This window comes from Chionomys nivalis, chromosome 3 (genome assembly GCF_950005125.1).
Source record: "Chionomys nivalis chromosome 3, mChiNiv1.1, whole genome shotgun sequence".
Taxonomy (NCBI): domain Eukaryota; kingdom Metazoa; phylum Chordata; class Mammalia; order Rodentia; family Cricetidae; genus Chionomys; species Chionomys nivalis.
The window spans coordinates 104353027-104423587 of record NC_080088.1 but is presented as its reverse complement, the minus strand read 5'-3'; the positions used below and the strand labels follow the sequence as shown (position 1 = coordinate 104423587).

Genomic DNA, 70561 nt, shown 5'->3' with positions numbered 1-70561 from the left:
CTTGCTGGATTTTATAATGTATATCACAATACAAAACCTTTGAAGAGCCGGGTGGTGGTAGTGCACGCCTTTAATCCCAGCACTTGGGAGGCAGAGGCAGGCGGATCTCTGTGAGTTTGAGACCAGCCTGGTCTACAAGAGCTAGTTCCAGGACAGGCTCCAAAAAAAAAAAAAAACACAGAGAAACCCTGTCTCGAAAAACAAAAAAAAAAAAAAAAAAAAAAAAAACCAACCTTTGAAGACATGTAACAAAGAACCTATTTAGCTGGCGTGGTACACACCTTTAATCCCAGCCCATAGGTGGCAAAGGCAATTAATTGGATCTCTCTGAGTTCGAGGTCAGCCAGAGCTACACAGTGAGAACCCTGTATGTTTTTCTTAATTGTGTGTATATGTGTATGTCTATGTGGGGACATGCACATATGAGTGCGGATGCCCTCAAAGAGCAGAAGAGGATGCTGGATCTCCTGGTGCTCAAATTACAATTGATTGTGAGCAGCATTAAGGAAACTAGGAACCAAAACCAAATGCAGATCCTTTGAAAGAGCAGTAAGCACTCCTAATGGCTGAGCCATCCCTCCAGCCACAACAGCATCAGTGGTGGGTACAGGATGTTGCTAACTACCTCTGGCTGGCCTTGAGGTGTACCGCGTGGTGTCGGTGGTAAGACCTGAACCTGGGTCCTCTGCAAGCACAGCCTGTTCTCTTGACCAATAAATGAGCCTTTTCTCCAGTCCAGATGAATGTAGATTTTGGTGTCACCTTTGACTTTGAGATCATTGAGTTTGGAACTTAAGGACATTTTTGTTAGGAATTTTTCCTAACGCCAGCTCTCTGCCAAAGCAAAAATCCCAATCAAGCCAAATCAAAAAATATCCAGGTTTAATGGGATTCCTGCACTCTCGGGTGCCCTGGAGGGGGAACCGGGAGTCCGCTAACCAGGAGGAAGAAAAAGGGTCAAGACTTGGCAGGCACAGGGACCGGGCCTCCAAAGATGGAGGCCAGAGACCGGGGCTTACAATTTTCATTCATTTTCATAAGGCTCTTTTTGAGATCTTACATGTGGTAAAAACGAGAGCCTAATTCTTAAGTTTTTTATGTTATTTATTTATTTACTTTGTGGGGTATGTGTGGAAGTCAGAGGACAGCTTAAGGAAGTCAGGACTCAAACTCATGCCCTCAGCCTTGGCGCCACACTCCTTTACCCTGATGGTCTGGCCCATACAGTATTTCTTTTTTACAGACAGAGTCTCACTATGTGGCTCTGGCTGGCCTGAAACTGGCTATGTCGACCAGCGTGGCTTAGAACTCATAGCGATCCGCCTACCTCTGCCTGCTGAGATTATAAGCATGCACCACGATGCCCAGCTCCTAAAGTGCTTTTAAATTAATCCGGAAAGGTTTCATTTAACCTCTTGGTGAATTGGCTGTGAAATTTTAAGATTGGTGTCATGTCTTGGGCGGAGAATGAATGACTTCCTTATCTAATGGAGCTGTTCTATTGAAACAGCTGGTTTCCCCTCTTTACAACGAAAAATGCTTCACAGAAATGCTTTCCTTGGGGGAGGAGGGGTTCTTGAAAATGCCATAATGAAATCCATTATTGTTTATAATTAATATATGCTGATTAAAAAAACTTTTTAATAAAAGAAATAGCATCTTTATCTCCACCATTAGAGATAGCTGTTTGAGAGCTATTTTTCAGGGTGTCTCTGTGAACAGACAAAGTCTGTTCTTTGATAATAATTACCAAATCAGTATACTTCACTCTGCTGTTGGAATGCCTGCTTCCTCCCTCCCCCTTCCTCTTCTTCCTTCTTCTCCATTTTTGAGGCAGTCTTATCTTTCTCAGGCTGGACTCCAACTCCCTGTTTAATCACGGATGACCTTACTATGCTAATTCTCCTGCCTCTACCTCCTGAGTGCTAGAAGTATAGATCTTGGGCACCCAGCCAGTTTATTAGGTCCTGTGGATGGAATTCGGGACTTCACGAATGACAGGCGAGTGCTCTCCCAATTGAACTACAGCCCCGCCCTGGTCCCGGCCCTCCTCTATTAGGAAGAAGAACATCTAATCTTTCTGAAGACTCTCAATTCATTAGGCAAGGACACTTTGTTCTCTGCTCTGGGGAGATGGAGTGGAAAGAGGAAACTAAGTTTCTCACAGCTGGTAACATTCGCAGCCTTCTGGGTTCTTTCTTTCTTTCTTTTTTCTTTTGAGGGAACTGATCCATAGCCCTGACTAACCTAAAGCTCACTAGAGGCTGGCCTCAAATTCACACAGATCTGCTTGCCTGCGCTGGGATTAAAGGCATGCACAGTGACACCCAGCAACCTCTGGTTTTTTAAATATGTGAGTCAGACATCTAAAAGCCTGAGAATAGCAATATCTCAATGCCACTCTAGGGAGCGCCGAGGCAGGAGGATAACCAAGAGTTCAAAGCCAGCCTACAGAGTGAGATTCTGTCTCAAAAGGGGGGGGGGCAGATGAAGGACAACTTAAGTACTACATTAAAGAATGTAGGCTGGGCAGTGGTGGCGCATGCCTTTAATCCCAGCATTTGGGAAGCGGAGGCAGTGAATCTCTAAGTTTGAAGCCAGTGAGTTCTAATACAGCTAGGCCGACACAGAGAAACCATTCTGTTTCGTTTTGCTTTTCAAAGCAGGGTTTCTCTGTGCAGCCCTGGAACTCACTCTGTAGACCTTGAACTCAGAGATCCACGCGCCTCTGCCTCCCGAGCACTGGGACAAAAGGCCTGCGCCACTATGTCTGGCTTGCTATGCACTGTCTCAGTGAATAGTTTGTACCGTTCTTGATGGACTGCATAGGTCAGTACTGATCAAGGCTTCTGATATTCCTCCGCTTCCTCTGGTGCCTCTCATTCTGGGTGCCCACCCTGAAATTTTTATATTACTAGATCTCTGCCAAAAGGCAATTTAAAATATCATAGTAAAAATTTTTAAAATGCCTACGTAAGTGAATGATGGTTTTAGATTCAGGGGAAGTAATAGCCATCTTCAGGGAGCCGTACATCTCCATTCTAAACATGCCAAGACTCTAAGAGTTCCCTGAAACAGAAATGGTTGCCATGGTGTCAGTTCATGCCTGCTCTCATCACCTCCAGTGTCTGATTTCTAGAATGCCCTGATAAAAAGTTTGTAAGGACTGCAAAGGAACAGAAGTTTCTAGTGTTAGTGCATCAAGGGGAGGGGCTGTGTTGGAAAAGTGTAGGAACCATAAGGAGGTGTAGTGATTCTGGTGGGGAATTTAAGGTAGATACTCAAACAGGAAGGTGGATGTTCTGAAAAGAGATAGGAGTGCAGCCGCCTGTATAAAACCATAACTGAAGGCTGGAGAGATGGCTCAGAGGTTAAGAGCACTGGTTGCTCTTCCAGAGGTTCTGAGTTCAATTCCCAGCAACCACATAGTGTGGCTCACAACTATTTGTAGTAAGATCTGGCACCCTCTTCTGGTCACTGTATACATAATAAATAAACCTTTTAAAAAAAAAAAGATCAGGACTGGAGAGATAACTCAGAGGTTAAGAGCTTCTCCTGCTCTTCCAAAGGTCCTGAGTTCAATTCCCAGCAACCACATGGTGGCTCACAGCCATCTGTAATGGGGTCTGGTGCCTTCTTCTGGCCTGCAGGCATACACACAGACAGAATATTGTAGACATAATAAATAAATAAATATTTTTTTAAAAAAAGATCACTGAGAGTAGAGGAGGAACACACCACCGAAGTATAACTTTCAAGGTGGATTTAGCCTTTGTAAGAATAAAGACTACAAATAAGAGGTTTAGAATGTAGTCTAATGATAGAACCCTTGCCTGGTGTTTGACCTCCACCAGTGTAAAAAAGAAAAGAATTGGACACTATTAGTTGGGTAGCTGTGTCTGTCATTCCAACACTAGGAAAGAAGTAGGGCTGAGAAAGGAGGATTCTTTAAGGCTGACTTGTGCTATCTAGTGAGACCTTGTCTCAAAAAACAAAATTAGCCTGGCAGTGGTGGTGTATGCCTTTAATCCCAGCACTCGGGAGGCAGAAACAGGTGGATTTCTGTGAGTTTGTGGCCAGCCTGGTCTACAGAGCGAGTTCCAGGACATGCTCCAAAGCTATAGAGAAACCCTGTCTCGAAAAACAAAACAAAACAACAACAACAATTATAGTAATAATAATAATAGTGAACTAGCCAGGCGGTGGTGGCTCAGGTCTTTAATTCCAGCACTGGAATGGCAGAGGCAGACAGATCTCTGAGTTTGAGGATAGCCTGATATATAGAGCAAATTCCAAGACAGCCAGGAATGCAGAGAAATCCTGTCTCAAAAAAACTAAGCAACCAAAAAAGCCATTAACAATGCTGTTTACATCGCACTGGCTCATAAGTTCAAGTCTGTACCTAGAATCACTTTGGAGATTTTAACAATTGAAAATATTGTTGCTCAGGCCCAGAGCACACCAATTTAAAAAAAAATCTCTGAAAGCAGGAGTTGAGTGAGCCTTGGTATCCTTTCTAATTTCCCCAAGTGTATAAACAGACTGAGGACCATTACACTTCCCATATGCTACAACATAAACATTTGTAACACGGCGAAAAGTCCTCCAGACAGTCACCCCATGTAATGGAAAAGCAAGGATGAGCTGGGCATGGATGGTGACAGGAGAATCGGGTCAAGGTTATCCTTGACTACGTAGTAAGTAGGAATCCAGGCTGTACTACACAGGAACCTGCCTCGAACAGGCAATAACAGAGGTGAGAGCCGGCACTGCTCTTGCAGAGGACCTGGGCTTGGTTCCAGCATCCACATGGCAGATCATAGTGATCCACAGCTACAGTCTGAGTGGACATAAGATCATCAGGCATATACACGATACACATCCATACAGACAAAACACTCATATACATAAAATAAAATAGGTAATTTTTAAGAAAAAAAACTGTAAAAAAAGAAATCCTGATGTTACAGTTGTCTAACTTTTAAGTTTGTATCTTTGACGGCTTCTCGGTATATTGTCGGCTGCAGCAGGATGTTCCAAGGTTTAAATGCAGATTTGATGTCATAGATTAACAATGTGTTTCCTTTCTAGTTCTCCGCGTTATATGCTCTTAGAATGCTTTACTTTCCCAGGAGAAGATGACGGCGAAAGAAGTGAATGACGGATTCCAGACCAGAGGATGCCGGGTAAATTCAGTTTCCTCTCTTCTAAAATGCTTTTATGATAGGAAGAATTGCTCAGCCATTAAGAGCACTTGTTCCCAGCACTCAGGAGGCAGAGGCAGACAGATCTCTGTGAGTTCAAGGCCAGCCTGGTCTACAGAGCGAGTTCCAGGACAGCCTCCAAAGCTACGCAGAGAAACCCTGTCATGAAAAATCAAACAAACAAACAAACAAAAAGAGCCTTTGACCGGACGGTGGTGGCGCTGCCGGGCGGTGGTGGCGCACGCCTTTAATCCTAGCACTTGGGAGGCAGAGGCAGGCGGATCTCTGTGAGTTCGAGACCAGCCTGGTCTACAGGAGCTAGTTCCAGGACAGGCTCCAAAACCACAGAGAAACCCTATCTCGAGAAAAACCAAAAAAAAAAAAAGAGCCTTTGTTCTTGCAGACGACTGGTGTTCAATTCCCAGCACCCACATGCCAGCTAATGTCTGTAACTCTAGTCCTCAAGGAGCCAGTGCCATCCTCTGGCCTCCATGGGCACTGCACACACACAGTGCACGACAAACCTGCAGGCAAAACATTCATACACAAGAATCTACTGTGAGGCCAGGAAAGAGTGCTTGCCTCGCATATGAAGGTCCTGGGTTCAATCCTCAGTGTCGGGAGAAATAGCTATTATATGGCTGGGATGATGTCTCAGTCGTTAGACTGCCTGCCTTACAAGCATGGGGACTGTGTGTGATCCCCAGAACCCAGGGTAAAAATAATAAAAGAATTCCAGGAGCTGGAGAGATGGCTCAGTAGTTAAGAGCACTAGCTGCTCTTCCAGAGGTCCTGAGTTCAATTCCCAGCCCCCATATGACAGCTCACAACTGTCTTCTCTATGGCAAGAAGGGAAGCACAGGCAGAAGGGTCAGCTAGCATGGTGGACACAACAGCAAACTAAAGAGACCTTGTGAGGACCGACACCTGAAGTTATTCTATGACCACGGCATGTGTATTTCCATGAGCACATGTGCACAAGTATGCACAAACACACAAATGTATCTACAAATGCATATATATGTATGCAAGTGTATACATACATACATCATATACATATATACATGCATATGCCAGGGATAGTGGCCCAGTGCTGGAGAGGCACAGACAAGACGATCCCTGGAGCTCACTGGCCAGTCAGTCTAGTCTAGTAGGAAGTTCCAGAGCCAGCGAGGGACACTATCTCAAGAAGAAAAAGTGGGGGCTAAAGAGATGGCTCAGCGGTTAAAAGCAATAGCTTCTCTTCCAAAGGACCAGGGTTCAATTCCCAGCACCCACATGACAGCTCATAACTGTCTATAATTGCAGTTCCAGCCGACCGACACCCTCACGCAGACATGCATACAGGCAGACAGACATACTGACAGAACAGTATTGAACATAAAATAAATGCCTGAGAAACAATATGAAGTTGTCCTCTGACCTTTATGCTATTACGTGACAGACTTCCTAGAGAGACGCGCACACATACACACACACACACACATCTAAAGGGAAGCCATAGCACCCCAAAGTAACAACTGTACTAATGTCCACCTTGGTGAATCAATGAGTTCTTTGTTGTTGTTGTTGTTGTTGTTGTTTGGTTTTTCGAGACAGGGTTTCTCTGTGTAGCCTTGGCTATCCTGGAACTCACTCTGTAAACCAGGCTGGCCTCAAACTCACAGAGATCCACCTGCCTCTGCCACCTGAGTGCTGGGATTAAAGGTGTGTGCCACCACTGCCCGACACCAATGAGTTGTTATTGGGGTTGCTCTAGGAGTATAGGTCAGGGTGTGGATGACTCAGAAGCAGCTGTGTCACCAAAAAGCCCACCCCAGCGTGGGTGATAGCTGACAAAGTCTGCAGTCCCAGACTCTGCACAGCCTGCCAGTAGCTCAGCTGTCCCAGAACCTCTCTCTGCTTTTGGCATGATTAGAGTCTCCCCACCCCTCCCCCAGTGTTCTTTACTCCTGTTTTTAGTGGGGGGGGGGAAGGGGCCCTAGAGAGTCTCTCAAGTTTCCTGCCTTCCAAGTCTTCAGATGGTTTGTTTACTTCCTGGGTTCTCACCCGCCTCTCCCTCCCTTCTGGGAGGAAGATTTTAGTTTGGAGGAAACTGCCATACAGTGGCATGCATTGATAGGCATATGTATACCTGGACACATATGAACATGCACACACACACGCATACACACATATGCACACTCACATACACCGAGAGAAGGAATCTTCCAAAAATCTGTTTGAGCCCCTTGTTACAGTTTTACAATATAATTAAGTATTGTGTCAGCTGATGAGATGGAAATGCCCCTCCCTAGATGTTGTTTCTATGAAAACCAGTCAAGTGATTTGGAATAACTCCAGAAAAAAAAAATACCCTTCACTTAAAAAAAAAAATTAGATGTGAGCATGGGGGAGGGACTGGGAGGAGAGACAGGAGGGGCAACAGTGGCCTAGATGTAAATTTAAAAAATAATAAATGTGAACAAGGAGGCGCGTGCTTGGTGTTCCAGGACTTGCTGACATTCCAGGGTGTGGCCGTGGACTTCACCAGAGAGGAAGGGGCACAGCTGACCCGGCTCAGAAGGATCTCTATGGAAACGTGATGCCGGAGAGCTACAGGAATCTGGTTGCACTGGGTAAGCTTGGAGTTGTTGGAACACCAGAGCCCATTCAAATGAGTTTATTTCCTTAGGTCAGAGGAGGCATCGAAAGCTTTGTGAATATAGTCTAGGCCATACAGAAGGATGCTGGCCAGTTTTGGAGACAGACATTTGTCTGCCGTTCTTTTCCCTTTGGCAGGGGGCGGGGTGGGGAAGGGAGTGGGGCTCAGACTTTGTTGAGATCAATTTTTTTTTCTTTTCTGAAACAAGGTGTGTGTGTGTGTGTGTGTGTGTGTGAATGTGTGTGTATGTATATATATGTATATGTGTATATTTATATTTATACCAGCCTTACCTCAAACTCATGGCAACCCTTGTGCCTTTTGAGTGCTGGGATAATGGGTATGAATGAACCAGGTTGCCTGATTTGGTCCCTGAAAAGACTTTTGTTCCCTATAAACTTGTAAGACCTACATTTCTCCCTCCCCACCCCCTCATGACCAGGACACCAGCTTTATAAACCAGAAGTGATCACAGAGTTGGAAGAAGAGGCGCAGTGGACACCAGAAAGCAGCAGCCAGCTGGATGCTTTTCCAGGTGAGAAGCAGGATGAGTTCATTTTGTTGGCGAGTCCCAAGGTGGGTGAGGACCCTGCACGCGAGACCTTTGCGGCGGGTCCCACGGCGAGTGGGTCCAAGCCGCGGAAGATGAGAGAACACGGCGTGCAGACAGAGCTTGGGTGTGGAGTTTATTTGAAATAAAGGAAATGGGAAGGGAAGGGAGAAAAATGATATCCTGGATGTGGAAGTTTGAACAGTGTAAACGCTGTTACAGATCGCCCCCTAGCGTTTTCTCTGTGTTTTCTTTAAATATCCTTTCAGTAATCTTTTTTTTTTTTTTTTTTTTTTTTTTTTTTTTTTTTGTCTTCCCATTTTATATTACGTGTATGGATGTTGGCCTGCATTTGTCTGTGCACCGAGTACATGCAGTGCCATAAGAGGACAGAAGAAGGTATCAGATGCCCTGGGACTGCAGTGGTGGGAGCCACTATGTGGGAACTGGGAATTGAACTTGGATCCTCTGAGAGAGCAGCCAGTGCTCCTAACCACTGAGCCATCTCTCCAGCCCCTCCTTTCAGTAATCTTTAAATCTTTTCTTTTTACATCCAAGTTTCTCCATTTTACTTTCTTTTAATTTTTCTTTTCCCTCTTATTATTCTAACTCTTTATACTTACTGTCCGGAGCCCAGAGCCTCATTTCCGATCTCCGTGGTTTACCTCAGGGATTCGATCCCTCCTCTTCCTGTGCTGCTAAGTCATTCAGGTCTAACGTCCTTCCCTCGAAGGCAGTGGCTGACGTCAGTCGTGTGCTCTTGGGAAGGGATGACGTAGAATTGGCAGTCTTGACGTCGTCTTCCATTTGTTCTTCCAGTTTGTTTTGGCTCTCTGCCCTTCACAATTTCTCCCCGTGACTTGGTGTTCCTTGCAGATTTTTCCATTATATTTTCATCAATATCATGCTAGCATTTAATTAAATATTTCAAAACCCAAACTTTGGGGGCTGGAGAGATGGCTCAGTGGTTAAGAGCATTGCCTCCTCTTCCAAAGGTCCTGAGTTCAATTCCCAGCAACCACATGGTGGCTCATAACCATCTGTAATGAGGTCGGGTACCCTCTTCTGGCCTTCAGGCATACACACAGACAGAACATTGTATACATAATAAATAAATAAATATTTTTTTAAAAAATCTAAACTTTGTGACATATACACTCTTCTTTTTCAGTTTCTAAGCAGTATCCCTATGTGACCCAGGTTATTACATGTGGACGAGTGTTTGCTGGCATGTATGTATGTGCACCATGTACAGGCCTGGTGCCATGGATGTCAGATGAGGACATCTGGTCCCTCAGGACTGGAGTTACAGATGGTTGTGAACCATCGTGAAGGTGGTAGGAACAGAATCTGGGTCATCTCAAAGAGCAACTGCTGAGCCATCTCTCTAGCCAGCTCCAGAATAAAATTATTATGTTTGGCATGAGGGATGAGGTCTCAGGGTTTCTCTTTATAACCCTAACTGTCCTAGAATTCACTTTGTAGATCAAGCTGACCTCAGACTCAGAGATCTGCCTGCCTCTACCTCCCTAGTCCTGGAATTAAAGGCCTGTGCCGCTATCACCCAGCGAAAATTATTTCTTTACTGCTTTGATTGTTTGATACAAAGATCTCACTTTGTAGTTCTGGCTAGCCTGTGTGTGTGTGTGTGTGTGTGTGTGTGTGTGTGTGTGTGTGTGTGTGTGTTTGCACATTTGTATGGAGGCCAGATGTTAATCAGGTGTCTCCCTTAGTTGCAAGGACTCACACTGGACCCCAGAGCTTGCAGGCTGGACTAGACCGATTAGCCAGTCTCTGTCTCCTGAGCACTGAGATTACAGTAGGCCACCACACAACCAGTATTTACATAGATACCAGGATCGGTCTGTAATCCTCATGACTGCACTGAGCTAGCTCCTGGAGCTCTAATAGTCCCTCTTAAGGGACTGAGAGGGGACTCTCCCTTGTGTGACCGAATCCTGGCATGCCCTCTGGAAACATTGCCTGTTTATCTACAATGTCTTCATAGCTAAGAAGAGACCCAAAATGTATCCAGTGGGCTTAGCAGCTTGGGTGATATTTATATTAATGGAAGAAAGAACAGGGAGTGATTAGGAGGACGGTCAGTGTCTAAGTGTAAACAGGAGGCTTAAACCCAAAGTGGAGTCAGAGGCAGCAGGAAGGGTCAGTGGGTAAAGGTCACTGGGAAGCCTGACATCCTGATTTTGATCCTTCAAAACTCACATACTAGAAGGTGAGAAGAACCCCTGACCTCCACACATGTGTAGTGAGTGACCGATGACCCAATTAGATTTTTTTTAAAAAAGTCAGACATTAAAAATAAAATAAAAACCAAGTCAGTCAGTGGGCGTGGTGGTGCACACCTGCAATGCCAACATTCATGAGGCTGAAGCAGGAGAATTGCATGAATAGAACGGTCTGCCAATGTGCTTTGTAGGGTCTGGGCCAAGCGCTGCCTTCGCAAAGCTCAGACATCCTCCAGTATCTTGATCTGACAAGTCTTTCTCTCCTGCCCATTTGTTTTCAACCATGGATATTTCTGGATGACAATTTTTGGTTATGACTACCCTCCATGTGTTTTTAAATGTCCCTATACTCAGACTGGAGAGATGGCTCATAGGTTAAGAGCACTGGCTGCTCTTCCAGAGGTCCTGAGTTCAATATCCAGCAACCACAGGATGGCTCACAACCATCTGTAATGAGATCTGGTGTCCTCTTCTGGCCGGCAGGCATACATGCAGGCAGAAGACTATACATAATAAATCTCTTTTTTTTAAGATTTTAATTTATTATATATACAGGGTTTTTCCTGCATGTATCCTGCAGTACAGAAGAGGACACCAGATCTTATTACAGATGGTTGTGAGCCACCATGTGGTTGCTGGGAATTGAAGTCAGGACCTCTGGAAGAGCAGCCAGTGTTCTTTACCTCTGAGCTATCTCTCCAGCCCCATAATAAATCTTTTTAAAAACTGTCCCTATGCTCACTGTTTTCTGTCTCCTTTCATAGTCTTCCTGCTTGTCATATGTCCTACTTTTTTTAGATTTATTTATTATGTATACAACATTCTGCCTTGATGTATGCTCACACGCCAGAAGAGTGCACCAGATCTCAGTACAGATGGTTGTGAGCCACCATGTGGTTGCTGGGAATTGAATTCAGGACCTCTGGAAGAGCAGCCAGTGCTCTATTCCTCTGAGCCATCTCTCCAGCCCACATATGTCCGATTTTAAAATGCTCGTGAGATTGTCATCAGGGTTCTCTGGTAATTCTGTATGTAACAGTTTCCTTTTTAAAGCTTAATGTTGCCAGGCAGTGGTGGCACATGCCTTTAATCCCAGCACTCGGTAGGCAGAGGCAGGCAGATCTCTGTGAGTTTGAGGCCAGCCTGGTCTATAAGAGCTAGTTCCAGGACAAGCTCCAAAGCTACAGAGCAAAAAACCTTAATGTTGGAAAGGATTTGTACATTCTGAATCTCTTTCAGATGGGCTGGACAGACCGGAAATGAAAAAGACGGCTGTCAAGCAGAACACATCTGATGAAAACCAGCTCCATGAGGTCATAATGGAGAGACTAACGGGGTGGGGGGCCTCTTTCTGGTACACCATCTTACGAGGACTCTGGGATTTTGATTATCAGTTAGAACTGAACCAAGAACAGCAGCAGAAGCATTTGGAACAAGTATCTTTTACCCACCAAAAAATTACACAGAGAAGCATGGGATGTAGTAAGTTTGAGGAAAACTATAATCTGAATTCTAACCTTACTATGCCTCAGAGGATCCCTCCTGTTAAAAAAAGCCTTGAGGTAGAAATAAATGGAAAGAAAAAAGAAGAAGAAGAAAGCCTCTCCACCATGACACGCGAGGAAACAGCATCAGGCGGCACGCAGATTTGATTGATTATCGAAGGAACTACGTAAGAGAGAATCCCTGTGAATATAATGAGCATGGGAAAATCTTCCATCAACGTGCTTTTCTTACTAATTGTATTCTTCTCAGAGAGAAACATGGTGAACGTGCAAAGGCCTCGGAGCAAAATTCAACTCATACCCAACCTCAGGTAGCCCTGACAAAAGAAGAACCCTGTAAGTGCAGCGAGCGTGGGAGAGGATTCAGCCAGAGGATACATCTCACTCAGCATCAGGGAATCCATACCAGGGAAAAGCCTTTCATCTGTCAGGAAGGTGGGAAGACCTTCCGTCAGCATTTATCCTTCACACAGCACCTGAGGAGCCTCACGGGAGAGAAGCCTTATAAATGTACTCGGTGTGGCAAAGCCTTCAGCCGCATCACATCTCTCACTGAGCGCCAGAGACTTCGCACTGGAGAGAGACCGTCCGACTGTAGCTTCTGCGGGAAAGCCTTCAGCCAGCGGACACATCTTAACCAACACAGGAAGATTCATAACCGTGAGAAGCTATGTGGCTGTAAGGGTGGGAACCCCTCCAGCTGAAGTCCGCCCCCTTAATGGCACAGAGCTGTGTTGGGGGCAAATGAACGGACAAATGTGGAAAATTTTTTAATTCTTTCTTTCCATTCAGTACCAAGTGATTCATGGTGGAAAGAAAGCCTCCAAGTGAACTTTTACTGCATAGAAACCAAATGTATAGCTGAAGTCAGACCACTGAAACATTCCCAGGAGGTCTTGTAAGTAGTGAACATTATTAATTTTATAAACAAAAATACATTGGGCCATATTCTGAATCTCCTGTAAAGCCTAGATAAGGGGTGTGTGGTGACCTGCCTATAATTCTAGCACTCGGGGTTTGTTGTTTTCTTTGTGATCCTAGCACTTGGTGTGGGGGAAGGGATTAGGAGTTCAAGGCTGCCCTCCACTGTGGATGGAGTTCAAGGCTGCCCTCCACTGTGGATGGAGTTCAAGGCTGCCCTCCACTGTGGATGGAGTTCAAGGCCAATATGGGCTACTTGACACCCTGTTTTAAAAAAGGAAATTGGAAAAAAAACTGCAAAAATATAATAATCTAAAAATCTAATAACCTACATAAACCTATAATTACTAACTTGTAGACTTACTCTATAATACTATTTAATTATATGACTATTGATTAAACAAGGCAATGTTGTAATATAACCAGTTACATAAAACAGAATAAACAAGAAGAGTAATATTTCTCAAATTTTAGTCATTTTGTGCTTTATTTACAGTTTTTTCTATACCTAATCTTAATACCTTTTTGAAGAACATAGGATTTTTAGCCTGACCCAATAAATATAATCTGTGGTAATAGTTTACTATACTAATTAAAATTTGTTCTACTTTCTTGCAAAATAAAAATACATTTTAGGTCGGGCACGGTGCCACATGCCTTTAATCCCAGCACTCGGGAGGCAGAGGCAGGCGAATGTTTGTGACTTCGAGGCCAGCCTGGTCTACAAGAGCTAGTTCCAGGACAGGCTCCAAAAACTACAGAGAAACCCTGTCTCAAAAAACAAAAAGAGGGCTGGAGAGATGGCTCAGAGGTTAAGAGCACTGCCTGCTCTTCCAAAGGTCCTGAGTTCAATTCCCAGCAACCACATGGGGACCCCCAACCATTTGTAGTGAGATCTGGGGCCCTCTTCTGGTGCTGCAAGCAGAATACTGTACACATAATAAATAAATATTTAAAAAAAAAAAAGAAGAAGTTGGCTGATCTTTAAAAAAAAAAAAAAGAATAGCGACAGACAGTCACTTTAAGGACTGGAGAGATGGCTCAGCAGTTAAGAGCACTGACTGCTCTTCCAGAGGACCCAGCTTCAATCCCCAACACCCACATGGCAGCTCAAAACTATCTATATCTCCACTTCCAAGGTTTCTGATGCCTTCACACAGACATATATGTAGGCAAAACATCAATGCATATAAGATAAAAATAAGTTAAATAAAATAATACATTTTAAAATTTACAATATTCGGGCTGGAGAGATGGCTCAGTGGTTAAGAGCACTGCCTGCTCTTCCAAAGGTCCTGAGTTCAATTCCCAGCAACCACATGGTGGCTCACAACCATCTGTAATGAGATCTGGTGCCCTCTTCTGGGTGCAGCCATACATGCAGACAGAATACTGAGAATACTCTACAAACAATAAAAAAAATTCTTTAAATTTTACAATATTCAGCAGGGCATGGTGACTTCTACCTGTAAGCCAGGCAGGCACTCAGGAGGTAGAGACAGTAAGATTGCTGTGAGTTTGAGGGCAGCTTGGGATATATAGTTAAACCTTGCCTCAGAAACACAAACACACAACCTGAAAAACTGCTCATATGTTTAAAGACTCCCCATCATAGAGAGGACAATGTCAGGTGCTTAACAAGAAATGCCATCTGAGAAGAGACGGAATCCTACATAGCTTTGGTTCTGGCCAAGTGCCAGATTCTTGGTCACCATTTTACACTCCTTTACTCTCTACGCAATCCCCTTTCTGCTCCCGATGTCCCTCCATAGCATCCTCCAGGCCCTGCTACTGTCTTCTCTGTGCTGGCACAAAAGAAATCATAGTGTGCCTTGAGGACTAACTGAGCTAGCAACAATGTTTCCCTAGTAACCTTGAATCCAAGCCATGGCCGTGAACATTCCTAAGCACCAACAGAAGTGTTAGACTATTGTTCAAAATCAACAAAAAAGTGACTCTCAATCTGAGCTCAAATTCCTTATGGGAGCTACACACACACACACTTAACTGGACAGAACTAAACAGAACAGCCCTCTCTTCTCATATCCTTGGCACTGGTGGGGTGCAAGTTCACATAAGAACTTTGTACTAATTTGACCCAGGATTTAATGCTTCTTTCTTTGTAGTCCCAACCAGAGCTGTTGCAGGTCGGTTTGGACACCTCTTGTGGAAACTGCCTTACCACATGTCTTAGGCTTTCTATTGCTGTGAAGAGACACAGTGACCACAGCAAGACCTGTAAAGGAAAAGATTTAATTGGGGTGGCTTAGTTTATTGGGGAGGTTTAGTTCATTATCATCATGGTGAGAAGCATGGTGGTGTATAGGGAGACATGGTGCTGGAAAAGGAAGTGGGAGTTAGTTCTACATCTTGATCCCCAGGCAGCAGCAGAAGTCTGTGTCCACACTGGGTGTAACTTGAGCATAAGAGACCTCAAAGCCCACCCTCAGAGTGACACACTTCTTCCAACAAGGCCACACCCACTCCATCAAGACCACACCTCCTAAGAGTGACACTCTCTGTGAGCTTATAGGGGCCAATTACATTCAAACTGTGAGACTTTAAGACAATTCTGAAGCCATTTCTGACGATTCTGAACCCTCTCAGCCTCCGTGCCATAGTGCTTCCCCTCCTCCCCTGGGAACCAAGAACCTAACAGCTACACATGCACGTACTCAGTTCCTGAACAATTACCCATATACGTATGTTTTGATTCAGTCCCCTGGGAAACGGGGTCAAAATGACCTCTTACCTCATCTGATCTGGCAACAGCTCTCCAGTCAATTATTGGTAATAGCCCTTTCGAATAAGCCAATCAGAATAGTCAAAGAACAACCCCCCCTTGCATCTGTGGCCCCTTTAAAAGTAGACTGTACCAGCTATTCGAGGTCTCTCAGCTTCCCGAATGCTGGGGGACCCTGTCATGACAGAATTAATAAAATCCTCATGCTTTTGCATCGGCTGTGGTGTGTGAGATGGTCTCTGGGGGCGACTCCTCCTCGGTGTTTGGACGCTGGAGTTCAACAAAACGACCACATCACCCTTTTCAGAGCAACTCCAGTTCAGGTCAAAACAACAACTTCCAGTGAGTGACTTGTGCTATGTGTGTGCCAAGAAACATTTTCTGTCTGTGCACTCTTCTACTATCTATAATATACTTGCTTCTTTTTCATCTGCCTCTATTAGACTGTGGCCCTCTGATGGGGGAGGCTGCCCTTTTATTCACCTTTTTCCTACAATGCCTAGCACAGATTCTGAGAATATGTGCTTCATAAATGTTTGCTAAGGACAGATTGGTGCCTTGTTTTATTGCTATTACTGTGATGCCGGGGATTGTTTCCAGGACACGGTGCAGGCTAGAAAAGCCCTCAGCCATTTAGCCACGTTTCTAGATCTATGTTTTGGATGAATTTTTATTTTTCAAGTCTTCCAACACCAATTGTTAAGCTAATTCAGTAGTCAAGATTGTCCATATTTGACCCTCAAATAGGCTTTTCCAATAGCCTGTTCCCCTTCACAATTTGCCTGATATATCCCTAGTCTTTACTTTGAGAAAGCTTTATCCGGAAACCTGCAAGTAATCATCTGACTCCTTTAGAATGGGCACAAAATGCATATTCTCACACCAAACTCCCTTTCCTCTTCCAGATTTGTTTGTTTGTTTGTTTATTGTAGAAAGAGTCTGGCAGCCTAGGCTGGTCTTTCCAACTTACCAAGTAGCCAAGGATGATCTTGAACTCTGATCCTCCTGGCTTTACTTCCTGAATGTGAGATTTTATGCAATGGCACACGAAGTTTATATAGTGCTGAGATCTATGGCAGGACTTTGAGCAGGATAGGTAAATACTTTGCTAGCTGAACTGCACCCTCAGGCCTATGTATGTATGCATGTCTATGTGTTTGTGTATATCTGAGGCCAGCTGTCACTATGTAACCCAGACTGGCCCCAGATTCACTGCAATTCGCATCAGCCTTTGAATGCTGAGATTATAGCCATGTGCCAACCTGCCCACTTTTAATATTAACTTAAAAATCTTGACATGCATGTTATACATATTTATGAGATACAGTGTGACATTGCAGTGCCTGCATACAGTATATCAGGGTAACTGCATATCCATCCGTTTACCACCTCTTTGCCTTAAAAACATCCAGTATGGGAAGAAGCCGGCGCGCCCCGTCAGCAGCCCGCCGCGGCTGTTCTGAAGGACGGCGGCCGCGCTCCCGTAAGCGGGTCTGGGGTCCAGCCGGCGGCCCGAAGGCGCGGCGCCATGAAGCTGTACAGCCTCAGCGTCCTTTACAAAGGCGACCCCAAAGCGGTGCTGCTCAAAGCCGCGTACGACGTGTCTTCCTTCAGTTTCTTCCAGAGGTCCAGTGTTCAGGAATTCATGACCTTTACCAGTCAGCTGATTGTGGAACGCTCAACAAAAGGCAGCAGAGCCTCTGTCAAGGAACAAGAGTATCTTTGCCATGTCTATGTCTGGAATGACAGTCTTGCAGGTGTGGTCATTGCTGACAGTGAATACCCTTCGAGAGTGGCCTTTACCTTGCTGGAGAAGGTACTAGATGAATTCTCCAAGCAGGTCGATAGGATAGACTGGCCAGTAGGGTCACCTGATACAATCCAGTACACAGCTCCGGATGGTCACCTTAGCAGATACCAGAACCCCCGAGAAGCTGATCCCATGAGTAAAGTACAAGCTGAACTGGACGAAACCAAAATCATTCTGGCCCGGAAACAAAACTCATGCTGTGCAATCATGTGATGTGGCCCACAGAGGCAGGCGCTGGATCGTCGTGTCACGTCAGAACTGCAACTCCTGCAGATGAAGCGATACCCTGAAGATCTGGAGCCAGGCAGACTGGCTGTTTTTATTTTGACGTCCTCAAGAGGAATGGAGGGATGACTTAAGGGTGGGAACATTGACGTTCACATGTGTGACTGTGACTTCGGGAAAGAATTTGAGGTCCTCAAAGATGTAATGTTGGGAAAATGAAACCATAAACTCTAAGTGCCTCTTATAGGTGCTGAAGGGCTTATTCTCAGCTAACCCTGGAAGGCTCTGTGGGAGGGAATCTTTTTCCTGATCCTTGATGCGACTTAGGATTTCATTTGTGCATTAACGATATTAACTCTCCAGTGAATGGGGTGGGGGGAGGGGGTCTCGGGTGATAGGGCTGGGTGGGCAGAGTTTGAACACTCCGGAATTCTAGTCTCTTGCACTGTGGGGGCTGGGAGAAGCTCACCATGAGTGAGGACTGTCACAGTGGTCACTGGATCTCCTCTGTTTGACTGTCTGCTAGAATTGGCATCTGCCAGGAACAGGGCCCATCCTAAGTACCTTCGTCCAGTACCACAAACTTGTGGGAGGTACTTAGAATGGGCTAGAAGGGCAAGATGTGTGAGTTGTGGTTTTATCAGCTAGCAGACTGTTCAGACTGGGGCTGCTCTGGTGTCGGGAGGGTCAGCTGGGAGTGTCCATCTTCAAGGGAAGACGCAGACACAGGTGCCCTCAGCTGTCCAGTGTGGAGGCACACGTACCGTGACTTGCAGTTGGGCTTTGACATTAAGATCAAAGTAGCGGGTGCTGTCATCTCTCAAAGCTGGTTTTATTTGTCTCTGTCTACAAGACTGTTTTGGCAACTGCTTGGGGCCTACATGTTTGAGCAAGTCATTTCTGTGGGTACCAGGGACAGGTGCCAGCAGCCCGAAGGGTCCCAGCACCCAACTGTCTTCTGTCCAGCTCTGGCTTACAGCCCCTTCCCAATCAGAGACAGCCGCAGGGTAGAAGATGTTGACGGGTTGGTCTGAGCTAGCCACCCACTGCCAGGATAGTTTGTGTGGTAAGCCCAGGATGTGCTAGGTCCCACACTGCCTCTTCCTGTTCTGCTGTGCACAGATCATGTCGTGAGATCCTGTCTCCCCAGAAGCAACTGCTGGGATGCTAGCCTCTGAGTTTTGAGCCAGAGTTGTTTTACTCTGATGATCCCTGCCCTGAGCCTGTTGAGCTACCTTCAAGAGTGCCCATATGGGGAGGAGGATGTCTACTATGGCTTTCAAAATCTCTACTTATGGTATATCTGCCTATTGCTCTGGGTACTGCTAGCCAAAGGGCTCAGGCTCCCCCCTGGAGTGGCCTGCCCGTGTCATTTTCCTGCTGTCATAGACCTCCCCGTTCTAGGGCCCTGGACAGCACAGATCCCGTCTGTTGCTGGCACTCGAGGTGGAGTAAATGGCCTGGGTGCCGCCTGTTTTCTTGCTCTGGAGGGTGCTGGGGAAGGGGGGTGGGTGGAGGCAGACGTTTATGGGAAAGAGGCAACTTTTACCCACATGGCTGTCCTACAAGGTATCACTTGCCCTTCAATGGGTTGAGTTGCCATGTGTTTCCTGCCCCTCCCCCATTATATTCTAATGTTAAATCACTTGGCAAAAGTGTATTTTAATAATGCCTAATTTCTCTGTTCTGTTTGAAGGTTTCTGTCTAGATAAAATTGTCTTTTGAAATTCCAAAACAAAAAAATCCAGTATCCCCTGTATCCGCTACTTTGATGTATACAAATATTACACTGTGTAACAGAACATAAGAAATTATTTTGGGCCAGGAAGTGGTGGCACACGTCTTTAATTCCAGCACTTGGGAGGCAGAGGCAAGAGAATCTCTTGTGTTCAAAGCCAGCCTGGTCTACAAAGTGAATTCTAAGATAGCCAGGGGTATACAGAAAAACCCTGTCTTGATTTAAAAAAAAGAAGGAGAAGAAGAAGAAGGAGAAGAAGAAGAAGGAGAAGGAGAAGAAGAAGAAGAAGAAGAAGAAGAAGAAGAAGAAGAAGAAGAAGAAGAAGAAGAAGAAGAAGAAGAAGAAGAAGAAGAAGAAGAAGAAGAAGAAGAAGAAGAAGAAGAAGAAAGAAATTATTGTAGGCCAACACTGGAAAGGCAGAGCCTAATCAGGTGTGGAGTGTGAGACTGCAAAAAAAAAAAAAAAAGTTAAGATTCTATGGCTGACGAATGCAAGGTCCTTTGATTTGACGGTATGTCCAATCAATTGCGGGAAAATCAGAAGAGCAGAAAACAAAATGGCATAGGAAAAGGCAGGAACCTCTTGCGCACCCGTCGCAGTGCCGTAGGGAACGTAAAGGCGCGACACTCCCAACCCAGAAGACTTCCGCCCGCGGTGTTAATTTAAATAGACTGGACGGGGTCTTGCCTTTAGCCCCGCCCAAAGCTAATAGGCGCGGCGCCTTGTGAAAAGGGCAGTCCGGGGCGGGGCTAGCGCGCGTGTGACGCCATCACGCTGCGCCCCATGCTTCGCCCGCCTAGGTCCGAATAGTAGAATCCAGAAGGTGAGCGAGGCTTCCAGGTCAGTAGTGCTGCGGCTCCTGTCAGTCTCCCCGGTGGTTTCCATAGCAACTGATTCCCAAAAGCTCCGAGTCAAAATCTCCCGGTCCCTACAGTGCGCGACCGAGGTCTTGCAGCACAGCCGGCCTGTGAGCCCTTGTGTGTATGGTAGCAGGCAGCGAACCGCAGTGGGTGCTGTGACCTCGAGATCGTACCCCTTTAACGATAAGGAACAAACCCCGCAGACTCGGGAGTTGGGCGCTTCAGACAGTACCGTTTATTAGAAAGAGAAATGCCCTGAGAAGGGACCGGTCCCAAGAAAGGACTCCATTCAAGTGGAAAGGATAAGATGTATGTAAAATGGTTGCAGAAAAAAAGAAGAAAAAAGTCGTGGGTAAAGGGTAAATAAGGTGACTTATCTTCTGATCTATGAGGCACCTGTAAGTAGAGGAGCTTTGATCTGTAGAGAATCTGTGACCTGCAGCAGGGGAGTTTTCCAGGTGATTGGCCTGGAGACTCATTGGGGCTGTTCCCTGAACTATCTGTTTACCCTCTGCCTCCTGCCTAATTTGGAGAGAGGGACTCCAATGTGACCAGTTTATGTGTGTAATTTCACACTCTGATAGTTCTTCAGAATATCTGTGAGCAAGCCGTGTTGTTCCTTTCCTTCCGAATGGGGAATCTGAGTTAGTGAGATCCATTCACTGCCTTGTAAACGCGTTAAAAATAAAGCTTGTACGCGTTTCTGACCTGGCTATTCCAGAAAGCTAGCAAGAATGATTTCTGGACATGGGCATTGCTCCTGATAAAAGTCACCTGATTAGCCAGATAGTGGTGGCGCGCGCCTTTAATCCCAGCACTCACGAGGCAGAAGCAGGTGGATCTCTGAGTTCCAGGCCAGCCTGGTCTACAGAGTGAGTTCCAAGACCACCAGAGCTAAACCAAGAAAGCGTGTCTGAAAACACAAACTTCACTTGGTAAGGGCTGAGACCATCAGAATGTTCAAAGTTTAGATGGCGTGTTGGAGCACTAAGCTGTGTGTAATTTCAGAGGATCCCCTGGAACTGGTCCTACAAAGGATTTGAGCCACCATGTGAGAGTTGGGAACTAAACCCAGGTCCTCTGGAAGAGCAGCCAATGCTTAGCTACTTGGCCATCTCTCCAGCCCAACTCAGGGGAGGCTAAGGATCTCCCAGTTCAAGGTCATCTGGGCTACGGTGGAGAAAGGTCGACTTCAGAGAGAAGAGGCAGAGCAATTGGTTTGTTAGATGAATAGGGAGGAAGACTGTCCTAACAATGTTAAGCTTTGGTGTTTTGGGTTTTTTTTTTTTCATTTTAGGTGCTCAGAGACCCATAATGTCAGTAATCCGTACATCCGTCCATGCCAAATGGGTCGTGGGAAAGGTGATTGGCACAGCCATGGTAAAAACTGCTAAAGTCAGAGCAACCAGACTTGTTTTGGATCCCTACTTGCTAAAGGTAAGGATCAGCACCTGGTTTAGGTGGCATTGGTAAGTTAGTAATGTGGTCTAGGGCCAGAGCAGAAAAGCGTCTCCGGGTTGGTAACAGATAAGTTGAACCTCTGCAGCCGTCTTGACACTGCTGGGCTGTGGGTATAGCCTGGATCGTAAGAGGGTTTCAGGAACACGCCATTCATTTAAGTTCACTCTAGTCGTTTGCTGAACAAAGCAGTGTGGGAACAGAGAGCAGGGCTCTTCATTCTTTCCTCGGATTGCTGTAAGAGAACATCTCAGTGAAGAGACATTTGCACTGACCCTCCAGTCAGATTCTCTTCCTGCACCAGGTGACGAGAAGTCACCCCAACTATGATGAGTAGTTTGTGGTAGGGGAGGCACCTTTCAAGACAGGGTTGCTCTGCGTAGCCCTGGCTGTCCTGGAACCAGCTCTGTAGATCAGGTTGGCCTCGAACTCCCAGAGATCCGTCTGCCTCTGCCTCCCGAGTGCTGGGATTAAAGGCGTGTGATGGGGGAGAGTCTTATGTTTTGTGTTAATTTCATTGGTTAAATAAAGAGACTGCCTTGGCCCTTTAATAGGACAGAAAATTAGGCGGAGTAAACAGAACAGAATTCTGGAAGAAAGAAAGCCAAGTCAGGCAGTCGCCATGATTCTCCCACCCAACACAGATGCAGGTTAAGATCTTCCCTGGTAAGCCACCTCGTGGTGCTTACACACCTTATTAAAAATGGGTTAAAGCAAGATATAAAAATTAGCCAGTAAGGGCTAAAGCTAATGGGCCAAACAGTGTTTAAAAGAATACAATTTCCATGTAATTATTTCAGGGCATAAGCTAGCCAGGCAGCTGGGAACGGGCGGAACACAACCCGCTGCTCCACACTACAGGCATGCACCACCACCACAGTCTTATTATAATGTTTAATTATCTTAATAACTTTAGATCTGCTTTTTGTGGTGGAAAGAAACTGAGCCGGGAGTGGTTCCATGACTCACAGCTAGCAGAGAGAGCTGTGTGTTTGTAGGCTGGAGTGGAGGCCTCAGCGGGAGGGTCAACATAGAGACAGGTAATCATTGATTTAGAGCCAGGATAATTAAAGGAATGACTTCCATAGCTCAGAACTGTCTCTGGGAAAATCAATGCTGGTTTTCAAAGATGAAGCCTCTAATCCCTTTGTACTAAAAGCTTCCAAAAGTATTTCTTCTCCAGTGCCAAGCCCTGGCTGGTTTTCTGTACATTATTTCTTCATGTTCTCTTTGCCCCGCTGAGTCGCAGATGGGCGCTGCTGATTTGTTCCCCTCCTTCTCTCAACAGTACTTCAACAAGCGGAAAACCTACTTTGCTCACGACGCCCATCAGCAGTGCTCCGTCGGGGACATCGTGCTCCTCAAAGCTCTGCCGGTTGCGAGGTCAAAGCACGTGAAACATGAACTGGCTGAGATCATTTTCAAAGTTGGCCAAGTTATCGACCCAGTCACAGGAAAGCGCTGTGCGGGGACCGCCTTCCTAGAAAATCCACTCAGTTCAGAAACTGCTAACCCAAGTAAAACTCCAGAAGAACTCAAGGTGTCTTCCACCTAGGGAAGAAGGAGCCAAAGGGATTTCTGTCTTTATGTCTCCTCTCTGACTTCCGTCACTAGCCGTCCAGTTTCCCTTGTGACATGAATGAAATAGTAAAGTAAATGAAACAAAGATCTTGCGGTGTTCCATAAAGGTTGATGTTATGTTTCACATTCTCTGCATTGAACATCCTTTGCGGTTACACTGTCTGCCCGAGTATGCGGCATCATTTTATGATCTTTCTGTCCTAGAACATATGTTTGCTTTGCTTTGCTTTTCATTCACAGAAATCTTAGACTGACTCTAGTACTTTCATTTTGAAAGAAGAAAATCTTTTGATCAGAATACATAAGGTGCCAGGTTTAGTGGCGCACGCCTTTAATCCCAGCACTAGGGGGACAGAGGCAGGCAGATCTCTGAGTTCGAGGCCAGCCTGGTCTACAAGAGCTAGTTCCAGGACAGGCTGCAAAGCTACAGAGAAACCCTGTCTCAAAAAACCAAAAACAAAACAAAACAAAAAATATAAGACTACACTCTATACTTTTATTATGTGTGTGTCCATGATGCGTGTGCGAGTGCACATGTAGCCCAGGACACTGGTCAGAGGACACCTCTGTGGAGTCAGTGCTCTCCTTCCACGTTTCCATGGTTTCCAGGTATCACACTCAGACTCCCAGGTTTGCACAGCTAGCACCTTTACCCATTGAACTGTCCTGCTGGCACCAAGCTTTAATAGTTTATATTCAAAGTGAATTTAATTTTTTTTTCTCATTTCACCAACTCCCAAGGGAGACCATTGTCTGTCTGAGCTGTATTCATAAGAATAGCATTGGGGGGCTGGAGAGATGGCTCAGTGGTTAAGAGCATTGCCTGCTCTTCCAAAGGTCCTGAGTTCAATTCCCAGCAACCACATGGTGGCTCACAACCATCTGTAGAGGGGTCTGGTGCCCTCTTCTGGCCTGCAGGCATACATGCAGACAGAATATTGTATACATAATAAATAAATATTTTTAAAAAAAAGAATAGCATTGGGGGCAAGAGAGATGGCTCAGCAGCACTGGCTGCTCTTCCAGAGGCCTTGAGTTCAATTCCCAGCAACCGTATGGTGGCTCATAACCAACTGTGATGAGATGATGAGATCTGGTGCCCTCTTCTGGCATTTGGGCAGACTTGCAGGTAAAACGCTATACATAATAAACAAATCCTATAAGAAAAGCATTGACTTCAGATTCTGAGTCATTACACCCTAGGCTATATGAGTTCTTAAGATATGATAAACAGTCGCAGCGCTTTCTTCCGGGAGTTGAGAATGGGTCTCACCTTTGAACCCAGGTTGGCTCAGACTTGCAGCAATCCTCCTGTCAGTTCCCTGAGTGCTGGGACTGCAGGTGTAAGCCGCCATGCCCGGGATGTGGGACTGCACTTGAGGAGGAGGTTTCAGAGTTGTTCTTCACTAGTGTGATAACAGTAACACATTATTTTAAATTCTGTAATTTAGATTCTTTGTTTCTTATTGCAGAAACTCTGGCCTTTGAATTTCAGTTTTCTGACTGTTAGAAAGAGTAAAACTTAGGGTATATTTCAATTTATGCTGGTATGTATGATATATGTGTGTCTCTTTGGTTTTTTTGGTTTGTTTTGTTGTTTGGAGATTGTGTCTCAGTTTATAGCCTAGATATGCCCTGAATTTACAGTCCTCCTACCTCTAGTCCCTGGGTAGCTGGGATGAATAGATGGAAGCCACCAGGCTTAGCTTACGGATGTCAGGATGAGCACAGCCTTTGGTCATCAGGCTCACAAGTGGGGAGGGATGCTAGGTACCCTTATGACAGATGATGGTACCCAGGGAGGGTAAGCTCACAAAGTGGGGAGGGATGCTAGGTGCCCTTATGACAGATGATGGTACCCAGGGAGAGTAAGCTCACAAAGTGGGGAGGGATGCTAGGTGCCCTTATGACAGATGGTACCCAGAGAGGGTAAGCAGCGAGGGACCAAATAACAGAGATGGGATGGTGCTAGAACTAAATTTTGAAGTCTGCAGACTAGTAAATGAGGGGTATGGACAGGACATCTCAAACAGAGGAAAAAGGTTAAACATCCTATGTAAAACCATGACCAGTGAGGCTGGAGAGGTGGTTCAGTGGTTAGGAGCACTGGCTGCTTTCACAAAGGACCCAGGTTCAGTTCACAACACCCGCATCCCACAAGAGCTCAAAACTTTTAGGTTCAATTCCAGAGGATCTGGCGCCCTCTGCTGGCCTCCATAAAACAGTTCTTAAAACAGAAGAGAACTGCTGAGACATTTTGAACATAGGTAGATATCAGAGAAATAAGATAATGAGTTATTTAAGGTTTTCAAAGAAAATTGTGGTATTTGCATTGTTCTAAAGAACAGGATAGATATCAGATAAAGGGTTAGGAAACTGACTTTAAAAGACTAATCCTGGGGCTGGAGAGATGGCTCAGTGGTTAAGAGCACTGGCTGCTCTTCCAGAGGTCCTGAGTTCAATTCCCAGCAAATACATGGTGGCTCACAGCCATCTATAATGAGATCTGAGGCGGATCTCTGTGAATTTGGTCTACAAAACGGACAGGCTCCAAAGCTATACAGAGAAACCCTCTCTCAAAAAAAAAAAGAAAGAAAGAAAGAAAGAAAGAAAGAAAGAAAGAAAGAAAGAAAGAAAGAAAGACTAATCCTGCCACATGGTGGTGGTGCACGCCTTTAATCCCAGCACTCAGGAGGCAGAAGCAGATGACAGCCAGGGCTACACAGAGAAACCCTGTCTTGGAGTGAGAGGGGGCGCACAGACGGGACTCCATGGTACTGATTCTAAAATGTAAACCTTGTACCAGGAAGTAGGATGGCTTATGTTCTTAAGGACGACTCTTGGCTTAATGCCAAGACATAGGATGGACCGTGCGCCTGCACTACCGGGACGGTACACGAGCCGGGAACTAAGCTGGGGACTTAAAATCACACGCACACGGGGACACGGGTCACCCTTGATACAAGAATGCCAACTTTATTGTGCTCGGGGGCAGCTTATATAGGGCTCTGGCCACGCCCCAGCTTTCGGGATCTTTCAGCCGCAGACTCATTCGAACCCACTCCCCTGCCATCAGGGTCTCGTGCTCAGAACAGCTGCAGGCTGCTCAGAACACAGGAAAAAAAAGTTGTTTACAACAAATTCAGGGACTGGGGGTCCACAGCCCCCAACAATGGAAGGGAAAGCCTTTTAGAGTATCCGTTCCTAATGCTGCGATCCTTTAATACAATCCCAGATGTTTGTATGTGGGCAGACCCGCCTGAAGAGGAGAGAGGAGCGGTGTCTCAATTCCTAAGACCCCGTTGGGGTCACGACCCACACGTTGAGGACCACCGTTTTAGAATATTTGGATCTCTGGCAGGTGGAGCTGTGTGGTCCCCTCAGCATATGACTGACATCTGTGAGACCATTCAGCTCTCCAGCTCCAAACATCTGTAAAATACTTGAGCGAGGGATCTGATGTATCATTTTATTGAAGTTTCTTGGGCTTGAGCTGTAGCTCGGTGGTAGAGTACTGGCCTGGCAAGCACAAACCTGCAGGGAAGAACTCCTTGCTAGTGCACACCTATAATCTAACACCCCTGCCACCAAGCCTGACAACCCAGGTTCAATCCCCAGGACCCACATGGGAAAAGGAAAGAATGGAAGTTTTTCTCCAGCCTTCACACGCTTGACATGGTCTAAGTGCCCATACACACGCACAAATAAACAAATGTCATTTATAAATTTAATTTAAAAATGTTTAAGTAGGCTTCAAGAGGACCCTTGTAATAAGGAATGTGGGCCTGGTGGAGCACACCTTTGATCTCAGTCCTCAGGCAGTCAGAGGTCATAGTTGAGTTTCAGGCCAGCGAAAGATTGCATAGTGAGAACCTGTCTCAAAAAAAAAAAAAAAAAAAAAAAAAAAAAGGAAGTAAGAAAAACTGGGCAGTGGGGGCACATTCCTTTAATCCCAGCACTTGGGAGGCAGAGGCAGGTGGATCTCAGTGAGTTCAAGGCCAGCCTGGTCTACAGAGTGAGTTCCAGGACAGCCAGAACTGTTACAGAGAAGAAACCTTGTCTCGAAAAACCAAAAAAAGAAAAGAAAAGAAAAGAAAAGAAAGAAAGAAAGAAAGAAAGAAAGAAAGAAAGAAAGAAAGAAAGAAAGAAAGAAAGAAAGAAAGAGAATTCTCTCCTATCAGTGGTTCTCAACTTTCCTAAGCTGCGACCCTTCAGTGCAGTTCCTGGTGTTCATGCAGGCAGACCCGCGTGGAGACGGATGGAGGGTTGGTGTCTCAGTTCCTAAACTGATCGGTAATATGTGTTTTCTGATGGTCTTAGGTGACCCCTTTGGCAGTCACGACCCACATGTTGAGAACCCCTAGGGCCTAGAGCCACAGGTGGTAGACACCTGTAACCCAGCACTCAGGAGGCTGTGGCAGAGAATCGCAAGTTCAAGACAAGCCTAGGTAATTGAGTAGCACCTACTTCAAAACTAGATCGAAGCTAGAGAGTTCACTTGTATGTTGTAATCCCCAGTATTGGCGGAAAGGGCAATAAAGAAGAAATGAAACTCCAGGGCAAAATGCCAGCCATGAAGGCAAAAATGCAAAGCACGTGATCTAATGCCAAGAAAAACCAAAGCAAAGTAAAGAAATCCGTAAATGCCAAGTCTGCCTGCCAGCAGAGACACAGGTGGGGAGCAGGAGGACTGAGAGTCTGAGACCAGTCTGAGCTGCATAGTGAGACCCTGTTTAAATAAACTAGGTGTGATAATTTATGCATAATCTCCAGGCAAAAGGATTACTGTCAGAACACAGCCCAAGAATTCTGAGTGCTTGTGAGAAAACGCCAAGAAAACATGACAAGCGTCTTGCGATCTCAGGTTCTTCAAGGCACGAAACTGTTCTTGGAGTGTGCGTTTGTGCCCCTCCCAGGTGTAGCGGGTAGCTGAGGTTAACCCAGATCACCCACTATTTGCTTGCTGCTGTGAATATGTGTGTGTGTATGTGTGTGTGTGTATATGTGTGTGTGTGTATATATATGTGTGTGTGTATATGTGTGTGTGTATATATGTGTGTGTGTATATATATATGTGTGTGTGTATATATGTGTGTGTATATATGTGTGTGTGTGTGTATTGTGTATGCCTTAAGGAGAAGCTGGTTTTGTCCTTGTGGTTGGATTCTTTATTCATATGATTCTTCTCGACCCTCAGAATAAACCGGTGCTCTAAATAAAACTGGCTATTACCTGAGACTTTAGTCCACCTCGTTCTTAGGCTCCCTTTTCATAGAGCTGTAGGAAACAAATGACCACAGATCTGAGGCCAGACGGGACTACATAGCAAGACCCTGTCTCGGGTTAAGAAATCGGGGACCAGCCGGGCGATGGTGGTGCACGCCTTTAATCCCAGCACTCCGGAGGCAGAGGCAGGTGGATCTCTGTGAGTTCGAGACCAACCTGGTCTACAGAGCTAGTTCCAGGACAGGTTCCAAAGCTACACAGGGAAACCCTGCCTCGGGGAAAAAAAAGCCACAGAGAAACTCTGTCTCGAAAAACCAAAAAAAAAAAAAGAAGAAGAAGAAGAGCCGGGCGGTGGTGGCGCATGCCTTTAATCCCAGCACTCAGGAGGCAGAAGCAGGCGGATCGAGACCAGCCTGATCTACAAGAGCTAGTTCCAGGACAGGCTCCAAAACCACAGAGAAACCCTGTCTCGAAAAACCAAAAAAAAAAAGAAAAAAGAAAAAAGAAAAGAAATCGGGGATCTGTGTAAGAAACACGGGGCCCACCACTCTTAAGGAGGCTCTGCCCCAGCAAGACTCATATCTGCCTGCCACAGCTGGGTCTGCTCCTTGCTATATTAACATGTTCAAATTCCGCTTGTTAGAAAATTGCATCCATGGGGCTAGAGAGATGGCTCAGTGGTTAAGAGCACTGACTGTTCTTCCAAAGGACCCGGGTTCAATTCTCAGCACCCACACGGCAGCTCACAACCTTCTGTAGCTCTAGCTCCAGGAGTCCACCCAATACAGACATAAGTGCAGGTGAAACACCAATGCACATAAAATAAAAATAGAGAAAGAAAGCTGCACCCTTTGAGCACCAAGATGACAGGTTGTAGGTCTGCTCAGGTCACAGCAACGGGCGCACTCAGCGCTCCCAGGCCTCCGCGAGTCTCAGAAGTGTAGCATCCCGGAAAGAGAGCTGTTGAATCGTTTCCGGGTTGCTTCCTGGCCGAAGTAGAGGAGGTGCTGTGCGGCGGGCCAAGGTCCCGAGCCCCAGCGGATGGAACTGAGCGCACACGTGGAGTCGCGGCAGCGAAGCGCACCCGAGGGAGGGCCGTGGGGTGATCTCTCCCCCCCACCCCCAAATGGCATCTGACTCAGCGATCCGGCCGGCGTCGAGGGCTGTAGGACGGTGTACTTGTACACCGACAGCGCGGGAAGCTGTCGGAGCTCGGGGAGCGCACAACAGGTCTTGGGGAGCACAGGCTTTGCGGGGGTTCTGCGCTTCTGTGGATTAGACAATTGCCATTTCATCTGAAGAAAAGTTTGTTATTACAACTACGAGCAGGAAAGATTACCTGTGGTAACTTTGATGAATCACTCTATACTTGCTACAGTTGACAATCACTAATAACAGCAACAGCCAGGTGGTGGCGGCGCAAACCTTTAATCCTAGAGCATGGGAGGCAGAGGCAGGTGGATCTCTGTGAGTTCGAGGCCAGCCTGGTCTACAGAGCGAGTGCCAGGACAGGTTCCAAAGCTACACAGGGAAACCCTGCCTCGGGAAAAAAAAGAAATCAGCAACGAAAGAAAGACTCGACTTCTTACCTCACTATGACACTCTGGTTAAAAGTGTCAATGTTTGAATATTATGCAAGTGAAGAGATAATCCTTTGCCTTTTTAATGAGACACGAGGTCAATACCAGAAGAGGAATGACCTCTAAACAACTTGACAACTGGGCTGTGCACAGATTGTCAAAATTTACAAGACAAGGCCGTGTGCCACCTGCAAGTTCTTCTCCATCCTCAGGAGACAGCAGGTGTACCACCATCTTAAGGCATTCCGGATTGTCTTGAAAGAGAAGTTCAGCTTGTACTGTTTTACACAGGAAATTCTTCCATATAAGCGGAAGTCTGACATTTATCGGCCACAAATGGCTGGCGATTAGGCGCATCATCAACCACCTCACTGCTGCATCACAAGCCTGGTCCTCCGCTCTCGCAGTCCGTGTCCCGGATGAGAAGCTGTTACTCGTTTGACATCAAGTTGTAGAAATTCATTGGTTTTGTAAATTTCTGGAAAATACTGGCTAATAAAGTCACATGCTGCTACTTTCAGTACGGGACAACCCAGACACTCTGCGCACACACTTATACCAAACAATCTGAAGCATCGATTTGTTCCTTCGAAAACCCAGCACACATGTTCTTCACAGGTTCAATCTGGTATCGATTTGCTGCCTCTTACAAAGATGGAGCTATTGTTGCTATTCCCAGAAATGCTAGCAGCATAAGCAAATTCCACCAAGTTGTTCAGTATCGGGTTTATCGTCTTGGAGTTCTACTTCAAAGGACTTAGATTGGAGCGTGTTAGTTGTGGACATTAAGTTTTAAAAGGGGACTGGCTGCAGCAAGGACAACACCCTGAGCAGGCATCTTCTTTCCGGGACCAATGTCCTCTGCTTTCTCGTGTTGCTCATGACGTCTATGAAACCGGCGAACAGCTTGGCTTCTGCACGATCAGCAAGTCTCTTCTGGGTCTTCTTGCTACTCTTCACCACACCGGAGGTGGCCATCCTCTTTTGCCCTCTGCATCTTCGCGTCTTCTCAGCAAGGGTTTGCCAGCTACACGCGAGGGGCGGGGCAGTGGCTCCCAGAACGCTGCAAACTCCAGAGATCGCGGGACTGCGGGATCGCCCGGGAACTGTACGTTACCGTGCGACAGCTGAGCACACAACTTATTAAGCAGTCTATTTCTTGACTAGTGATATAATGTTCACTTGGGGCATCCCAAATAAATAATAGTTTATAATTAATTAAATCATCTTATGTATTTAATATTAGAAATAATTAGTACTAATTAAATACTAAAATGACCAAAAACTACAGAGAAACCTTGTTGAAAATAAAAAAAAGAAAAAGAAAAAAATACTAAAATGTATGGTAGTGTTGTTGGAGTCTAGCATCCAAACACCAAGGAGGAGTAGCCCCCAGAGACCACCTCACACACCACAGCCGATGTAAAAGCATGAGGATTTTATTAATTCTGTCATGACAGGGTCCCTCAGCATTCAGGAAGCCGAGAGACCTCGAATAGCTGGCACAGGCTACTTTTAAAGGAGAAGGCCACCGAAGCAAGGGGGGGTTGTTCTTTGACTATTCTGATTGGCTTATTCGAAAGGGCTATTACCAATAATTGGCTGGAGAGCTGTTGTCAGATCAGATGAGGTAAGAGGTCATTTTCCCAGGGGACTGAATCAAAACATACGTATATGGGTAATTGTTCAGGAACTGAGTACGTGCATGTGTAGCTGTTAGGTCCTTGGTTCCCAGGGGAGGAGGGGAAGCACTATGGCACGGAGGCTGAGAGGATTCAAAATTGTCAGAAATGGCTTCAGAATTGTCTTAAAGTTTTACAGTGTATTATAGTACAGGTGCCTGAATAATAACAGTGTGTTTTCCTTTGGGGGGGGTAGAATTCAATTTTTGTAGAATGGTTAATAGTCTTCCTTAACACACCATTCATTTCCTTAATATTTTATACAAATACTTTGAAACATACAAGCTGAAATTCTACAGTGAATATTCCCACCTGTGAGTTCTATCAGTTGTTATTTTATGGTATGGATGGGTCTTGCTATGTGTGTGTAGGTAGGTACCCATGGGCCCAGAAGAGAGACTCTGATCCCTTGGACTTGTCGTTACAGATAGTTATGAACCATGTTCAGTTTCTAATACCCATATATTCATATAAGAATATTGTATATATAGTGATATAATACTTGTGTTTTAATAAATAAAGCTTGCCTGAAGATCAGAGTTCAGAGCTAAGCCACTAGAGGGCAGGGAGTGGTGGCACACACCTTTAATCCCAGGACTCAAGGCCACCCTGGCCTACGTGAGTTTAATCTATCTAAAAAGAGAAGCAGAGGGCTGGAGAGATGGCTCAGTGGTTAAGAGCACTGCCTGCTCTTCCAAAGGTCCTGAGTTCAATTCCCAGCAACCACATGGTGGTTCACAACCATCTGAAATGCGATCTGATGCCCTCTTCTAGCCTGCAGGCAGACACACAGACAGAATATTGTACACATAATAAATAAATAAAAAAAATAAAATAAAAATAAAAAATAAAAAGAGAAGCAGAGTTCACACAAAGGTGCTCCCAGCACTTGGGAATCACAGGCCTTTAATCCCAGCACTAGGAAGGTGGAGACAGGAGTGACAGGGCTGGGCAGAGCCAGGAATATAAGGCAGGAGGAGACAGGAGCTCATTGCAGTCTATGCCTGCTGAAGACAGGATCAGCCCTTCATCTGAGCCTTTGTAGAGGTAAGAACTCTCTAATGACTTGACTGCTTTGCTTTTCTGACCTTCAGCTTAAAAAAGATAAAAGAAAAAAAAAAGATTACAGGCAGTAGAGAACCAGGTCCATGCCACACCTCTTCTTCATTTCATGATCTCCTTTCCATGCTGACTCCATCCTGTGAAACGCTCCATTTTTAACTCTTGACACACTGATCTAATCGCGTCCCTAAACAGGGACTCCCCATGGTCCACACCCAATGGGTGCTTACATAAGAGTTCAGGTATCTGTCCACCCAGAGCGCATTTTTAAAAGTGTTATTTCGAGCAGGGCGGTGGTGGCACATGCCTTTAATCCCAGCACTTGGGAGGCAAAGACAGACAGATCTCTGAGTTTGAGGGTAGCCTGGTCTGCAGAGTAGGTTCCAGGACAGGCTCCAAAGCTACAAAGAAATCCTGTCTCAAAAAACAAAACAAAACAAACCACAAAATAATAGTCCAGTATGAGAGCTGTAATCCCAGCATGGAGGCTGAGAGGAGGGATTGCCATGGGTTTGAGAATAGCCTGGGCTACTGTGGGAAACCCTGTCTCAAATACACACAAAGTGTGTGTGTGTGTGTGTGTGTGTGTGTGTGTGTGTGTGTGTGTGTGTGTGTGTAATGAAAAGTGTTATTTTGGGGAAATGACATTTACCCGGTAAAAACTTCAAAAGTAGTTTGTAAAGAGTGGGAAGAGAGGGTCCCTCCCATAGTCTCTGGATTCTCCTCTCCACAAACCTACTCCTTTCTTGGGGCTCTCCCTTGTCCACCCCAGCCAGCTCTGACCAGGTTCCTTTCTCACGTCCCTTTTCTGGACACTGAGCTCCCCTAGGGTTGTCTTCAGCCGCTGGCTGGCGCGCCCCCTGGCGGCAGCACCGCGCGCCGCCGCCGCATGACGCTGCTCCCCCTGGCGGCCGCGCCCCCACACTACAGCGGCCTAGCGCCCTGCCCCGCCCTAGCCTGCTCGGCCCGGCCGGGGGAGGGGTCGCGGCGGCGGCGCCGTCAGCGGCACCCGGGCGCTGGGAGCTTCAGGCTCCGGAGCAAAGATGGCGGCACGGGTGCTGCTCGCGCGAGGATGCCTGCTGCGGCCAGCCGCCCCTGGCAGCTTCCTGCCCGGGCTCCGGTGAGCAGCGCCGCCCTTTCCGGGGCCCGGCCGGGGAGGGGCCGCCGTGGGGCGAAGGGCGCCGGGTCCCCCGGGGCGGGTGGCGGACGCCGCGGGAGGGTGGGGGACGGCCGAGGGCCGGCGTGGCCGGAGCGCCTTCCGGGGGCCCGCGAGGCTCAAGGTCACGGTCCTGCCGCCGCCGCCCTTGCCGGAGCCACCACCCCGGCGCCGGCCTCGCGGGCCCCGGCTGCCCGCAGCCTCCGCGCCCTGCGCTCCGCGGTCGCGGCGCTTCGCCCCAGATTGGGAAGAAGTGACAGTATGGCAGGTCCCCCGCCACCCTCCCCGGGGAAGCTGCCCCGGGGTCCCGACTCGGAAAAGTCCTCTTTTGACTTAAATTTGAAAGCGGAGTGGATCGGAAAACTAATCGACAGCGGCCAGCGGTGGTAGATGGCGGAGTTCACGTTCAAACTTTTTTTTCCCCTTTCCCTAACCTCAGTGGATTCTGTGTTCAGTTGTCCGAATCTGTCACTTTGACATTTTAGCAAAATAACCAAAAACCGTCCTAATTTACCGGCAGATTTCTTGTCCCTTTCTTCCTTTGTATAGTTATTTTCTTTTTAAGCGGTTTTTAGGGTTTGTTTTTATTTTGTGTGTATAAGTGTTTGCCTGCGCATATGTGCACCACGTCTGTGCCCGGTGCCAGAAGGTTTGGATTCACCGGAACTGGAGTTACCGACGGTTGTGAGCCGCCATGTGGGGGCTGGGAATTCAATCTGGGTCCTCTACAAGTGTAGCAAGTGCTCATATCCGCCGAGCCATCTTCCAGCCCCTAGTTGTTTTTTGAGACAAAGTCTTGATACATGTATCCCTGGCTGACCTGAACTTTCTGCAAACCGGTACCAGATTACAGATGTACACTACCAAGCCCACCCTTGGCTACTTGAAATGTTGCCTCTTTAAAAATTACATTTATTTAGTGCACCTTTGTTTGCACGAGTGTGTAATTGGTTTTCTTCTACCATGTGGGTCTGGGAAATTGAACTTAGTTCATCAGACTTAGCAACCAGTGCCTTTACCCTTTAAGCCGTCTTACCAGCCCTGGAACAACAACTTTTTTAAGATTTGTGTATGTATGTATGTATTTTTACTTGCATATGTGTATGCACACAATGCACATACCTGGTGCCTACAGGGGCGAGAAGAAAGCATCCCATCCTTTGGAACTAAAGTTACACAGGTGGTTGTGAGCCACTACATGGGTGCTGGGAATGGAACTCTGGTCCTCTGGGAAAGGAGCAACTGGTCTTAACCACTGAACCATCTCTCCAACCCTGTGTGAACGTTATATAATATAGCTTGTTCGCTTTAGTAGCAATCTTAAGTACGGGGTGTGCATTTCAGAAGATGGAGCCTCTCAGAGACTTGGGAAAGTGAATTCTGGGTGTGGTGTCAGGCCTATTCCTTTTCTAGGACAGATGAAATTTTTTTTTTCCTTTGAGAGGGTTTCACTGTGTAGCTTTGGCTGTCCTGAAGCTTGCTCTGTAGACCAGGCTGGCGTCAAACTCACAGAGGTCCACCTTCCTCTGTCCCCGAAGTGCTGCGCCGCCACAGTATGGAGACAGATGCAACTTGTAGATGCAAATTACTTAAATCACATGTAATATATTTGCAAGTTGGATGAACAAACAACTCTCACATCTGTGGCTACTGAGCAAGCCATCTGAGCCCCTAAAGTTTGTGTTTTGTTCCTCGGAAAACAGGTTTCAGGCAGCTGAAACTCAGGGTGTTCACGCAAGACCTAATGTAGCGTTGTAAAGCTGGTAAAGTAGAGCTTTGGGCCTACCAGGTACCCCTACTTCCTGCTGGAGCCAAATGCCCTGTGGTTCCTTGACACTTTCACCCTCCCTCCTCCCTTTCTGCCAGTCCTTTCTGGGAGCCATCCAGAGAGGAGGAAGGAGGGAGGATCCAGGACAGTATAGAACCTTATAAAGTTAGAGGTGTTGGGCTGTTCAAATGGGAAAACCAAATGTCTGGGCTCAGGCAGCTGGTGAGAAATTGTCAGCATATAGGAATGTGGATAGATACCTGGGTTCCATCATACCGTGCGTGTTTTTACTGAGTTTTTGTTTTCAGTGTTTTGTTTTTAAGCCACAGTGATGGATAGAATTGCTTTTAAACAAGACTCTGGCTAGTGCAGAAGCCGAGAAGCAAGCCCTAGTATGTGCCAGCATTTGCGGGCTGATTGGGTCGTGGAGATTGAGCCAGCAAAGACAGGGAAAGAGCAGCCAGCGCCGTCATTATGTGGCAGCTGTCAGGGGGATTATTTATTGGACTGCTCAGCTGTGCCTGATACTGGCTAAAAGGTTAAGATGGTGTTAAAAAAACAAAAAACAAAAAAACCAACACAGATTTGCCTACAGAAATGTTGGGGTGACCTTGCAGCGTGAGTTTCAGGAAGGAGTCAGGTCTGTGGGTTCCGGACTTGTGTTTTCTCCAGTTCATCTTATTTAGCTATGGTTTGTGTTGGGCCCAGCATTCTCAGCTGTCCACTAGACAATCGCACTGATGCCTGAAGGCACTGGGAAGGGTTTACGCTACCCAGGGTTTCATTTGTGTCCCTCCCACAAAACTACTCTTGCCGGGCGGTGGTGGCGCAGGCCTTTAATCCCAGCTCTCGGGAGGCAGAGGCAGACAGATCTCTGTGAGTTCGAGACCAGTTTGGTATACAGAGTAAATTCCAGGACAGGCTCCCAAGCTACAGAGAAACCCTGTCTCGAAATCCAAAAAAGGAAAAGAAAACTCTCCTCCCAGTAACGGAACGTCTCCCATTTTCCAGGCCAGAAATCAGGCCTTCTCCAAGCCTATGCTACCTCCCTCCCTGCCTTCTAATTGGTTGTCAGATCTGTTATTTCTGCTTCCAAATGTCTAGGCTCCACTGTCTCCGTTCCCATTACCCTTAACCAGCAGCAACACTTGTCTGGATTCCTATAAAGAATGTGAACTTGATTCCATCATTGAAGGGGACAAATAAAAAAATTCTAAGAGGACATTTTTCTCATTATTAAAAAAACACACTAGCCAGGCTGTGGTGACTGGAGAGACGGCTCAGTGGTTAAGAGCATGTACTATTGCAGAGGACCTGAGTTCAGATCCTAGCACCCACATCAAGCAGTTCATAAGCACCTCTAACTCTAGCTTCAGGGGAATCTGACCCCTCTAGGAAGCTGCACTCTCGTGTCCATCCCCCCATACGTGTACACATAATTAAAAATAATTTTTTTAAAAGATTTATTTATTTATTATGTATACAGTATTATCAGTATTCTGCTTGCATGTGTGCCTGCAGGCCAGAAGAGGGCACCAGATCTCCTTACGGATGGTTGTGAGCCACCATGTGGTTGCTGGGAATTGAACTCAGGACCTCTGGAAGAGCAGTCAGTGCTCTTAACCACTGAGCCATCTCTCCAGCCCTAAAAATAATTCTTTAAAAACCTGGTTACCATCAGAACTTGGGCAAGTGAGGTAAGAGGATCGAGACTCAGAGGCCAGACTGGACTATGTAATGAGACCCTGTCTCCGCGCACACACACATCAGGATCCTAATCACCCCCTTCCTTCCCTAAGACCCCTCCCAAGAAAAGTAATAAAAACCATTTGGAAGAGAATGGAAACATTTAATAGAGAGTGGGCATAGATGTTATGTTCCTTAGGTGTGATAATAGCATATGGACTTACCTTTGTTCTCTAGAGATATATGTTTAAGTGTTCATTTATTTGAGACGAGGTCTCATTGCATTGCTCTGTCTGGCCTGGAACTCTGAATGTAGATCAGGCTGGTCTCAAACTCAGAGTTCTGCCTACATCTGCCTCCTGAGTGTTGTGATTAAAAATGTTTGCCGCCATGTCCAGTATGTGCTGAAATATTAAGGTTGTATTATGTCTATACAGTTTTCAAATCTATAAAAGTTAAAAAGAAAACATTTTAAAAGATCACATTAATTTTTTGGTCTCCATGGAGTGCCTAAGTTATCTTATTTCAACTTATCTGTGTTTGAAGTTTTTCTAAATGAAAAAATGGGGTCCAGCTGTGGTGGCTCATGCCTTTAATCCCAGCACTCAGGAGGTAGAGACAGGTGAGTTCCAGAACAGCTCCAAAACGACTCTAGCGGCAGATCAGGAGTTAGGTTTATGAGAGCATTGCTTTAATATGAGACTTCTTACAATAGATCTGCCCTGTCTCCTTCCCCTGCCTGTGCTTCCTCGTTGCAATATTTCCTCTTGGCTTTGACCATTACTAGCTTTTACGATGTTCTTTCTCCCATGGCAAATGTCGTCTCATCCTCTACATCTTTAGCTCAATGGGTACTTCTTCAGGTGCATCTCCAGGCCAACCGAGACCCTGCCCTCCTCGTCTTTCCGCCCATGCCTCTGTCCCAGAGCTCATGTCACACTGGCTTGATCGTGTTTCCCTGCTCTCACTGCAGACTCAGCTCTGGCCAGGGCCAGGTTTGTTCCGCGTATCCTTCCACTCTGGCCCCACCCCTAACACACTGTGCAGTTAGCAAACACTTGAGGGTCCCTGAGCGAGGCCCACTGCTGCTGCTGTGGCCTGAATGTTAAATGTGTCTCCTCTCTTCATTTTGCTCTGACTAAACCTTGGTGCTAACTTCACCTGGTAGGATCCTCTCCACCTCAGGGTTTTTTAGGTTTGGTTTTGTGAGGAGGTTTTGTTTTGTTTTGTTTTGAACCAGGGTTTCACAGTATAGCTCTGGCAGGCCAGGAACTTAATACATGGATCAAACTAGTCTCAAACTCAGAGATCTGCCAGACTCTGCCCCTCCCACATGCTAAGAGTCACACACTTGGCAGGATTGTTTTTTCCTCTAGTTCTGACCCCAGGACCTCACTTGTACTAGGTGTGCTTGCTCACCTGGCTCTGCCTTAAGCTACATCCCCAGTGCCAGGGGTATCTTTTGAAAATATTCTTTCCCTTCATCTCTGTATCCGAACTGTCCTTTGTCCCACCCGCTGGGTATTTATTACGTGCTTCCTTCAATAGTAGAGTCCAGGAACTGCACTCCCTGCCCTTGTTGCTGGCTCAGTGTGCCTCGGCTGGCTTTCGTGCTTGTTTTGAGCCCCTGCTAGTTCCACACCATGTCTAGGTGTAGCGCAGAAAGCGGCCTCGTGTTGACCCCTTAAAGCTGCTCTTGCTTCCCACTGTCTGCGCTCATGTCTTTCTGAGCTCTTTGCTGTCCCAGAGGTCCGCCCTCCATTCCCATGACACTGTGTTCTGTACATGTTGTTCTGGCTAGAAGGATCACCTGCCTTGTCCATCTGTCCTGCTTGGCCTCCGGGGCAGAGCTGCAGTATCGCTCCTGGATCCCTTGCGCTCCTGACTGCAAGCTGATGACTCATACCCTTGAGCTCTGGCAGCCTGTGTGGGCTGTGGTATCTGTGTTCGTCCTGGCTGTTTTCCCCAGGAGACTGTATGGGCATCTGCTTGAACTTGGTATCAACAGAGCCTAGTGCACAGAACTTATTCTAAAGCCCAGCATTTGACAAAAAGTGGGGAACTCTGCAACACACGCATGCGTGCGCCCATGTGTGTGTCTGTGTTGGTCTGTGTATCTGTCTGTCTGGTTTTCAGTAAGAACCCAGGCCTTGCCTGGATCTTATCACTACGGCAACTCTTGGCATAGCCCTCTCCATATTTGGCTTGTACAGTGAGATAGACTGGACAGTGTATCACACATCCTGAGCCCAGGACTGAACATTTTCCTACCACCTTTAGTCAGCTGATAGCTGACACCCGAAGAAAGACTTCAAAGTTTGACACAGAAAGCCAGGCGCACACGCTCAGCCACAGAGATGCCTGTTTGGGAGGCATCTGCGATTAGTAAAGACATTTTGAATGTTGTTTGTCCTTACCATTTCTTACCAGATCTTTTGGTCTCTCGAAGCCAGTCTTTTGCAAGACATACCTGGCTAAGTTGTTTTGAGGTTCTAGTGAACTGCCATAGGCAAATGACATCAGCCAGTCTGTGGAAAGAAACGTGGTCATTAGCTCTTAATACCCTTGAGCCCTAGGGAGAAAGAGAAAAGTGTCTCTGGGTTTTTCTACTCTATAGCCTACAAATAGCTCTTTATTAGATTTCCATATATAAAGTATTAAATGCAATAAGAATTAAATAGCCATGCATCTTTGCATTTCTGAAGGACACATTAAAAACAATTAGAGTGGAACTGGGGGCACATGCCTGTAATCTGAGCACTTAGGAGGCAGGGACAGGAAGGTTAAGAGTTCAAAGCTAGCCTTAGTTACATAGTGAATTTCAGGTAAGTCTGGGCTACATGAGACTGCTAGGCAGGGTTTTTTTTGGTTTTTTTTTGTTTGTTTTTTTAGATAAGTAAAGGCCGTGGGAAAAGCTAGCTGGTACTAAGCAAGCCTGTCTGGACTTCACCAGTGACAATCATGGCAAAAATCATGGATTCTGTGCTCTGTGTACAGTTCATAGAGGAATCCAGAAGAAGGAACTGGGGCTCTTGGTGCCAAAGAGTACTTTCCTCAAATATCCTACATAAAGATGAATGCAAGGGAGAGGGCTTGGGAAGAGACTAACACAGAAAGTTTTCAGGCACACTGATAAAACAGCTCATTCAGAGCAGACAGAAGGACCAGCAGAAGAAGGTGGAAAAATAGTACAAACTTTCCGGGGGGGGGGGGGCGGGTGACGGTCCCTAAGAAAGGAAAGAAATAGCGTAGTTTTTCTCTTCCAAAAACCCATCGGCATTACCTGGTGCAAGCGCAGGCAAGATGCAGTCAAGACTGATAACTCCAGTCAGCTCAACCACACACAGTTTCTCACCCAGCTCCTTTGCTGGTGTGACTGTCCTGTGCTGCTTTCGGTGAGAGAGAACCATTGGAACAAGGGTGACTTCAGGCCACCTGCCAACGAGCCATCTTCCCAACTCTGGCCTCCTCTGGGTCTGAATGATCTATTGTACTCTGAAGAATAGGAGAAATCGGTATTCACATGGCTTCATACATGTTTAAGAGACTTATATGTAACTAAATAAACAACAAGCTAAGGCTTAGAAAAAATATTTCAAAGATTTTATGTGTGTATGTGCTTTGCCTACATATGTGTGTACCATTTGCATGCCTGGTGCCCATGGAGGCCAAAGGAAAGTGTTAGGTTCCCTCCCTGGAGCAAGAGTTACACAGACAGTTGTGAGCTGGCATGTGGGCGCTAGAAATTGAACCCTAGTCCTCTAGAAAGGCAGCTGGTGCTCTTCGCTGCTGAGCCATCTCCTGTCCAACTCATTAAAAAAAAATTTAATATGTATTTAAAATATTTAAACATTGCCAGGCGGTGGTGGTACACGCCTTTAATTCCAGCACTCAGGAGGCAGAGGCAGGAAGATCTCTGTGAGTTCGAGGCCAGCCTGGTCAGCATAGCAAGTTCCAGGCCCCACCCAGAGCAACATAGTGAGACCCTGTGTCATATAACAACAACGAAACCAAACTGGGCATAGTGGTTCACACCTGTATTCAGAAGACAGAAACTAGAGGATTGCCACAAATTTGAAGTCAGTCTACATATATGAGGAGGTCCAGGCCATACAAAGATGTATAATGAGACTGTCTTTTTTAAAAAAAAAAGTAAGTTCTGTAAATTAGCATTTTAAATCTTTCATTGAAATAAAATGTGCTATGATTCATTTAGAGATTCTTCAAAATAAGTTTTTTTTTAATATTCAGAGAATGGGTTAATGACCAAAACAAAAACTATATGACATCGAAGAAAAAGAATCTCTATGTAACCAGGCTGCATCAAGCTCTCCGTCCTCCTGCCTTAGGCTCTGGAAGGTTGAGATCGTTAAGATTTATTGTTTACCATTTTTAGTTATGTGTCTATGTGTGGGTATGTACCTGTGAGTGCAGTGCCCGCGGAGGTCAGAGCTGCCCACTGTGGACCTGGGACTGCGCTCAGGCCCCCGCCCAGCGCAGCAGCACATACATGCCATCTCTCCACTCCCCAGAAGCAACGTCTAAGCCCTTTCTCGCTATCAGATGCTATTCTTAGTAATTTAAGTGTGTGATATAGAAGCATGTACTTTTTTGCACTTAAAAATGTACAAAAATGGGGGGCAGCACAATGGCTCAGTGAGTAGAAGCGCTTGCTACACAATCCTGATGACCTGAGTTCAACCCCCAAAGCTCAACTTAAAAAAGCCAGCTGCAGGGGCTGGAGAGATGACTCAGCGGTTAAGAACATTGCTGCTCTTCTAGAGGTCCTGGGTTCGATTCCCAGTACCTACGTGGTGGCTGACAACCACCTGTAATGAGATCTGGTGCCCTCTTCTGGCGTGCAGGCAGAACAGTGCATACATAATAAACAAACAAACAAATATGAAAAAGAAAAAAGCCAGCTGCAGTGCTCCGCAGCTGTACTCCCAGCGCACCTGTATTGAGATGGGAGGTGGAGACGGAAGTTTGAGTCCAGTTAGCATGGAGGATGCAATGTGTCAGAAAGGAGAGAAATGACTCTTGTCACTCTGAGCTCCACATGCTTGCTGCAGCACACACACCTATGCATAGACACACAGTATATACATTAAAAATAAAAGTACAGCAAGTTAAAGTCCAGCCTGGCTTATATGAGCCCCTTTCTTGAAAGAAAAAAAAGAAAGAAAGAAAAGAAAAAGAAAGAAAGAAAGAAAAGAAAGAAAGAAAGAGAGAGAGAGAAAGAGAGAAAGAGAGAAAAAGAGAGAGAGAGAGAAAGAAAGGAAAGAAAGAAAGAAAGAAAGAAAGAAAGAAAGAAAGAAAGAAAGAAAGAAAGAAAGAAAGAAAGGGACAGGCAAGATGGCTCAAAAAATCAAACATAAAACACTTGCTGCTCAGGTCTGTCCCAAATACCGGAACCACAGTGAAAGGAGAGAATTAACTCCCAAATTTGTTCCTCTAACCTCTGCACTCGCGAGACAGGAGGATTGCCCCGAGTTTCCTGCTAGCCTGGGTTACAGAATGACGGTGGCTAAAGTGCTCTCACAAACAGCACAAAGAATGTATTTAAAGCCCCAAACTGCCCTTTTAAGTCAAGCCACAGAAGGTTGAGTCTGGGTCCTCAAAGCTTAGACTAGTCATATGGCAAGTCTAGGTTCGCCTGAGAGACTCTGCCTCATCGAATAAGGAGAAAAGCAGACAGGGACAATTCGCACATCAGCCTCAGCCTCCAGGTGTACACCACAGGCATGCATGAAAATTATAAAAATTTATATATGTAGAAAATTGTGTGTCTGTGTGTGTGGCTGTGGAGTTAGTAAAGTCCTTGTAGAGGACTTGAGTATGATCTCCATTACCCACCCTCCCCTTCCCTCCCTCCTCTCTGTTTTTCAAGACAGGGTTTCTCTGTGTATCTCTGGCTGTCCTCACTCTCAAACAGGCTTACTTCAAACTCAGATCTGCCTTTGCTTCTTAAGTACTGGAATTAAAAGCGTGCACCAGCACACCAGGTGTGGTGGCCTGTGCTAATAATCCAGCACTAGGGGGCGGAGACAAGCAGGTCCTAGGTTTTGTTGGTCACATGTGTGATGCTTTCCAAGCCAGCAAGAGACCCTGTCTCAAAAATAAACAAGCAAGTAAAGATGCTGGGCATGGCCGGGCAGTGGTGGCGCACGCCTTTAATCCCAGCACTCGGGAGGCAGAGACAGGCGGATCTCTGTGAGTTCGAGACCAGCCTGGTCTACAAGAGCTAGTTCCAGGACAGGCTCCAAAACCACAGAGAAACCCTGTCTCAAAAAACCAAAAAAAAAAAAAAAAAAAAAAGATGCTGGGCATGTGTGCCTTTAATCCCAGTCCTTGGGAGGCAGGGGGAGGGGGATCCCAGTGAGTTCAAGAGTTCAAGCCTGGTCTACATAGTGAGTTCTTCAGACAGCCAGAACTATATATAAAGACCCTGTCTCAGCTACCTACCCCTAACCCCAAACATACCTCCAAAAAGAAAGCACAAGCCAGGCAAGGTGTTGAACCCCTCTAACCTATAGTCACAGCCTATTTAATTTTTAAAACTACTTTATTTCTCTTGTGCACAGGCCAGCCCTCAGGTGTTGGTTCTCTGCTGCCACCTGGAAGGATCTGGTGATTGAACTCAGGTCACCAGGCCAGGCCTGTGGCTGGCACTTCTACCTGCTGAGCTAGAAAACCTAGACTCTTTCTAACTAGTTTTTTGTTGTTGTTGTTGTTGTTTTTTGTTTTGTTTTTTTGTTTTTTCGAGACAGGGTTTCTCTGTAGTTTCGGAGCCTGTCCTGGAACTCCCTTTGTAGACCAAGCTGGCCTCGAACTCACAGAGATCCGCCTGCCTCTGCCTCCTGAGTGCTGGGATTAAAGGCATGTGCCACCACCGCCCAGCTCTAACTAGTTTTTTAATTGTGTATAAAGTGAGATTTATTTTTTAATTTTTTCTAATAGGTTTCATATATTTATCTTTGCACCTTGCTTATCTTGCTTGCCTTTCTCACCTTGGGAGGTGTGGCAGAGAGTGTTATGGAAAAAATGGCGTGCTTCCAGAACTATGAAAGAACTTAACAAACACTAAGGTTGTGAATACATTGAGTCAGAATGCTGTTTTCTTTTTCTGGTTTTTCGAGACAGGGTTTCTTTGTAGCTTTGGAGCCTGTCCTGGAACCAGCTCCTGTAGACCATGCTGGCCTCAAACTCACAGAGATCTGCCTGCCTCTGCCTCTGGGATTAAAGTGCTGGGATTAAGGGCGTGCGCCACCAGCGCCCGGCTCAGAGTACTGTTTTCATTCTTTCCTAGAAGAGTGACGTCCTCAAGTCACAGAGCTCGGGAAGACAGCTGGCTCAAGTCCTTATTTGTCAGGAAAGTGGATCCAAGAAAAGATGCACACTCCAACCTCCTGGCCAAGAAGGAGACAAGCAGTCTGTACAAGTTACAGTGTGAGTAGCGGCCAGCCGCCATCCTTGTGCATGGCTCTGACCATCTCTTCATACGTTCATCACTACATTTTCTTTTCCTTTCAGTTCACAACGTTAAGCCGGAATGCCTAGACGCGTACAACAAAATTTGGTGTGTATCTCAAACTCATTTCCTGGGGTGGTGGGAAGTACCTCTAACAATTTTCCTGTGTTGGATCAGCTAACACTCCATAGCAGAAGCGATATCTTTGATGTCCCTATAGCTGAGTGCTCAGAGGTTGGCCTGAGTGGCATTTTGGTTCTGAGCACACACAGCTCCCCCATCAGGACTCAAGAAGACCCTCCCATCCACCTGTGACTGACCTTGAGTCCCTTCAGGCCTTCCTGGCTGCCTGCGGTTAAGGAACTCCCTCTCTGGACAGCTTGGAGGGTTAGCAATTACAAGTGTGACCTCCACTGTGTGAAGAACTGGGGTAGCCTTGGTGACAAGATCTGTATGCCCTCACATAAAAGGTGAACACAGAAAGATTAGGAGTTCCGAGTTGTTCTTGACCACATAGTGAGTTCCAGGCTGGATGGCAGCTTGGACTGCAATGTGAAACTCTTTCTAAAATTTCAAAAAATTCAGCTAGATGTGGTGGTGCATGCCTTTAATGCCAACACCCGGGAGGCCAAGAGAGGCCAATCTCTGTGAGTTCAAGGCCAGGTTGGTCTACATAGTGAGTTCCAGGCCAATTAGGAGTACATAGTGACACCCTATCTGGCTAATTTTTTTTGCCAGTAAGTTAAAAATAAAGAATCTGGAAGCGTGGCTGAGTGGTTAAGCTCACTCACTGCTCTTGCAGAGGGACCTGGGTTCAGTTCCCAGCACCCACATGATGAGTGCTTACTTAGTTACTTTTCTGTTGCTGGGCTGTGATGCCATGGCCAAAGCAACAGAAGAAACATTTTATTGGGGCTTCCCATTTCAGAGGGTGAGTCTGTGGCCATCATGGTGGGGAGGATGGCAGGTGGGCAGGTAGCTGGTAGAACAGTAGCCCTGAGCTTGCATCCTGATCCATAAGCATGAGGCAAAGAGAGGGAGCCAACTAGGAATGGCACTGACTTTTGAAACCTCAGTCTAACCCCCTCATGACATACCTCCTCCAACAAGGCCACACCTCCTCATTCTTCTCAAAGTTCCACCAACTCAGGACCAAGCATTCGAATATATGAGCCTATGGGATCCTTTCTCATTTAAGCCCCCACCAGGCCAACGGATATAGCGCCCTCTTCTGACCTCCACAGTCACTGCATGCACATAGCACACAGACATACATGCAGGCAAAACTACCTGTACATATAAAATAAATATAAATTTTTTTTTTTTTTTTTGGTTTTTCGAGACAGGGTTTCTCTGTGGCTTTGGAGCCTGTCCTGGAACTAGCTCTGTAGACCAGGCTGGTCTCGAACTCACAGAGATCCGCCTGCCTCTGCCTCCCGAGTGCTGGGATTAAAGGCGTGCGCCACCACCGCCCGGCTAAAAATAAATCTTGACTGCTTGTGGTGGCACATGACTTTAAACCCAGCACCTGAGAGACAGAGGCAGGCGGATCTCTTGACTTCGGAGCCAGTTTAGTCTACAAAGAGAGTACCAGTATAACCAGGGATACAGAGAAACCCTGTCTCAAAAAACACTAATAATAATAATAATAATAATAATAATAATAAACCTTTAAATAAATAAATATAACCAAAACCAAAAATGTTTATCTCTTAGTTTCTACACACACACAAAATGACATTTTCTCTGTGCTTTTTCATTTGTTTTTTATTTTTCTTTAAAATTCTCAGCAGCACCTGATCCCGTAACCTAACTGCTGCCTGGTCTTTAGGGGCCCCTGTCAAGAGCTCTGCCAGACCCACCCGGTTCTCAGTACAGACACCACCTGTCTCCCATTGTCTGCTTAGATAAGGCCTGGGCTTGTAAGAGCAAGTTTGGGGCCTTGCACTAAGAACTGACTGATTTAATATGTGGATCCGTGTAGATGAAACGCTCCCCACCCCCACCCCGGACCTTTCCGGACCCCAGCTTGGTTGTCCATATTGATGCTGCTCCCCCACAGTAGCTCTACTGCACACATCAGTGATGGAGGAAGGTCATTGGTTAATTAATAAAGAAACTGCTTGGCCCTGATAGGTTAGAACATAGGTGGGTGGAGTAAACAGAACAGAATGCTGGGAGGAAGAGGAAGTGAGGTAAGACACCTCAGACAGACGCCATAGCTCTGCTCTCTGAGGCAGATGCAATGAAGCTCTGACCCAGGATGGACGTAGGCTAGAATCTTCCTGGTAAGCGCACCTCATGGTGCTACACACATTAATAGAAATGGGCCAAGCAGTGTTTATATGAATACAGTTTGTGTGTCGTTATTTTGGGGCATATACAGGCGGCTGGGAGCTGGGTGGCAGGAACGCAGCCCTGCAGCTCCCACTACACATCAGGGCACAGAAAGAAACTCGTCCCAATTTATCCTCCCCATCCCAGGTCTGCATCATTTATAAACAGTCCTGGCTTATATATCAGGCATATTTAATACCATATCTTAAGTTTTTTTTTAAATCAATGTACACAAAAAAGTAAATGCTACCTCTCAAGAAACAGACTTGGAACTATCCTTGGTAGTGCACGCCTGTGATTCAAAAATTCCAGAATCTGAGGCAGGATTGTGAGATCAAGGCCAGCCAGGAATATGTAATAACAAGACCTTATCTTAAAAGCAACTATAAAATTAGGTGGATGTGGTATCATGTAGCTCTAATCAGACACTGGCATGCCTGGCGGGGGAGGGATCAGAGGCAGGAGACCATTGCAAGTTTGAAGCCTGTAGTTCCAGGCTGGCTGGGGCTGCAGAGTAAATCCTGTGTCAAAAACAAAACAAAACTCTGGGGGCTGGAGAGATGAATCCGTGGTTAAGAACACTGTCTGCTCCTCCAGAGGTCCTGAGTTCAATTCCCAGCAACCACGTGGTAACTCAGAACCATCTATAATGGGATCTGATGCCCTCTCTGGCGTGCGGGCACACATGAAGACAGAGCACTCATACCCTCCCCCCCAAACAAAAAAACAACACTAAATAACAACATGTAGTGCCTGTCACCAACCACTGTAATTATGATGTATTGTCAGCAGATAAACGGAATCAGTAGCATTTGTTTTTTCTTTCAGGTTTTTGAGACAAGGTCTAATATTAATTTTCTGTATAGCTAGGCAGGTAGCATATACCTATAGTTTTTGGGAAAAATCAGTCCCAAGTTTAAAGTCATCAGCTACATGAGACCGTGTCTACACATAGGAAGGTTTCTGTGGAGTCAGGCTGGGCTATGACACCTGTTAAAAGTCACGCATGGCTGTGTCAAGGCTCAGCACCAGTGCTCTTGGTGGTCCTGAGTTGGTTGTGGTGTTCATTATGATACTTCTGAGATCCCTGTAGCTAGCTGAACTGTGTGGAACCCATTGTTGCTTCAAGTGTATGTTTTATGATTCTTCCAGTTATTAACCACGCTGGCGTTGGGGGCTGCGGGGGACGGCGGGGGGGGGGGGGTCAGCTTGGTTCACACCACTACGCCTGGCTGTCGGTCTTTCTCCCCAAAGGCCTTCCCACTGCTTTGCCCTGCTAGGCAGCCAATTGCTCACCTCTGGCTTGAATGCTTCTACCCGCTCTCCGGTTTCTTCCATGTCTTGTATGTCATTCCCGAGTTTCTTTCTTCATGGGAACCAGCAGAACTTCTGTAAACATCGCATTCCTCAGCAGCTTTCTTCTCCTTTCTCCTGAAATAGCAAATAGAGCCCTGGCTCCTGGACTCTGGGACCTTGGTCCTTTGTAAACACCTTTATCATACCGCAGGAGGTGCTTGTAACTCTTGTAAATAACCTGGGGTTAAAACCTAAGCTGTTGGTAAGTGGGTGCTGATAAACAACGGAATTTGGCTAACACTTCAGATCTGGACACGATCTTACAAAATGTTGTGGGGGACTGGAGCGATGACTCAGCGGTTAGAGGTTTTGTTAGTCCAGCAAAAGACTCTATTTGACTCCTAGCGCCCACACAGTGGCTCACAACCGTCTGTAACTCTAGTTTCTTCTGGCCTCTGTGGGCACCAGAGTCACATATGGTACACAGACATACATGCAGACAAAACATTCATACACATGAAATAAATCTAAAACAAACAAAACATATATGGATGATATGGGCTCGGTTGCTAGAATACATAGGAAGTGGTTGTGTTTCAACTGACGCTCCCGTGCTGTCTACGGGGAAATCTCTCCCCGGTTTAATCACCATTGCTGTCTCTTCTCTTTAAGTCAAGAAGTATTACCAAAGATCCATGAAGGCAAGCAGTACCCCTGTACCTTGGTGGGGACGTGGAACACGTGGTATGGCGAGCAGGATCAAGCCGGTAGGAAACAAAAGTTTTTGGGATAAATACTTTATTTTGTAAGTGTAATGCTTGTTTTTATAGTCCTTTTCAAGTTCCAGTCTGGTTTCACGGATCGAGTGGTTTCTACAGTAACTCACTGTAAAAGTTACTTTTTTAATGTTCAAATCTGTTATGAAAACTTCGTAAAATAACTCAAGGACAGATACAGGCACACTACAATGTTGTACTGTATTCCTGTGGTGGATACAAGGAGCACTACAATGTTGTAGTATGTTCATATGATAGATACAAGGCGCACTACAATGTACTGTGTTCATGTGGTGGATACGAGGCTCACACCACAATGCTGTACTGTATTTACGTGGCATGGATTATGTATTGTCAAGGTAAGAGTGCCTCGAGACTGAATGTGTGCTGTCTTTTAAAATGCATTTCAGTCCACCTCTGGAGGTACGAAGGAGGCTATCCAGCCCTCACGGAGGTCATGAATAAGCTCAAAGAAAACCAGGTAACAATGTGGGTGTGGAGAGAGAGAGAGAGAGAGATTCTTGTGTAGTATAATGATTCAGGGTGTATTCACACAGAACTTCATAAAGACACCAGCTTTTGTTAGTAAACCATTTAGTTTTCATAGTAGAAATTTCATCATCTGAGTTCTTAAAATTGTATGTAAACATGAAATTACTAGTTTTTGTTGTTGATGTTTATTTGTTGGTTGGGGGTTTTTGTTTGTTAGGTCTTTGGGTTTTGTTGGGTTTTTTGTTTTGTTTTTTCAGGGTTTTGTTGGTTTGGGTTTGGTTTTGGTTTTTCAAGATAGGATTTCACTGTGTAGTCCTGGCTGTCCTCACTTTGTAGACCAGGCTGGCCTCGAACTCACAGAGATCCACCTGCCTCTGCCCTCTGAGTGCTGGGATTAAAGGCGTGCACCACCACCACACAGCCAAAATTACCAGTTTTAATACTATCACAATCAAAGCTCCTGCACGATAGCGCCTTGAAACTGACAAGCCTGGACTCTGACACTGGCCACGCTGCATGGTAAACTCAGCCCTGGATTACAAATAGAAGCTGTCAGCCACAGCATTGTTTGTTTTGTTTTTTGGGGGGTTTTTTTTTTGGTTTTTTTTTTTTTTTTTTTTTTTTTTTTTTTTGGTTTTTCGAGACAGGATTTCTCTGTGGCTTTGGAGCCTGTCTTGGAACTAGCTCTGTAGACCAGGCTGGTCTCGAACTCACAGAGATCCGCCTGCCTCTGCCTCCCAAGTGCTGGGATTAAAGGCGTGCGCCACCATCGCCCGGCTTGTTTGTTTTGTTTTTGAATTTTTGTTTGAGACAGACAGTTTCTTACAGCTCAGACTAGCCTCAAACTCTTTATGTACCCAGGGATGGCCTTAAGTTTCTGATTCTCCTGGCTTTTCAAATGCTGGGCTCACAGGTGTGCCACTATCCCTGGTTTAAGTGGCACTGTGGATCAGACTCCAGCTCAGTAGTTTCGAGAACTTGTTGCTCTTCCAGAGGACTGTTGAGTTCCAGCATTCACATGGGGGTTCACAGCCACCTGTAACTCCAGTTCCAGAGGATCTGATGCCCTCTTCTGACTTTCCAGGGCACTATGCACTCATGTGGTGCACACACATACATGCAAAAATAAATAAATCTTTGAAAGAAAAAATCTGGATACATTAGGAAGTGAGAGGGCATGCTCTATCCATTATTCCCATGCAGCAGATAAACACTAAGATGGTCTTACTTATACCGTGTTAGCCTTTGGAATTTGGTTGTTACTAAAGTCTATTTATATATAAGTATCCAAAGATTTCATGAGCATTTTTTTTTCACCCAAAGGAATTTGTAAATTTCCGTAAAGCCAGAAGCGACATGCTTATCTCCAGGAGAAATCAGCTGCTGTTGGAGTTCAGTTTCTGGAATGAGCCCGTGCCGAGATCAGGACCCAATATATACGAACTCAGGTCCTACCAACTCCGAGTAAGTAGTGAATGCAGGCCAGGCCTCCCTGCACAGCTTCCTGATGCAGATGGTGAAAGGGAAGTGAGCATTTTGTTACGTGTGTTTAGCATCTTACGTATATTTTTCAGGGGTGGTGGCAATGATTGGAAACAGGGCCGCCCATAGCCCCGGCTAGCCTTGAATTTTAGCTCCTGCGGTAGTCTCCCGAGACAGGGATTACAGATAGCCAGCATCACATCCGGCTTGTATTTTGATTTGACCTATTTTCTTCCAGTCTAGTCTTTTTTGTTTTACTTTATTTTCTCTTTCTCATTCTTTTTCTTCAGCTAAATTCTTTTGTATTTATGGCATTATGTATAATGTTTATTACTTGATGTTTTTCCAAGTAATTTTCTTTTTTTTTTAATTTATTTATTATATATACAGTGCTTTACCTGCGTGCCAGAAGAGGGCACCAGATCTCATTATAGATGGTTGTGAGCCACCATGTGGTTGCTGGGAATTGAACTCGGGCCCTCTAGAAGAGCAGCCAGTGCTCTTAACCTCTGAGCCATCTCTCCAGCCCCCAAGTAATTTTCTTGAGGCTGACTTCAAACTTGGTATGTAGCCAGGGATAGCCCTGAGCTCTTGGTCGTCTTCCTTCTACCTCCTGAGCACGGGGATCAAATGTGTGTACCACCACACCTGATATACACCATGCTGAGGATCCAGCCTGGGGCTGTGTGTGCCTGGCAAACACTATTTTTTTTTTCTGTCCTGGAACTAGCTCTTGTAGACCAGGCTGGTCTCGAACTCACAGAGATCCGCCGGCCTCTGCCTCCCGAGTGCTGGGATTAAAGGCGTGCGCCACCACTGCCCGGCCTGGCAAACACTATTAACTGAGCTGTGTTACATCTCCAACCCCAAACAACTTTCTGTTCAAGCGCAGAAAGCACAAATATGCAGCAACTGCCCTTGCTGAGGCAAGAATGCCTCAGCAACCCTGAGTGCTGCACAGATTGTACAGCCCTGTCTGAGTGAGAATGAGAGGGAGCCAGGCCTGGCGGCGATGGCTTTTCATCCCAGCACTTGGAGGCAAAAGCAGGCAGATCCCTGTGAGCTCAAAGTCACCCTGGTCTATATAGCAAGTTCCAGGATAGCCACAGCTCCATAGAGAAATTCTATCTCCAAAAAAAAAAAAGAGAGAGAGAGAGAGAATGTGTGTGTGTGTGTGTGTTTTAACAACTTTCTAGATGTATCCCTTCTGTGACTAAAAATAATGACCTAGATAAAGCTCCATCTTTATTGGTACATTCTGGTTGTCCATCCAATAGAAAACATGGTTAATTATGCCCACTTTCCATCTTCTTTCTATATACATCCTTCACCCTTGGCAGCCTCCGGTGGCAGCAGCATTACAAGGGGTACATCCCGGTGATGTAATGATCTCCTTTGTGCTGGGGAAGGTGGAAAGAGGTCCTTCGGTGCATCAGAGGACGGACTGACCGTGGTTCTATCACCATTCATGGATGATCACTCTTAGCCTATGTGTTGGTTGTTTTCTCATATGGTGCTACAGTGATGGCGTGGGAACACAGCAGATAATCACAGTTTTGTTCCTAGGCTATATATTTTCATACAGCTAACCAAAATCTAAATTCCCTTTCAGCCAGGAACAATGATTGAATGGGGCAATTACTGGTAAGTATATTATTGTGTTGAGTCTACATATCTCATTAATTATTTTAAGCCATGCCATGAATTATTTTTGTTTTGCCTTTTTGAGACAATCTCATGTCCCCGCCTACTTTCAAACTCACTGTGTAACCAAGACAGGCCTTGAACTCCCGATCCTTGTGCCAGGTTCCTGGATTCCCAGGTGTGAACCACCACATCTGGCTCACACCGCAAATCCTTAGGTGAGAAACCCTCAAATGCCTTGACTCAGTGCTGCGCTTTCCCAGAGTCTCACTGCTGCCAGGGTTGTCTTGAATGCTGGGCTCCAGTGCTCCTTCTGCCTCCACCACCAACAAACCTGGAAGTGCAGGCACACACCACCGTCCTTTTTTGTAGGATTTAGTTTTCTTTTGTGTGTCTGGGCATTTTGTCTGCATGTATGTCTGTGTATTATGTGCATACAGTGCCCAGAGTCCAAGAGAGAGTGTTGGCTCCTCTGGAACTGGAGTTTCAGGTGTTCCTTACCCACCATGTGAGCGCCTAGGGGATGAGCAAGTGCCTTTAACTACAGAGCCTGCTCTCCAGCCACTGTGATTTGTCTTCTTTGTTCCCTTTGTCTTCTTCCTCTACTGTTGTTTGTTTATTGGTAGGGCCTGGTGCCTGACGAGGTCAGAGGACAACTTCCTGGAGTTGCCTCTCTCTTCCTACCGCCTGGATCCCTAGGATGAAACTCAGGTCATCAGGTTTGGCTGCAAGTACCTTTAACCCCTGAGTCATCTTGCTGGCCCCTGGTTTAGATGGCCTTTTAAAAATGTTTTGATGAAACCCTGTCTCGAAAAACCAAAAAAAAAAAAAAAAATGTTTTGATGAAAAATCTCAAACATGTACAAAACTAGAGAGAACGATACGATGGAGCCCCCATTCTGTACTTATTTCTAAGCTTCCATAATTATTTTAAAGTATTTTTTTATTTTTATTTCATGAGCATTTATGTTTTGCCTGCACGTATGTCTGTGTGAAGGTATTGGATCCCTGAAATTGGAGTTAAAGGTAGTTTGTGAGCCACCATGTGGGTGCTGGAAATTTAACCCGGATCCTCTGGAAGAGTACCCAGTGCTCTTAACCACTGAGCCACCACTCTAGCACTGCTTCTATAATTATTAACACAAGCCGAACATCATATAAAATTCCACCTCTTAGGAGGTTAAAGGACAATCACAAGACACAACAAGACCCTGTCTCAAGAAACAGACAACAAAAGAAAAATATGTACACATGGCCAGTCGTGTTTAGGTCTGACCTCTTAGGAATTACCAAGCCCACATGCTGTTTCATACTTAACCGTTTCAGCTTGCATCTCTCCAAAAAGGCTTGCAGACAAAATCCCAGTCCGAACGAATCCACTCTCTACACTTCCTGAGGGATAGCTCCTCGGGGACCTGGAGTTTGTTACATTAGCAGGGCAGCTGGGATTGATGATGCAGCTGGTTTTTGGTTTTTGTTTTTCTGTAGTTTGAGTAGCAAAGCACCAACGCAAGCTTAAATGGACAAAGTAGGAAGACTGACAGTTCCCTCCGAGAGCTGGTACCTGAAGCCTAATGTTATGACTTATGCCTGTACTCCTAGCACTCAGGGAGGTCAAAGCAGGAAGATTTCCAAGGTTCGATGCAGGCTGGGATACAACAGAAGATGACTTTAAACAAGTATAGTCTTGGCACATGGACAAACATATAATATAGGTCAGTGGTCCAGAGCTGAAGGCCCAGAAGTTAACACTTGACCGCATTTATGAGCAAGTGCTTTTTGAAAAATATGCCTAAGTAAATCTTCCTTCAGTGAGGGAAGGTAACTATTTCCTAGCATTAAAGGTGCCAGGAAAACTGGGCATACAAAAAAAATGTTTGCACTCCTGACTTATATTGTGTAAAAAAAAAAAAAAATGAACCAACTCAAGGGCTGGGAAGATGGCTCAGCAGTTAGAAGAGAAACTATATTGGATTTTTTTTTTTTTTTAAGACAGGGTTTCTCTGTGTAGCCCTGGCTGTACTGGAACTCACTCTGTAGACCAGGCTGGCCTTGAACTCAAGAGACCCACCTGTCTTTATTTACCTCCTGAGTGCTGGGATTAAAGGCTAGTGCCACCACACCCAGCATCAGGTTGGTTTTTAACAACCATGGTAGCTCACAACCATTTGTACTTCCAGTTTCAGGGGGCTCTGATACCCTCTAATGGCCTCCAAGGGCACTGCATACACACAGTACACATACATGCATGCAGGTAGACACTCATAAACATAAAATAAAAACATTTTCTTTAAATGTAAGAAGTGAAACGTGAAAAAAGCCCGGGGAAACTCTTTGTTAGTCTGAACTAGGCAAAAGTTCTTAGGTTCAGTACAAAAGCTCTAGCTAGCTAGGTATGGTAGCTCCCACTTCTCCCAACACAGGAGAGGGAGGGGCAGGAGGATCAGGAGATCAAGGCTATCCTCAGCTACATAGCAAGTTTGAGGCCAGCCTGGGCTACCGAGATTCTGCTTCAAGCAAACAAAAAAGAAATATATATTTGATTATATACTGTGATAAGTACCATTGTATCAAGGGGTTTTTATTTGTGCTTTTGAGCTGTTCATGTTAGCTTATAGCAATTTAGATGTTCATACAACTAGAATGTTACTAATTAATATTTTTTCACAGTGAATCTACAGGATATTTTGAGGTTACTCAGTTATTTTAAACTTTTCATATAGCCAGTTCAGCATTTGATTTGTATTTTGGCGTGTAGGTAACTGTTAAGATGGCGGTCTCCTCCGCAGCACACATTTCTGATTATTACCAGCCTATGGCAAGTATATTTTCTCTGCCTTCCATAACCAAATTAGAAAAGTCCAGAATGAAATTAATAATCCAGAATATTTTATCACAATCAATGAAAAACTCTTTCCTTCCTCTTGAGCAGTTACAGTGCACAGTTCAACTGATTTCCTTAATTCAAGACAATTGATCACATTTGTAATTTTTTGACGATATCTGTATAATTTGTGGGTAATCCATATGTGATTCACAACAGAGGAACCTGGAGGCCTTGGTGGGGGTCCCTGTGGATGAGAGTGGCTGCACACAAAGTGGTCCTCACCAGCCTGGCTTCATCACTAACAGGGCAGGTTGCTGCTCTGTTTCTGAACCCAGTTAAGGTGGAAGAGAACACACTGGTCAGGCCATCTGGAGAATCATACTCCTTCCTGGGTGTAGTGATGCCCACCTGTAGGTCTAGTATTCAGCAAGCTGAGGCAAGATCATGATTTCAAGGCCAGCCTGGGCTAACATAGTAAGGTCCTATTTCAAAATACTTAAAGTATCCTGTCCCTTACTTAAGGGTTATTTTTTTCACTGTGGATATTCGTAGCTTATTTTTCAGGTTCTTATCATTTAAATAAATGAAGATGAATCTATCTCCCCAAATTTCATCAGTGCTAAGCCCCTCATGTGCCCGAGGCCAGGCCAGAGCACGGAAGTATTAATACAGATTTCCTGGATAAACCATGACGAGGACGCCCTTGATAGACCCAGCTTTGCTCTCTGGTGGGATGGGGTCTCTGCGTCATTTGAAACCCCTGCCTTCATTTCTATCCGGATGATAGAAAATTGGTTTGGGAAAAATTCATTTTAAACATTTTCAAGATTTCAGGTGATCTCACTAAATGTGAAGACAGAGTGCCTGGTCCCAGGAGAAGATGATGTTTAAGTTAAAAAAACAAAACAAAAAACCAAAAACCATGCTTTTTTGCAGTATTAAATCTTGAAAACGAAGAGGGGGTTTTATGTTTGGTGACTGGTTTTGGAAGGCTTTGATTGTTTTTTGTTTTTTTTAATGATTGTTTTTAATCAAATTTTTATTGTTTCGTTTTTTTTTTTGTTTTTTCAAAGCAGAGTTTCTTTGTATAACCCTGCTGTCCTGGAACTAGCTCTGCAGACCAAGCTGGCCTAGAATTCACAAAGATTTGCCTGCATATTGACCAGTTGTGGGTCTCTGTGTTAGCTGCCATTGCCAAGCAAAGCCCTGATGATGTTGTTAGGAGTCACTTTCCGCAGTGAATATTAGCAGCACGATAATAGCAGGTATCCCAGGGCTTGTGATGCGTCTGTTCTCGGTGCTGGGCCTCGTTAGCAGTGTCGGGTATGGGCTCCATCTCATGAGGAAAGAAGTTATTGTGGGCTGCCAAGTTCACAGCCGTGAAGCAGTTCCTTGTAAGTTCGCAGGTCTCTTCCCCTCCCATTTATTTCAAGAATCAGAAGTTTATATTTAAATTGAGGAGTAAGCAGAAGTGCAACCACATTATCTTCATATTGCTGTTTTTGTTTTGAAAAGTCATAGTTAAATATTATCTACTTCTTATAAAAATAGTTAGCTTCCTTAGGAGGCTGAGGCAAGAAAATCACAAGTTTGAGGTCACCTGGCCTACATAGAATATTCTGAGCTAGCCTGGAGTATAGAATGAGATCCTAACTTCACACAAAAATAAAAATAAAAATTTGAGTGCATATAATACTTTGATACGCGTTAAAAGAAAACAGTCTTCATTCCCAATAGCTGGCCCTGAGTTGAAGAAATACAGTCTGAGTCTTCATTAAGAAAGGGTCTCACTATATAACATGGGCTAGCCTGGACTCACTGTGTAGCCCAGGCTGGTCTCTAACTTACTGCAGATCCTCCTGCCTATCTTTGTCTCTGCCTTCCAAGTGCTGGGATTGCAGGTGTGTGTCAGCAGCCCCAGGCGCCTCCCGACTCTCCTTAACTATCGGAACACTGCTTTTCTCTCATAGGGCCCGTGCCATCCGCTTTAGACAGGACAATAATGAGGCAGTTGGGGGATTCTTCTCTCAAATTGGGCAGCTATATATGGTGCATCATCTTTGGGGTATGTGTACTTTTCCTTCTTTTGAGACTTACTGGGATTGAAGAATTTATTACTAATGATGTTGTAATAAACAGTGGGGTTAGTCTAGACTCAGTAACCTTAAACACGAGAGCAGCCGCAAGCAACACAGGTGGATGGTGACTGCTGGGCTAACTAGAACAAAAGAGGTCAGCAGCACGAGGTCAGTAGGTCACTGGCCACAGGTCGGACCCAAGCCAGATATGTTGGCATATGGCTGTAATCCCAGCACTCAGGAAGCCAAGGTAGGAGAACTGAGAATCCACTACCAGCAAGGGCTGCATGGAAGATTCCAGCCTTGAACTACAAAACAAGCCAAGGTCAAAAACAAAAACAAGCAAAAGAGGCTGTTGGGGAGGTTACTAAACATCGGAAGGGGGATGGGAGGATGGATATAATTGTATTTTATTGCATGCATGTACATAAGTAAAAATTAAAACTGGGAAAACCACAGCAGTCAGGGTTTGGAAAGATGGCACAGCAATTAGAAATTCACTATTTTTCCAGAGAACCCAAGTTCAGTACCTCCAGCTTATGACATAAACATATATACCTACACATAAATAAATTAAAAATAGGGGCTGGAGAGATGGCTCAGCGGTTAAGAGCATTGCCTGCTCTTCCAAAGGTCCTGAGTTCAATTCCCAGCAAACACATGGTGGCTCACAACCATCTGTAATGAGGTCTTGTGCCCTCTTCTGGCCTGTAGGCATACACACAGACAGAATATTATATACATAATAAATATTTTAAAATGAATAAATTAATTAAAAATAAAAAAGGATATGGCTGGGTGGTAGGACATGTGCAAGGCCCTGTGTTCAATCTTCATCAGAAAAAAAGATCCCCACAAATAGTGCAGACTGGTTACATAGTAGCATCACGGCTAGGAAGCTAAGTCTCAGTGGTTACATTGAGGCAAAAAAGATAACTTCATCCCTCCGCTTCCATCATCACTCCCAGAAACCCCTGCTGTAGCCGGGCTCTTCTGCTCAGTGGAGCTTACTGGAAACCGAAAGGCTGCACTAAGGATACATTATAGCAGTGACCCTCCCTCTTCCTAGTGTCCACCGGCAGCCTTGTCCCGGACAGTGCGCCATCTGGTGAGCTGAGATTTGGCTCCACAACGCATCTGCGTTTTCAAATGTTCAAATCAGAGTTTACAAAGAAATTTAAAAAACAGCAACAGGCCTGGAGAGTTGGCTCGGCAGTTAAGAGTGTTGCCTATTCTTCCAGGGGACCCGGGTTCAGTTGCCAGCACCCACAAGGCTGCTCACAACTCTCTAACTCCAGTTTCAGGAGATCTGACATCCTCACACAGACATACATGCAGGCAAAACACTGATGTGCATAAGTAAATAAATAATAAATCATTAACAACAAAAGGTGTGTACTACAGCTGGTGAAGTGATTCACTGGTTAACAGCCCTGGCCGATCTCACAGAGGACCCAGTCTGTTTTCTAGCACCCACAGTGACTCACAGTCCCCTGTAACTCCAGTTCCAGAGGATCTGTGGCTCTCCTTTGGCCTCCATGACATGCACAGATATACATGCATACATACATGCAGGCAAACACATATACCTAAGATAAAAAATTAATTTTTAAAAAATCAAAATAAAAACACATGTTCTACCCTGATCGTGTTGTACGTGCCTATAATCCCAGCACTTGAGAGAAAAAGGCAGAAGGAGTGTGAGTCTAAGGTTTATCCAATCTGAAGGTTCTCAGTCATAAATGGACTGTGTTATTGAAGAAGCGTCCTTGCCTTGTAGAGACAGCATGTGGTCACTGGATTATAAAACCATGAGAGCAGGGAGCTTCACTCCTCACAGAGGGCCGGCCATGGGTTTCTCTCAGTCCATGCTTGCTGTTCCCCAAGTCAGTTACTGAGTGACCAAAACAGTGTCAGAGAAAGCAGGACAACCACCTGAATGACTGTACTCCTAGAATGTGGGTGTTGTGTCTGACTCGGGTCTTATTCCCTGTGTTTAAGCTTATAAAGATCTCCAGACCAGGGAGGACATACGGAACGCCGCGTGGCACAAGCATGGCTGGGAGGAGCTGGTGTACTACACGGGTAAGCTGCCAAAGACCCGACATCTCCAGCTTCGAGTGTTATTGTTAAAATGCAGATGTGACAGGAAGGGTCACAGGACGTGAGATAGACCAATGTTCTTTTCTCTTTCAATACTAACTTGACTTTGTTTCAAATTAATAATTCCGATTCTGTAACCCAGGGCGGTGCCTCATGACTAATCCCACCTCTCTGGGAGGTCAATGGATTGAAAGTGTTGGGCCAGCCTAGGCTACAGTTAGACCCTGTCTGAAAAAGGCCAGAGAAGGGGCTGGAAATGGCCCAGGAGACGAGCACTGGGTACTCTCCCAGAGGACCTGGGTCTAATTCCCAGAACCTCACGGTGGCTCTCAATTGCCTAGAACTCCTGGTCTAGGGAGTCCAATGCCTTTTTCTGGCCTCCATGGGCACAACACATATAGTCATGCATACAGATAAAACACCTATATGCATATAATTAATAAATAAAATTATTTTTAAAGCAGAAGACAGACAAAATAAGAAAATTGTTTCAACTATTATATTGCCTAGTAGAGTTGTTTTTTCTTTTATTCTTTTCTTTTTTTTAAACTTCCAGTGCACTGGGGCCATATGTCAGAGTTCAGGCTTCTGATATTCTAACAATGAAAGCATGTTTTGAGTCTCTTCTCTTTTTTTATTTGTTTATTTATTATGTGTACAATATTCTGTCTGCATGTATGTCTGCAAGCCAGAAGAGGGCACCAGACCTCATTACAGATGGTTGTAAGCCACCATGTGGTTGCTGGGAATTGAACTCAGGACCTTTGGAAGAGCAGGCAGTGCTCTTAACCACTGAGCCATCATCTCTCCAGCCCGCCTAGTAGGATTTTGAGACTTGTGGGTAACTTAATTTTTTTATTTAATTATTTTATTCCCTTGCTGTCCTGGAACTCACTATGTAGAACAGGCTGGCCTCGAACTCACAGACAGAGATCCATCTGCCTCTGCTTCCTAAGTGCTGGGACCAAAGGCTTGCACCACCATGCTGGACTAGCTTAATTTTTTAAAAATATTTTTTTAGCCAGGCGGTGGTGGCGCACGCCTTTAATCCCAGCACCTGGGAGGCAGAGGCAGGCGGATCTCTGTGAGTTCAAGACCAGCCTGCTCTACAAGAGCTAGTTCCAGGACAGGCTCCAAAGCCACAGAGAAACCCTGTCTCCAAAAAAAAAAAAAAAAAAAAAATTTAGTTAATTTGTTCTCTAAACGTTACAATTTTTTTCTAAATTCTTTTCATTAAAGCTATCACGTCCCCAAAATAATTAATATATCAATTAAAAAGAATATATTTGCAAATAGGTATGGTGGCAAACACATTTAAAAAGCTAAGGTTAAAAGAATGCCCCAAGACAGACTGGGCTACAGAGTAACAAACAGCAGCAATAATAATAGTGACAATGGTAATAACTTTGGGGCTGAGGATATGGCTCAACCCTGGGTTTGATCCACAGCACTAAAATTCAAGAGAAATTATAAAGTTAATTTTTTTTTTTTTTTTTTTAGTTGGTTGTTTTGCCAGACAGGGTCTCACTGTGTAGATCTGGCTGTCCTGGAACTTTCTATGTAGACCAGGCTGACCTCAAATTCATAGAGATCAGCATAAAGTTAAATTCAATGGTTATTTAAGCTGCATTCTTTTTTTTTTTTTTGTTTTTCGAGACAGGGTTTCTCTGTGGTTTTGGAGCCTGTCCTGGAACTAGCTCTTGTAGACCAGGCTTAAGCTGCATTCTGAGTAAGAAAATGAGATAGCAACCCAGAAAATAACTTGTTTTAGTTAAAAAAAAAAAAATCAGTCAACAGGCAGGCAGATCTCTGTGAGTTCGAGGCCAGCCTGGTCTACAAGAACTAGTTCCAGGACAGACTCCAAAAGCTACAAAGAAACCCTGTCTCAAAAAAAAAAAACCAAACACACACACAATTGGGCCAGGACTGTGCCAGGAAGTGCAGGAAGGAGGGTCCCAGCTAAAGGTCTTTCTTGGCTACATAGGGAGTGGACACCAGTCACAAAAGAAACAAAATCCTGTAATTTTGTGTGTTATTCTGTTGTTTCGGTACACTCTCTGTTTTAAACTTGGCGACAAACTTGAGGGAGTCCTCCTGCCTGGGCCTCCCACACGCTAGAATTTCAGGTGTAGGTCACCATGCCTGTTTGTAATTTCCACTTAAATTTACCAGTTCCCAGAATGAGTCTCAGTCCACAGAAGTAGTTTTTACAAAATTTTTAAATGGGAAAAAAATTTCTTTTGCATTGATTTCCATGAGCGCTGTTGTTCCACTGGAGGTGGGCCGCCACAGCACACTTAACACGTGTGTCTGTGGGCCGTTTGTGGGAGTCAGGTCTCTCTTCTGCCATGGTGGCTTCATGGATTCAACACAGGTCTTCAGGCTTGGTGACAGGTGCCGTGACCCACTGAGCCATCTCACTTTTCCTTTCTATGGGATACATCTCGATCCAGTATGATTTGAATTTTTGTTTGTTTTAGTTTAAAGAACCTTTTGAGAAAGCGCTATTTTTCACAACCAAGACTTTCCCATCAAGCCGCTCTCCAGTGGACTCTCAGTTTCGCTAACTTCCTAGTCGGTGCTGTCTGTCACAGATTTCTGCCCTGGTTACCGGTCTCTTTTCTAGCGCTCCCCTGCCTTCTAACAGCATATGTCTGTGGTCTGAGCAGACGCCTTGGTCATGTGTCTTTACCCCAGTGCGTTCAGAAAGTCAGCCAAGTAACCTCCACCTTGTTTCCAGTCCCTCTCATTCAGGAAATGGAGTCCAGAATCATGATCCCGCTCAAGACCTCGCCCCTCCAGTGAAGCTTCTATGTGCCTACACGGATCTCCGTGACGAATATATGTCATGAATTCATTTCAGCCGTTCATCAAGTGAAAAAAGAAACCGAGGTGTAAACTGCTGTACATAGCTTATAAATCTCTTTTCTTTAAGATTTGCATAATCACGAAGGGAAATGGGGGTTGGACTACGTGGAGAGTCAATCTGCCACATCTCAGCTTACCAAATGTTACTTAAGCCTCCAGCCCCTCAGGAAAACATGATAGCCGGGGGTGGTAGCTTGGCATTCAGGGAGCTGAGGCAGGAAAATTACAGTAAGTCCTAGGTCAGTCTGGGGTACATAGAAAGTTTCAGACCAGCTTGGACCCCTGGACTTGCGTAGTGAGACCCTGTCTCTAAAACCAAAATTCAAATTCAAATCATCTCTGAGGAAAATTCCAGCTCTGAAAAAGAATTAGCTATTGCTTTCTATTTTCAAAAATCTGTTTTATGTTTACAGATTTCTACAAATTTCCTTCCTTCAGGAAGAAATACAAATTACATCATGTTTCCCAAGCAGTTGTTTTGTTTTGTTTTGAACAAATTATGAATGTACCCAATGGCTGAAAATGTTCTGATTTTGTGACTCTTGGCCAGTCAGCAGGCTGAGCGGTGCGGGTGCTCACAGTGTACCTGACCAGAAATGCCAGAAATGCAGGCTCCACCAGGCACTGTGTCCAAAGGGCTTGGCACGAACCAGTGCACCACATGCGATTTGGGAGTCAACACCTCAAATAGCTCTAATTTTATTTGTAATATTTTTCTATGAAACAAGTAGCTCTTGGAAAAGAGGTTTTATTTTGTAGACCACCCTTTGTGACCTCTGACCTCTGGTTCTATTTTGGTAAGCTCACAGCAGACACTTTCAAGATCTTGTGTGAAGGGCAGGGCACGCTGGGTCTCAGTTGGCATAAAGCTTCATATTCTGTCTCCGTTTGGTTTTGTTTTTTAATATAGTGTGCCAATTCTGTGACTGTAATCATGTGGAAGTCCCATTGAACTGAAGAATTATGTCTGCCCTACAAATTGATATGTATAAAATAAAGTATGACTAAAACTCCTGTCAGATGCCTAATTTTTACATGTGAATGATTTTCTCCAAGAACATATAAAAGTAAATAAAATCCTCTAACTTTCACATTCTGCATGATTGAACTTTTTGGGTTTGTTTTTGTTGTCATTGCTTTGTTTTTTCAAGACAAGGTTCTGTGTGTAATAACACTAACCTTCCTGGAACTCACTCGTTGACCAGGTTGGTCTTGAACTCACAGAGATCCTCCTGCTTCTGCCTCCCGAGTGCTGGGGTTAAAGGTGTACACGGTCACAGCCCGGCTCTTTTTTTTTTTCCCCCACAGAGTCTCACTCTATAGCCCATGCTGGCCCAGAGCCTTCAGAATCCTCCAGTCTTTCCTTTCCCAGGTGCAGGGATTATATACATGAGCCGCCACACCATTAAAAAAAAACACATGCCTTTAATCCCAGCACTTGGGAAGAAGAGGCAGGTGGATCTCTGTAAGGGCAGACTGGCCTAACAAGAGCTAGTTCCAGGACAGGTTCCAAAGCTCCAGAGAAACCCTGTCTCAAATAACAAAGGAAAATGAAGAAGCCGGGCAGTGGTGGTACATGTCTTTGATACCAGCACTTGGGAGGCAGAAGTAGGCCAATCTCTGTTAGTTTGAGGCGGTAATGATCCCAGCACTCGGGAGGCAGAGGCAGGTGGATCTCTGTGAGTTCGAGGCCAGCCTGGCCTAACAAGAGCTAGTTCCAGGACAGGTTCCAAAGCAACACAGAGAAACCTTGTCTCGAACAAAAAAAAAAAAAAAAAAAAAAAAAGGAAAAAGAAAAAGGGCCAGATCCCAGCACTTGGGAGGCAGAGGCAGGCGGATCTCTGTGAGTTCGAGACCAGCCTGGTCTACAGAACTAGTTCCAGGACAGGCTCCAAAGCCACAGAGAAACCCTGTCTCGAAAAACCAAAAAAAAAAAAAAAGAAAAAGAAAAAGGGCCAGGGCTGAGGATGCAGCTCACTTGACAGTGTTCATGCACAAGCTCTACTAGGTTCAGTCAGTCCCCAGCACCATACATATCCGTATATGGGTACAGTGGCAGGTGCTCTAATCCCAGCACGTGTGAGGTGAAGGCAGGAGGAGGACCAGGAATTCAAGGTCATCCTCAGCTACTTAATAGTTTGAATCCATCTTGAGCTCCGTGAAACCCTGTCTCCAAAAAAAGGCAAAATCAAAAAGCATGACATGCCTCCTGTCGTGTTCCAGTCCGACTCATTCTCTGTACAGGCAAGTATCTCTCCGTGAAAGGGAAGGAGACCCCCAAAGCAGCAGCAGTGAGTGAGGGTCCAGAGATTCGAGGAGCCACCTTAGTGGTGGCGGAGATAGGATAGGGTGGTTTTTTTGTTTTGTTTTTGTTTTTGCCTCTAAGCCCTCAGGATCTTTTTTGTTTGTTTATTCATAGTTTGGGTCCCCCCTACCCCAGACAGGGTTTCTCCGTGTAGCCCCGACTGTCCTGGAACTCACTCTGTAGACCAGACTGGCCTCAAACTCACAGAAATCCGCCTGCCTCTGATTCCCAAGTGCTGGGATTAAAGCCAACCACCACCACCGCCTGGCAGCCCTCCAAATCTTAATGGTCAATTTCATCTGGACAAGTGAGTAACCTGTCCACAGTCACATGAGTCCTGTCCACATCCTCCAAAGTGTTTTCCCTTCTCTCCTCATGCAGTTCCTCCATGCCTGAAGTCAGCAGTGCAAGAATTGCTGTCTTCAACAGATAGATCACCAGGTCATGCCCAGAGCTGGAGCCATTTCCACAGCATTCTGTATCTAATGCATTACTAAGGTTAACAATTGACCTAAACCAGGCCCTTCCACCCTGGCCTACTACTTATTAACACTGGCCCCAGTGTTAGCATGTTAATACAGCCGAGGAAATCTCGCTCCCTAAGGCTCTGACTCTGTGAAGAACAGTGCCAGGAAGACGGGCCTGTGCAAACACACCTGGTGCTCTGTGGCGCTGGGGACGGACCCCTAGGGCCTCCTGCAAGCTAGGCAAGCACTCTGCCAACTGAGCTCCTCCAGCTCTTCACCCTGTGTGAGCCTGCCTACGAGTGCACGTGCCACGACATGCATGACACCAGAGGAAACCTTGCAAGAGTATTCTCTCCTTCTATCATGTGGGTCCTGGGAATCAAACTCAGGGGGTCAGGCTTGTCAGCAAGAGCCTTTACCCACCGAGCTATCTCTGTGGTCCCCTTTGTAGTTATATTTTGTGGGTGTGTGTGTGGAATCTGTTCTCTCCTTCCACCATTGGGTCGTAGGGCTCAAACTCGGGTTGTCCCCAGGATTGACAGCAAGAGCCTTTACAAGTCCAGCCATCATACTGGTCCTCATCACCCTTTCCTCGTTTTGGTTTGGTTTGGTTTTTGCTTTTCTGTGTAGCCCTGGCTATTCTGGAACCTTTCTTTTTTTTTTTTTTTTTGGTTTTTCGAGACAGGGTTTCTCTGTGGTTTTGGAGCCTGTCCTGGAACTAGCTCTGTAGACCAGGCTGGTCTCGAACTCACAGAGATCCGCCTGCCTCTGCCTCTCAAGTGCTGGGATTAAAGGCGTGTGCCACCACCACCGGGCCCTTTCCTCCTTTTTTAATATTTTATGTGTATGTGTAGACGTGCCTAAGTGTAGGTATATGCAGGCCCGCGGAGGCCAGAAGAAAGCAGTGGATCTCCTGGAACTGGACTTAACGGGTAAGCCACCCTGTGTGGACCCTAGGAACCAGGTCATCTTCAAGAGCAGTAACTACTCTTACCTAAAATCTCTCTAGCGCCCCTAAAAGTTTATTACTAGTTTTACTCACATGTGCTCATGTGTATGTGTTGGTGTGTGTGTGCACACGTGCGTGCTATGGAATGGGGGGAGGTCAGAAGACAGTCTTGTGAAGTGGCTTCTCTCCACCTTTATGTGGATTCCGGGGTTCGAGCCAGGGTTGTCTGGGAAGCACCTTTTCCCACTGAGCAATCTCACTGCCCAGTTGTTTTGAGACAGGGTCTCCTGCAGATCAGGCAGGCTGGCTTCAATCTCTCTGTGTACCCAGGGTGGGCCTTAACACCCTGATCATCCAGCTTTGCTGGGGTCACAGGCAGGCACCACTGTTGCCCGCTTGCTTTGTTTCTTGAATACAGAATCATGCTGTGAAGTCTGTCTTGCCTGGAGCCTCAGATCCTCCGGCCTCAGACCCCAGAGTGCTAGGATTAAAAGTGTATGCCACTATAGGCAGCTATAAAGGCTTACATTGCTTCAACTTCCTACCAGGACGAGCTTCAATTCCTTAACTTCCTCTGGTTATAGAAGCAGTTTTTATAGATTGAAAAACATGGCACCCCCAAGCAGGAGCTACCACTCAGGGAACCCCCACCCCACTGTACCCATAGATGTCGCCTCTGAGAGGAACCCCGACTGCTTCCACCCAGTCTGCAATTAGAAAACCATGAAAGGGGTCAGTACAGCTCTTGCCTCATTCATATTCACCCCCGACACAACAAAGAGGAGATTGTAGTACCGTGGGGTGGTGAGCTCAGAGCCAGTGGCCTATGGCCCACAGAACCGCTGGTAGCATTGTAAGCTGTTCTCTATCAGAATCTCAATCCACACCCTTATCAGATTCCTCCGGGGCCAATCTGGCGTTGCACCTGTGCAGGCCATCGTCCTGTTGAAGCAAGCTCTCCTAACCAACTCGGGGTTGGCCGCCTCCCTCCACCTCTGCTTGGGCTTGTGTGCCCTAGGTGGTCATGAGAACTGAGACATTTTGTAGCAGCGCTCTGCTGAGCCCCAGCAGGCCTGGTCCTGCCCATTTTGCTCTGCTGAAAAGTGCAAAGCCACAAAGCGACATCTAGGAGAGCTGCCAGGAAGCATTTACAACTGTGGGACAATAGCCTTGTTGTTTGGGAGCCGTGTGAGCTCTGCCAACACACTCCTCCGTGCCTTTCCTCCAAAACCTAAGGTTTTTGCTTTGTTTTGGTTTTTAGGATTTTTTTTCCTTTGATTTTTCAAGACAGGGCTTCTCTGTGTGTAGTCCTGGCTGTCTTGGAACTTGCTCTGTAGACCAGGCTGGCCACAAACCCAGAGATCTGCCTGTCTCTTCCTCCTGGTGCTGGGATTAAAGGCTTGTTATTTTCGTTGTTTATTGTTTGTTTTTGAGCCAGGGTCTCTCTATAGCCCAGGCTGGCCTGGAAATTATGGTCTTCCTGCCTCAGCCTCTTTTTGTTTGTTGTTGTTGTTGTTGTTGTTGTTGTTGTTTCAAGACTGGGTTTCTCTGTGTAGCTTTGGCTATCCTGAAACTCACTCTGTAGAGCAGGCTGGCCTCTAACTCACAGAGATCCTCCTGCCTCTGCCTCCCGAGTGCTGACATCAAAGTGTGCACCACCACCGCCCAGCTGCCTCAGCCTCTTGAGTGCTGAAGTCTTCGGGCGCCATCCACCCCCAACTGATTTTGAAATTGGACACATTTGATCAATTTGGCTAAGTTATAAATGTTTCATATATTACACTAATCAAACACTGGGGGGGGGGGCTGGAGAGATGGCTCAGTGGTTAAGAGCATTGCCTGCTCTTCCAAAGGTCCTGAGTTCAATTCCCAGCAACCACATGGTGGCTCACAACCATCTGTAATGAGGTCTGGCGCCCTCTTCTGGCCTGCAGGCATACAAGCAGACAGAATATTGTAAAATAAATAAATAAATAAATATTAAAAAAAAAAACATTGGGCAATAGAGGCTCAGGCTGGGGTAGAAGGCTTGCCTAGCATGCGTGAAGCCTTGCTATTCAGTCCTCAGCACTGAATAACCCAGACATGATGGTGCACACCTGGGACCCCAGCACTCGGGAAGTGGAGGCAAGGTGAGCAGGAGTTCAAGGTCATCCTCTTGCACAGAGCTGAGCTGGGTAAGACCCTATCATTACAAATAAATTTAAAAAAAAAAACAAAAAACTTGGGGTAGAAAGAGTACTTACCTCAAATGTGCAAATCACTAGCCTCCATCCCCAGCACCACTCACACACACACACACACACACACACATACACACACACACACACTAAAACCCAAAAATCTGTATGATCTATAGTCTTCCCTATTTAATGATCCAGTGGTCGCTACCACGTGTGTCCTCTGAACCCATGTCCTTCCCCTCCCCTCCGACAATAAGCAAGGAGGGTAAGCAATCTCATGCTTTAAAGCATTTCCTGATCTGTCCCCCTCTTGATAGTGGGGACCTTCAGGCCTTTCTTCCCAAGTCACCTGTGGAAAAGAACTCGGTGTGTGTGCCTGCGTGCTCATGTGCATGTGTGGTTTGCACATGCCACAGAACACATGTAGAGGTTAGAAGACAACTTTTGAGAGAGTTGTCTCCTCTGTGCTGAGTTCCAGAAATTGAACTTGCATGGCAAGGCTTTTGCAGCGAGCTCTTTTACCCAGTGAGCCATCTCTTTAGGCCCAAGAACTGTGCAATCATTAGAAAAAGGCTGCTTTCTTTCGTGATTTGTAAACCATACGTACTGGATGTAACTTTCAAAAATAAATGTGCGCCGGGCGGTGGTGGCGCACGCCTTTAATCCCAGCACTTGAGAGGCAGAGGCAGGCGGATCTCTGGGAGTTCGAGACCAGCCTGGTCTACAAGAGCTAGTTCCAGGACAGGCTCCAAAACCACAGAGAAACCCTGTCTTGAAAAACCAAAATAAATAAATAAATAAATGTGCTTTTTATTTCCTTTTTTTTTTGGTTGTTGTTTGTTTGTTTTTTCATGACAGGGTTTCTCTTTATCTTTGGAGCCTGTCCTGGAACTAGCTCTTGTAGACCAGGCTGGCCTCAAACTCACAGGGATTCACCTGCCTCTGCCTCCCAAGTGCTGGATTAAAGGCGTGCGCCACCACCACCCGGCCTAAACTAGTATTTTTATTTAAGCTTCCATGGTTACTTTTTAAAATATTTGTTTTTATTCTTTTCCATTATGTGTGTTTCTGCATGTGGGTGTGTACAAATGAATGCCCGTGCCTAAGGAGTTACAGAAAGTTTTAAACCATCCGTTGTGGGTGCTGGGAACTAAACTCAGATCTTCCAAATGAGCAGCAAGTTCTCTCAACCATCATCTCTCCAGCTCTGTTACTTCTTGGCTTTAAAATTTATATTTTTATTTTACATGTGTGTTTTGCCTGCATGTAAGTGCACCACATGCATGTCCAGTATCCGTGGAGGCCATATGAGGGCACCAGATACCCTAAAACTGTAGTTTCAGTTTTCCGGGAACAGTCATATGCTGGGAACCAAATCCAAGTCCTCTTTGAGAATGGCAAGGGCTCTTACTTTCTTAAAACCTTTGTGACATTTAAAACACAATACATCTTTTATCTTTATATCCTTTTTCTAGAGACAGGTTCTTATTCTGGCTGGCCTGGGACTTTCCATCCCCCTGCCTCAGTATTCCAAGTGCTGGGATTACATGTGTGCACCACCCACCATACCCAGCCACACGAAACAAAGTCGGGTGAGAAAAGTGTTCCCACTCCTCTGTGCCAGGGCTTCCTGTAACA

General features: G+C 45.7%; 3 protein-coding genes and 1 pseudogene across 4 annotated transcripts; 3 read left to right on the top strand and 1 right to left on the bottom strand.

Moving 5' to 3' along the window:
• Nucleotides 1-17250: 17250 nt before the first annotated feature.
• On the top strand, nt 17251-18486 carry LOC130871812 (synaptobrevin homolog YKT6-like). Its single transcript, XM_057765431.1, has one exon. It carries the CDS (start codon nt 17342-17344, stop codon nt 17834-17836), a length of 495 nt encoding a protein of 164 aa, XP_057621414.1. The 5' UTR covers nt 17251-17341; the 3' UTR covers nt 17837-18486.
• Nucleotides 18487-20300: 1814 nt separating this feature from the next.
• Nucleotides 20301-23609, top strand: Mrps17 (mitochondrial ribosomal protein S17). 2 transcript variants are annotated; one of them, XM_057765565.1, is made up of 3 exons: nt 20301-20426; nt 21744-21883; nt 23193-23609. In XM_057765565.1, the coding sequence occupies exons 2-3, from the start codon at nt 21761-21763 to the stop codon at nt 23457-23459; spliced, it is 390 nt and encodes a 129-aa protein (XP_057621548.1). In that variant the 5' UTR covers nt 20301-20426; nt 21744-21760; the 3' UTR covers nt 23460-23609. The 2 variants fall into 2 exon arrangements, with proteins under 2 accessions (XP_057621548.1, XP_057621549.1); XM_057765566.1 differs by having other exon boundaries at nt 20359-20409.
• A 6034-nt stretch (nt 23610-29643) lies between these two features.
• On the bottom strand, nt 29644-31269 carry LOC130871405 (kelch-like protein 7; annotated as a pseudogene).
• A 2739-nt stretch (nt 31270-34008) lies between these two features.
• On the top strand, nt 34009-64033 carry Nipsnap2 (nipsnap homolog 2). Its single transcript, XM_057764982.1, has 10 exons — nt 34009-34155; nt 44955-45094; nt 45179-45224; nt 49422-49516; nt 49936-50006; nt 51341-51481; nt 53112-53143; nt 57941-58035; nt 60050-60133; nt 62892-64033. The coding sequence occupies exons 1-10, from the start codon at nt 34079-34081 to the stop codon at nt 62954-62956; spliced, it is 846 nt and encodes a 281-aa protein (XP_057620965.1). The 5' UTR covers nt 34009-34078; the 3' UTR covers nt 62957-64033.
• The last annotated feature ends 6528 nt before the right edge of the window (nt 64034-70561 follow it).

Excerpts from the sequence above, each read along its gene's own strand:
- LOC130871812 (XM_057765431.1), top strand. The coding sequence starts at position 17,342 with ATGAAGCTGTACAGCCTCAGCGTCCTTTACAAAGGCGACCCCAAAGCG.
- Mrps17 (XM_057765565.1), top strand. The coding sequence starts at position 21,761 with ATGTCAGTAATCCGTACATCCGTCCATGCCAAATGGGTCGTGGGAAAG. Across the intron at positions 21,884-23,192 it reads TGGATCCCTACTTGCTAAAG|TACTTCAACAAGCGGAAAAC; the intron begins GTAAGGATCAGC and ends TTCTCTCAACAG.
- Nipsnap2 (XM_057764982.1), top strand. The coding sequence starts at position 34,079 with ATGGCGGCACGGGTGCTGCTCGCGCGAGGATGCCTGCTGCGGCCAGCC. Across the intron at positions 34,156-44,954 it reads AGCTTCCTGCCCGGGCTCCG|AAGAGTGACGTCCTCAAGTC; the intron begins GTGAGCAGCGCC and ends ATTCTTTCCTAG. Across the intron at positions 51,482-53,111 it reads TCAGGTCCTACCAACTCCGA|CCAGGAACAATGATTGAATG; the intron begins GTAAGTAGTGAA and ends ATTCCCTTTCAG.